The sequence below is a fragment of the Ambystoma mexicanum genome, chromosome 10 (genome assembly GCF_040938575.1).
Source record: "Ambystoma mexicanum isolate Mex_15411 chromosome 10, UKY_AmexF1_1, whole genome shotgun sequence".
NCBI lineage: Eukaryota > Metazoa > Chordata > Amphibia > Caudata > Ambystomatidae > Ambystoma > Ambystoma mexicanum.
Window position 1 is genome coordinate 1,656,944,107 of NC_090932.1, and position 72,089 is coordinate 1,657,016,195.

Here is a 72,089-nt window from a genome sequence, read left to right on the forward strand (position 1 = left end):
CCCGGCCGGCAAGCCGCTCCGCCACCGTGGCCCCCCTCACTCCTTTGTGGAGCGTTGTCGGCCGAGTCCGCTCGCCGGCACCTTCAGCCTCGGCGTGTCGCGTCGCCCACCAAAGCTCTGCAACCCGGCAAGAGGCGGGAGGCCGGGCTCTCCAACTGGGCTCCTCACGTCCGCAGGCCTCTCCTCGTCCCTGGGCGTTCCGACGAGTGTCTCCTCTCGGCCGTGGCTCCGTCGCGGCCCGAACTCCGGTCTGCCGGGGGCCAGGAGGTTTGCTCTTTCTTGTGGGAGAATCTCGGGGGGGTCGCCGGTGAATGGCTGCACAGCGATTACGCCTGGAGGGTCTAGGGGGGGCTCAATCCTCTAAAAAGGCCCAGTCCTGGCGGGAGCTTGGCACTAGGCAGCCATTTCCTATGCGCCCCCTGGTGGCCTTTCGAGTCCTACATTTTGATGATCTGTGAACCATGTCACTGCAATTTTCTCTTTCCTTGACAGAGTAAGTTTGTCGGTAACCTAGGATGCGCAGCAATTACTAAGAGACCGTTTCTGCACCCACCCGTTGATTCATTGTCACAAGACTGTTCAACCGGTCTCAAAACAGCTGTTTCACAAAATACTTTATTTTCGACCAAAATAACTGTTTTCTTAAATTCTTTATTTTCATTTGATTCTCTTTGGTGTACTAGAATTTACTAGATGGGTGTTTTCTGGTAAACTCTTGATTTCATGTTGGTCTTTGTGCAGGGTTGTGTTCTGGAACATTCATGCTGTTTCATGTATAAAATGCACATGTTCTCCCAAACTGTTCAGTTTAGACTGCTCAATGTAGAAGATGCTATGATTACTTACCAGTAACCTTCATTACTCTTAGTCGTACTCTTCCTCGTCACAGTACTTACCTCTGAGGCCCCGCCTCTGACCCCAGAGCGCTTGTTCACTTTCTTTTCTTCCATAATACCACCTCCTTACCCACAAGTCCCAGTTGAAATGTTTCTGTTCTCCTGCCAATGTGTTTTTGGTGAGGGGCATTGGAGGGCTACATTTGCTATTTGCTGGCCCCCTGCAAGATCCTTTTTGTGGGGCTTTGGGACCCCTCCTGTGGGGCGCACTCCTGGTTTCCCCTGCTGGGTTTGGAAGCCTGTTGAGCACAGAAGCTCTTCCCAGGCCCCTTGCGGGGCATTGGGGCTTACGGTGAGCGGAGCCACACGGCGGCCTTGATGGTCGCACTGGGCTATCGGGCCAGGGCGTGCTGGTGAATTCTCTGTGTTGCGGTGCTGCCAAGCTGTGCGTTGGTGTTGGGGCACAGCGTGGGGTGGTAGAAGCCTGCCTGCCATGGTAGTTAGAGTACTCCAGGCTTCTCCCATTCCCAGTGCCTGTTTTGGGAATTTGGCACCGTCAGTCGTGTACGGCGTATTTCTGTGCATGTGTGCATTTTCCTTGGCCCGTCTCTCGGGTGCGCCGAGGGATCCTTGTGGGTTGCCAGGGTGCTGGTGTGTGTCTCTCATGAGATGCCGATGTCCATTGGCCCGGTGGCTCCCGGTGGCCAAAAGAGGCCGTGGAAATAATTCTCAAAGTGGCCCAATATCAAACCTTTTCAAAACTCCCAACTCTCTTCTTATGAGAACATGTGGAAATACCACACAAAAACAGCCCGGGGTACAGAGGCCTACCGGGACATTTCCAGAGTTCCCCCCTATAGTCCAGTCCACCCCTGGTTGTGCCTTAGATGCTCAGCTGAGCTACCAACTGTTAGGGCATGTAGCCCCCTTGCCTTTCGTCTAACATATGGGAAGACAGCACTCGGCTTCTGAAACTGCGGCTGAAAACAAATGGTGCGCAAAGATGATTCCATAGAATTTTAGGAGGCCCCTGGTTTAGAAGCTTCACTGTGGAGAAGTTTCTTGCTTGGAACCTTGCAGTGAGAAGGCGTGCATTAGCAGGGTCGGAGAATTACATTCGAGTTAAAGGCCAGACGGTGCCTCTGGGACCTTGTGTGACCCTGGACGTCTTTGGTTGGGGAGTTCTATCGTGTGGGCCCTCAGGTGTTTCATTCCGGTCATCACCCACAGGTGCAGACAGGCCTGAAGATTAAAGGGACGCAGCAACGACCTTTCTTTTCCTGGGATCGACGCACAGGCGTGTGCTGTGTCTCAGTCGCTTCCTGCGGTCGGGGCTGGCGAGGAATCCTAAACGAGCTGCCGCCTCTTATCAGGTGGGCGCACCTTGAGCTGAGTGAAAACAATGCGGGCACGGCTCCGTGCCCACTCGCTTATCCAAGGGCTCTGCGGCTTTCTGGCGCCCGTCAAGCAAATCCACGCCTTTGCAGGCATCTTCGGTTTATCTCCCTTCCAAGGTGGGGGCTGACGCCATCCCATGCTGGGTGGGGGCTGGCGCCCTCCCGTGTTGGGTGGCAGCTGTCAGTCTTCTGCGGGATATTCTGACGGTGGGCCACCGCTTGATTCCTCTTCCTGTGTCTCGGGCAGGATTTAGGGCTTCAGGGGGCTCTATACAAGAAGCCCACTGACGTTCAAGCTCACGCAGGTCAACCGCCTTGAAGCGATTCGAGATAAACTCAGGTGGGCAACCTCCACCCCACTTCCTCTCTTCCACATCTCCCTCTCCGCTTCCTGTGCTTTCCTACTTTTGTCATACACAGGACCCAATGCCGCCAGAATGCGGTGACAGAGACCAACCACTGGACTGCACGCATTCAACTGATCTCTCAACACCACCGCACCTAAAGTTAGGATGCAGCTACCATCAGGCAATCGCATCAGCAGCACAAATATTGAGTGTGCTCTATGCTACCCTACTCTCCCGACTGACCTGGACTACAGCCCCCAAGGGCGTTCAACCAACAAGCACTTTGAGATCGTAGCAATGATATGTAGAGCGCTATATAAATGCTAAATAACAGAACATTCCATCTCTACACTTCCCGGGACCCACTGAGCCTTCTCCACTTCCGGTATCCAGCTCTTCGAACCACTTCTTCTCATCTCCCTCCTCACCGCAACTCCCTTTTCTTCACCTCTTCCTCTCTTCATTTCCTTTCTACTTCCTGGCCTCCACTTCCTCTCTTCAACGTACTCCATTCTGCTCCTCCGCCCGCCTTGTTCACTTCCGCATCCCCTCCCCCACTTCCTGTTTCCCCTTCTGCTCTCCAGCTACTCTCCATCCTCACCTTTGCTTCCTCACCTGGTCATTGCCTGCAGCATGTACACAATGCAACAGCTCGGCGGATTTTTGGTCTGAAGAAAAGAGACTACATCTCCCCTTATACAGATCGCTTCATTAGCTCCTGTGCACCACGCACTTACTTTTAGAACCCTGCGTTTGATGTTTAAATGACATTACATTCTAGCAGCTTCCCATCTGTTGGAGAACATGGAGGACCAGCGGCCAATTTTAAATCAAATCAAGAGGAGAACAATGAGTTGCTGTTCAAAGCCCAAGACTCTGGAATGGTCTCTTGTTTGATGTTGGCCAGGGCGAAGCGATCCAAACTCATCCTTTTATTGGAATCCTGTGATGCTTGTTTAGTGCAGCCGTTCCTTCATCATTCTGTACCTCCCTGGCATTTAGTTTGCAATGCACCAGTAATCAAATCAAATCAACCCAACCTCAAATTCCTCTCCTCCTCCAAATCGAATCTCCACCTTTTCTCCTACACTTTCATCTCTTCTCTCGTCTCTGCTTACCCCATTACTCCTAGGCCACAGGTATTCCCCTGCACCTTTCCTCCTCCACCTCTGACATCCACTTGCTCACTCCTCGTGCCCTCCTCTACCTCTTCACCTCAATCCCATCTCCTCCACCTGCTACATCCACTTCCTCGCTCCGCGTGCCCTCCTCTACTTCCTTGACTCCATCCAATCTCCTCCACCAGCTACATCCATTTCCTCACTCCTTCTGCCCTCCTCTACTTCCTCACCTCCATCCCATCTCCTCCACCTCCTACCTCCACTTCAATACTCATGCCCTCCTCTACTTCCTCACCTCCATCCCATCTCCTCCACCTCCTACAACCCCTTGCTCAATACTCACGCCGTCCTCTACTTCCTCACCTCCATCCCATCCCGTCCACTTCCTCACTCCCCCTGCCTCCTCTACTTCCTCACCTCCATCCCATCTCCTCCACCTCCTACATCCACTTCATCACTCCTCCTGCCCTCCACTACTTCCTCAACTCCATCCCATGTCCTCCACCTCCTATATCCACTTCCTAACTCCTTGTGCCCTCCTCTACTTCCTAACCTCCACCCCATCTCCTCCATCTGCTACATCCACTTCCCCACTCCTTGTGCCCTCCTCTTCTTCCTCACCTCCATCCCATCTCCTCCACCTCCTACATCCACTTTCCCACTCCTTGTGCCCTCCTCTTCTTCCTCACCCCCATCCCATCTCCTCCACCTCCTACATCCACTTCCCCACTCCTTGTGCCCTCCTCTTCTTCCTCCCCTCCATCCCAACCCCTCCACTGGCTACATCCACTTCCCCACTCCTTGTGCCCTCCTCTACTTCCTCACCTCCATCCCCTCTCCTCCACCTCCTACATCCGCTTGCTCAATACTCATGCCCTCCTCTATTTCCTCACCTCCATTCCATCTCCTCCACCTCCTACATCCGCGCGCTCAATACTAGTGCCCTCCACTACTTCCTCACCTCCATCCCATCTCCTCAACCTCCTACTTCCACTTGCTCAATACTCGCACCCTCCACTACTTCCTCACCTCCACCACATCTCCTCCACCTCCTACTTCCACTTTCTCAATACTAGTGCCCTCCACTACTTCCTCACCTCCACCACAATTCCTCACTTCCTCACTCCTTCTGCCCTCCTCTATTTCCTCACCTCCATCCCATCTCCTCCACCTCCTACATCCACTTGCTCAATACTCGTGCCCTCCTCTACTTTCTCACCTACATCCCATCCCCTCCACCACCTACATCCACTTCCTCACTCCTTGCGCCCTCCACTACTTTCTCACCTCCATTCCCATCTCCTCCACCTCCTACATCCACTTCATCACTCCTTGTGCCCTCCACTACTTCCTCACCTCCATCCTATCTCCTCCAACTCCTACTTCCACCTGCTCAATACTAGTGCCCTCCACTACTTCCTCACTTCCATCCTATCTCCTCCAACTCCTACTTCCACTTGCTCAATACTAGTGCCCTCCACTACTTCCTCACCTCCACCCCATCTCCTCCAACTCCTACATCCACTTCCCCACTCCTTGTGCCCTCCTCTTCTTCCTCACCTCCTACATCCACTTCCCCACTCCTTGTGCCCTCCTCTTCTTCCTCACCTCCATCCCATCTCCTCCACCTGCTACATCAGCTTCCTCGCTCTGCCTGCCCTCCTCTACTTCCTCACCTCCATCCCCTTCACCTCCTACATCCACTTCCTCACTCCTTGAGCCCTCCTCTACTTCCTCACCTCAATCTCATCTCCTCCTCCTACATCCACTTGCTCAATACTCGTGCTCTCCTCTACCTCCTCACCTCCATCCTTTTTCCTCAACCTGCTACATCCACTTCCCCACTCCTTATGCCCTCCACTACTTCCTCACCTCCATCCCATCTCCTCCACCTCCTACATCCACTTGCTCAATGCTCATGCCCTACTCTACTTCCTCACCTCCATCCCATCTCCTCCACCTCCTACTTCCACTTGCTCAATACTCGTGCCCTCCACTACTTCCTCACCTCCAACCCATCTACTCCACTTCCTCACTCCTCCTGCCCTCCTCTGCTACCTCAACTCCACCCCATCTCCTCCACCTCCTACATTCAATTGCTCAATTCTTGTGCCCTCCTCTACTTTCTCACCTCCATCCCATCCCCTCCACCACCTACATCCACTTCCTCACCTCCATCCCAGCCCTCCACCTCCCCTTCCCCATTTCCTTTCTTCCAACTTATCTTCCCTCCTCTGTTTAGGCTGCCTCAGTTACACTTGTATAATTGCTAGCCTCCTAACTGCGCACATTTTACTCCCCTTTTATTTTTCTTATCCTGCTGTTTCTCTCCACTGATTCCTCTCCACTGATTCCTCTCCACTGATTCCTCTTCTTCAGCTCTCCTCTCCTAGTTGCTTTGCTCTGGTTCCTCTTCCCTCTGGTTACCTCGACATCCCTGATTTCTCACCCCCATACCTCATATTCCTCAACGTTGCTTTCTTATCTGTGATTTCTCCCCTCTCGTTGCTCTCACCTGTTGCCTCTGGTCATGTACAGCCTTTTCTGACTCCTCACTCTTCTTATTCCTGCCCTTCATTTCTGCTCCTCTAACTTCTCTTCTGTATCCTAACCTTTGTATCCTGGCCTGCAACTCCTCCTGTCTGATTCCTCTCCACTGACTCCTCCTCTACCAGTCAGTGATGGTGATGCTGGGAATGAGTGAGAAGGTAGTGGTGATGGTAGGGTGAGCCAGTGGTGGCGGCAGTGAGGGGCGGGGGGTGATGGTAAAGGTATATGAGCAGGGAGCAGAGTGATAACAGAACCTTGAATGAGTGGGGGTGAGTACTTGGAATTGGACAGGAGAGTACATAAAACCTGTGGATTGCCAGAGGAGAAGCTCTGGAATGGGATTGTCAGAGAAGTCGAGGAATGGGATGGGCGCGACAATCCCGGTCATAGTCCAAGGCCTTCACGTGATGGACAGCAGCAAAACCAACCTCCTGGCCCCGCTTGATCTGTGCGCATCACAGCCTACTGAACATCCTGCTACCCAGCTGGGCCATTTCACTGGAGTACTTGAATGGTACTCATCAATCGCACCTCTCGAACATAAGTGTTCCTAAAGATGTGACGAGTTGAGTGGCACCATTGTCATTTCAAACTCCTAGAGCCATTATTTGCTCGCTCGTGCAGCAGCCATGTCCCAGATGCTCTCTGAGAAGAAATGCACTTTTAATTACAGTGAGACACATTATAACATTGTTTTGTTGATGCCGTTTTTTGCAGATTACAGTATATTCTTATTTCTAACTCATAAAAAGTTGTAGCAAGGTAAGTGGCAAATTAATTCATAATAGTTCAGCACAGAGAATCATTGATGAGGAAAGCAACACACAATGACACCTAAGAGTGCTCATGATTGCGCATGAGTAAGGCTACACAATGTGATGATCACACCACATCATTCTTTTGATGCAGGAAAATTGTCTGTGCTATCCTAGAATGGACCCTTCATTTTGGGGGGATTTCTTTGCTGTTGGAAAAACGGAGTGATTGCAGGAAGTTAATAATATGTGAAGGCCCGTTTTCCTCATCCATCTCTCATTCCTTTTGCCTTGATCCCCAGGGGGCCATGATATCACTGCAGTTTTTTATTTGTTATGGTAAACTACTTACCAATCTAATCTAATTATGCCTTTCTCAATCAATTTGCAGCTGAATGTGCCATTACTCAGCTGAATGCTGAGTAATGGCACATTGTCCCGGCGACCCCTCCAGCAGGTGACACCTTGGCAGATGTCACAATAGGCCACTTCTCACCCATTTACTATTTCAAAAAAAGCTCTCCAGAAAGAACATGGCATGATAACCTGTTCTGAGATGAGAGTTTGCAGCACACGCTTTTTGCTCACTGTACCGTTCACAGATGGGAAATATCCATTTGCATATCAGTCTTTGTCCCACCCACATGGGCAGTCCAGCACCGAATGCTATGGCAATTCCTCTCTGAACAAGAGTACCAACAGCAACAGCAAGTAAGAAATGGCTGATATATGAGCCTGTAATATATGATCCTGTAACCTAAGAAATGTAACGTATTCATGTACCTGTAACCCAAGATTTATTTTCTGCAAGCGCCCAGTTGCTTAACGGCCAGGCGCGCTCTATAAATAAATAAACAATACAAACAATACAACCCCATACACTGCTGTGGTGGGTCCGAAGAGTCGAAGAGTCCATTATCCCACCATGAACCTTTAATTGCATTGGTAAACCACTAGCTGCTCTAATCAAGTCGTTCACAAACAATTTTCAACATTAAACAGATGATTCACATATTTTCCCTGCTGTCTCCCCAACAGGCAACACCTCAGTAGAGATATCAATATGTCTCTTCTCCTCACCCAATTCGCAATTCTACTGTGGTGTCCCCCATGGGCTCATTAGCTCGCATTGGTTGTTTAATTGCTATATTAAAACCCTGAGTTGAGTTTTTCACAAACAATTTGCAGGTTTCTGCTGATGACCTGCAAAGAATCCTGGATCTGCCTGCAGCAGATAGGAACTTAGTAGACATGATAATACGCAAATTCTCCGCATCCATTATCCAGCCCTTCTGTGGTGTCCCCCAGGGGTTGATTCTCCTATACTGACTAATCTAATGGAGTCTTTCGGAAAACAATGTCTGCTTCCACAGGTGACTTGAAAGTTCTCCTGGATGTCCTTCCAGCAGGTAACACCTTAGTAGAAATGAAAAAGGGCCTGCAACCAGTCTAGGAACGGACTGTAGACAACCAACTCTGAATGAATGCTGATAATGTGGAAATCATGGGGTCCCTTCGCAAATAGCTTCTATTGTCCTCGCCACAGGGAAAGTGGTCACTCCCCATTACAGGAAGAAGGCGAGACATGTAGGCATGTTACTAGGTGCCCAAATGTCCCTCAAGCCAATTATTCTTATCCAAAACACTTGCTCCCTTTTCTGCGTGTCCAGTAGAAACACGCTGTACCTGCTCAAACAATAGAACCCTCGGAATGGCCCTATTGGACTATTTCAGCACCGTACAGATGGGCCTAAACAAAAGCCACACTCCTTGACCTCAGACGGTAAAACAAAGCATTTCTGCTGATTTTTCCCCAAAGGCAAAGGATTCTATTATCTGTCTCCGTAAAGCACTGAACTAGCTCCCAAGCAAACAAGGCGTCATCTTCAAGACCATGTGTTTCCTTCACAAGAACTTGCCCGGCAGTGGACCTGCAACCCAACCACCAGCATCAACAAAGACAACCCCACGAAGAACCTTGATTTTATGCCACATAAACTGCTCATGTTCCCAGGGCTCAAAATGAACCGTCTTGTAGAAAATACCTTGGAGGCTTTTGGGGCAAGGGACTTGAAATCTCTTGTGGGGGAAACCATACAATAATCTTTTGGGAGTGGGGGAAAAGGGGCAAGATGTGGGGTCTACAGGAGTGTCCCCACACAAGAAGAGGGTCGGGGAGGCGAGTGGGAGAATGGGACGTAATACTCTCCAGCGCCCAAACCAGACCCAGGGATTGGGGTCTCGGAAAAAGTGACCTGCAGGGAAGTTTCATGGAATCATCTGAGCTAACCGTATTGCAGGGGTTTGTGCATATTCTTATTATTAGATGACATTATTTATAATGAGGAATTTACACTTACGATTTGTGATTGTTAACCCGTTACCCGGTAATTAGGTGTACTACTGACTTACATCTTTTTCTTTATTGTAATCACATTTTATGGCTCTTTTTGTCTGTCCTGTAAAGCCTGTTGAAGCATTCTTCTGCAATCCGGGAAAAAACCTCAAAATAAGTAAAAATAAAATAAGCCGAAACTGTTGTCGGCCTCTGCTCAAAACTCTTGCTAGAATAGTAAGGCTATCAGCAGAAGCGGCATCTGTTCCGCTGAGCAAGCCGCCTCACACCACAGCATTCTTCTATTCAGTGACTTTTATGTGTGGTTTGTGGCGGTGTCATTATTGGTCACCTCTCTTCTGACAGATAACCTTGATACCGGGGTTTCCAGTGATCTGTCACCTTTGCCACACATGTTAAGGGCCGCGCACTAGATGTCTTGTTTTTCGTCAGAGTCCAGGACCATTCGATAGATATTCTTCTTCCTTCCACAATCCTATCTGCTACACCTGCAGGTTTCCCGCCTTTTACGCTAGGGGATTTAACTGGAACAGGAATCCAGGCAGATCCCAGATTCCTATGCCTATTTACTGCCCATGTGGATACCCGACTGGGACTCCACCCGGTGTCCATGCCGCACAGCAGAGATCTGTAATGGCAGCCACCATGAATAGAAGCATTTGCAATGCAAACATTTCGGACTTTTGTATAGTCATGTGAAACACACTTTCTAGGCTCTGCCGTAGGGGTATTAACTGGCCATTGATGGTAGCAGGTGCAAAATGGTGCGTGTACCAGGGCATCTAATAGCAGTGCCTGGCAAATGGCTAATACTTAGACACAAGCCAAATCTGTTGGCTTTGCCAATGCTTATTTTTAACAGGATATCAGCGAAAGACATGCATAGTGCTTATAAATCGAATGGCTGAAAGCAGAATTGGTTAAGACATTGCTATTACACCAGAGGTGAGTATACAGCTCCAATTGAGTCATTAACTCTCAGAAGACTGCTTTGAAAAAATCATTGCCAGGCACTTTGGGCCTCATCAGGGGTTGGGCGGTGCAGTAGAAATGAAGAGGACACACGACTACCCCTGCATTACCGCAGGAAACTCAGAGGATTCACCTCCAGCTTTCAGCTGGAGGTGAATACGACAACTTTCCACCCATTTCTGGTGCCCCAAATGCCCCATTGAGTCCTATGGACTCAAGAAAATGGGGACTTACACCGCCACTGCAGCTTGGGATATGGCGCGTATACCGCTGGACCAAGTTGTGGTAACGGTAATTGCGTTGGCTGGTATTCCGGTGGTTTTACTGCCAGGATAACGAGTAGCTTCTGATAGTGCCCTTTGAGTGCAAAGTTTGAGGGTAAGGCTTGCTTACAGCAAGCTCAAAGAGTTGCCATGAGGCCGAAACATGTGTGGAGATGCTTGTGGTCTCGCGCGGAAGGGATGTGACCACGCGGTTTGGCCTGGACTGCCCCTTTTGGGCTGTAACCAAATGTAATTTGCATATGGTCTTTCCCCTTTTGTAATGACTCAGCAGGTGAAGAAAGAGGGTCTGGAGGGTCGCCCAGAGCAATGCCAGAGGTTAAGATTCATTCTAAACCTTCCAACCATCACCTCTTTTGTTTTTCTGTTGGGCCGGAATGGCCATAGGGAGTAGCATGGCCGTAGGCAGTCAATGGGTGGGAAAATAACCAAACAATCCCTAAAAGCTATGTGTCCTTCCTTACATGGCATTTCTCACTATCTGTACTCTGATGCAATAGTTTTGGCTTATAGGTGGCGCCGGCCAAACTAAAAAATGGCGGCTGCTAATTCAATGAATTGACTAAAAAGCAGGTAGGGTCCGTGCAGATTTCTGCCTCTCTCCACCTGCATCAAGCCAGTGGAGACACTTGCAAGTTCCCTGCACGCCGCATAACATGCGTGGAGCCTACTATCTGCCAGGGTTCCTGTTTTGTGCGCATAATCTGTACCGAAAGGGTGCAGATGTGGCGCAATGTGGTACAGATGTGTGAAAATCCACAGTAAACATGTTTCCATGGGTTCAAGGTTTCTGCACTGTTTAAAACTCTTGTGAAAAGGAGCGTGCTGGGGGGTGTTTTTCTGGCACCCATCACAGCAGGAGGGCAGTGAAATAACCAGCTTCGAAGGGAGGATCGACACAGCTGCAAGAAGAGATATGGTTTTAACTACAAGAGGAAATATGCTGTCAAGTTGTCAAGTGTAACAGGAATATTTAACAGAACAAATCATTGATGACAGTTTCTGTTCAGTTTGCTCTGTGTATTAATGGCTTACAAAGCACTGCTTTCCCCAGACATATTTATACTAATAATGAGAACATTTTCAAAATGGAGGCGCGAGTGCTCTGACCCATGACGCTTCCATGAAAGGGCTCCCATCCCACTGGGCCCCTTTTCGCCCGTACTGACCTCACCCTGCATTTTATTTCTATGTTTTTATTTTTTTATATTTCTTTGTGGTGTTCCCCTTTTTGTTTGGTTCTTCTCTACTCATTGTTTAAAATGTTCGGTAAATATCGAATTAATTAATCTTTTATAACACCCTCGTGCTTCCTGACTGCTGTGTCATTAGCTTTCTATTGTATTTAGATGTCTCCATGGTCTTGCTCCTCCTAGTCTTCTCTTTTTTCTTTCAGTTCCCCCGGTCGAGCTCTTCGCCCCCAATCCGCTTATCGTGTGCTTGTCCCCAAACTTCCCCGTGCACCATCTCGTTTTCGTTCCTTTTCCCTTCTGGCTCCACTCCACTGGAATTCTCTGTCTCTTTCAAATCGTTCCTCCTCTACCTCTTCGCGCCTTGAAACACGTGTGTATAGGCGCGTTATAAATGTCATATCGCGTATCATATCATACCTACTGTCTGTTTCGTACCTAAGTCCTATCTTCTATCCGTCTTCTCTGCCTCACGATTTGTCTCCGAGGTCTTCATTGTACGAATGCACCTTTTTAGTTCTTTTAAATTGTAATGGCGCTTTGGCGAGAGCGCAGTATGAACACAAATACAAGACAAACGCATTGCCAATGAGCTTTCATCCCAGCCATACAGAAGCAAACACTCACAATTGAAAAAGTGTCGAATGCACCAATGTATGACATGAAAAGCGGCTATAAAATTAAATATGGCATCTGACTTCCCAGCTGTCTCTTACAGGGGATTTAGAGCTCTTGTTTTCTTTCTTTATTCACTTTTAAGTGCTGTTATTGTATTTTGTTCCTCTTGTGGGGAATGGTTGCCAGGTAACAGGATAGACTCCATGAACAATAACGTAGCTCTCTCCTCTCTTGCATCACAAAGGCCAGTATGTGTGTTCTATATGTGACGCAGAATCATCACTATAAGGCCTGCGCCTAGTCCTTATTCCACAGATGGCAACTCTTTAATCGGGAGGATAGCTCAGGGCACGCGCTCGCTTTGGAAGCAAGATGATGCGGCGCAAGACGCGGTGCAAGACGCGGCGCAACTTGCGCCACGGCGCAAGAGAGGTTTGATCCCAGGGTCCGCGCTTAGAAACCTCTGGGTATTAAACGCCTTATAAAAAAACAACTATAATTACTTGTGACTAGGGATGGGCGGAAGGAAGTCCTGCCGGCAGAATGAAATTGGGGAAATTTACCTCCAATCTCACTTCACCAGAGCAGATCATTTCTCAATTCGCTACAAAAAGGAAAATATAGATTTTTTTCCTCGATAGAATTTATTTGCACGACTTTTTGTCTCGAAATGTCATGCAAAAACAAATTTACCGAAAAAAGAAAATCATATAGAAAAGTGAAATTGGTCAAAAAGTTAAATTCGCTTAAAAATGGAGAATCGCTTAATAATCTGCTTTTCTGGGGAAAAAGAAAAAATTAGGTTGGGAAAACATTTGAAATTGCCAATTTCGTTTGGTGGTCAAATCAGCGAATCACTGTAACTCTGGCCGGAATTCGTCAATATCGCAGTGGATTGCATTTGGGCGGCTTCTCCCGCCCCTACTCGCGACTTCACTTATTCCCTCTAAGACACAGCTACTGCTATTTCTGGGTGCAAGCATTTGATTGAAAAATCCGCCACTGCACTCAGTGAAAGAAATTAAGGTTTTGCGATCAGTTGCAGTGATATCATCTGTGATGTCATCAGTGTGGTCATGAGCCGCACAAGCGGGGCGAAGGGAGCAGGGTATGGGGGTGTTGGTGCTGGGGGGCGGGAGAGATCAGGTTCCATCCCTTTCCTTTTACCCTGAATTTCCAGAGTTTGGTTGCATTTAACTAAATGCAGAGTCCGTATGCATATCCCGGCTTCGGATTCTAAATGCACCACCAATATTCTGAAACATCCACCATGCCTACACTCTGCAACCCACCCCTGCTACACATACATAACCATGCCCGCACACATACACATACTCACAGAACCCAGCATTGGGATTCATACCCGGGCCATGCCCATATCCCATTTGGATCTTAGTCGTGCATTTTATAGATTCGCTTCAGTTTCAGTTCTTCTTTCATGTAACTCAATGTGTGCATTTGAGTTGAGTTGAGAAGGCCTTGCACTGAAATGCTTTTTCACTGAATTGCTTTCTCGAAGCAGGTGCTTGCATTTACAAGTGGATAAAATTATATTCCCAAAATTTGTACGCAAAACAGGGGGTTCTGGGAGTCTCTCTATCGGCCTCAGTCGCAGGGAGTCTCAACCAGATTTTTTAACTTACTATCCCTTTCACAGAAGAGAAATATCCACAACATGTCAGTCTTTGTCCTGCCCAACGGCAGTCCAGCCCCGAAATGCTAGGCAATTCTCTGCTGAAAAAGAGTACCAACAGCCACCAAAGACGCGTGTTTCGGCCTGGCTGGGCCTCATCAGTGAGGTGGAGCTGTGCTTCTCTAAGAACAGAGAGCAAGGGGCCCACGTCTGGATTACCCTAGTAACTTAGGGTGAGACCCAATGTTACTTTAATATGCAAAACAGGGGTTTCTGGGAGTCTCTCTACCGGCCTCAGTCACGGGGGAGTCTCAACCGAATTTTTTAGCTTACTATCCCTTTCACAGAAGAAAAATATCCACAACATGTCAGTCTTTGTCCTGCCAAAGTGCAGTCCAGCACTGAAATGCTAGACATTTCTCTTCTGAACAAGAGTACCAACACCTTCTTTTTAATTTTTGTTATTAGGTACCTATGTAGCCAAATCTATTGACGTAGGACTACATGTGGGAGGGCAAAGGTTTGGCTTTTTACCCACCCATTTATCACCCATTGCCATGCTAATCCTTTTTTCTATTCCCACTCACTAACCACCAGCCCCCCCACCCTCAAAAGCACACCACCCTGGAATCTATTTGAGCTAGCTCTATTGCACAGTCAGTACAATCAAACTGTGGGGTTTTATGGGGATGCCATTGTTATTTCTATGCAGTCTTCTGAAAGGTTATGGTGTAACTGCAGCTGTAAATTTACTTCTGGCCAAGCATGCCTGCAGCGACTTGATTTTTAAGCAATGTCTCGTTCTCGCTTCTGTTTCTTGCATTGAATACCTGTTAAAAACAATCATTGGCAAAGCCAACTGCTTGGGCTCTTCATGAGGCATTTTATAGGCATTTTCCAGGCACTACCATCATCTGCCAAGGTACTCACACCATTAGCCAGAAGTGCCCATAATCTGGCCTGATAGAACCACTATGTCAGTGCTTGGCAAATGCCCAGTCCATCTATCTATATATATATAAAATTCAAAATGTGTTTGTTTGGGGTGGGGTTTGCGGCAGAGCATTGTTCCTTATAGAATTGCACACAGTTTCACCAATCTGCACCATATACTTGCCTGTAAGAACCCTCCAGACATTTCTGGCTACATTACATTTGGACAGCCCTCTTCTTTCCCCGGTTTTAAGAAAAAGTAAAAATGTGTTTGTGGTTTTGTGGCAAAGCCTTGTTCCTTATACAATTTCACACCGTTTCACCAATCTTCACCAAATGTTGTATAGTTACCCGTTAGGACCTACATGACATTTGGACACCCTACCTGGTTCCCTAGATTTCAGTACAAGTCAAAATGTGTTTGTGGGTTTGTGGCTTGGCGAAGCGTTGTTCCTTATACAATTCCACACAGTTTCACCAATCTGCACCAACTTTTGCATAGTTACCTGTTAGGACCCCCTGGACTTAACTAGCTTCATGACATTTGGACACCCGACCTCTTTCCCTGGATTTCAGCACCTTCAGACATGAGACGGTCGCCTGAAATCGGCAAGACATCATTGTGGTGGTAGCAGGACCAATCCCGACACGAGGAACAAAACTCGAGGTCGAGGCCTTAGGATGCACGGTTTCCAAGATATATGCACTGCAATGAACTGCACCATGCCAGGGTGATTCGACAGGTGGGGAGAGAGCACAGAAGGTCCCAGTATGCAGCAGCACACCAACTCTCGCTTCCCCCCAATGTCTGCTCTGGGTACGGAAGCCAGCCAACGCACCCATTCCCAGTGCAGTTCACTTCAGTGGGAAAGCACATCAAGTGATAAGCAAATCAGAACAGCGAACAACAGACTCAGTGCTATCATTTCTGTCTACAGAACCCTTTCGGAGAACCGGTACTTCTGCTAGTGCCTATATAAAAGTCGAAACCATTGCCTTCACCAAGGCTTATTTATTTTTCTGTCACCTATAATCATCAAACTGCATGCAGCACAGCTGAGTTTGCTCTGCTTTAATATGTATATTTAGTGGATTTATAAGAATTAAAGAGCTTGCCACGGTTGTTAGTTATTAGAACCAACTGCTGTTGCGTGCAGGTCAGAAGCAAGAAGACAGCGTATAGAAACACAGACTCTGGCATGTTTGCTGATCAAATCCATTGTTTATGCAACATGTTCAGAGAGCAAACGCATCAGATAATCCCTGAGTGCAGGGCTGCCTCCTGGGTACCATATGGGGAAATGTTAAAGCAAATATCAGGCGTACGTGTGCCAGCAGTCGCTAATGCGCTCTCTTTCCTGACTGTGAGGGACATGGCAGTGTGGCGGCATCGCTCTGCTGCGGCAGGCTTCTGCAGGAGCTTTTGCCAGGAGAGTCACATGGTGTTATCTGTGTATTGCTGTCTCGCGGGTCAATGGCGGGCATCGAATCAGGTGCTGGCATTTGGAATGTTGTGTTATGTTGTGTTATGCTATGTTATCAGGCACGTATACTGCACCCATCGCCATCATAGTGGTTATACAGTGCCTGACCTCGTCCGATACCTTGATCTGTGGATAAGGGAAGGTGTGGTTGTATGGTTGGGAGAGCTGGTGATGGGAAAGGATGGGATGGGAGGTGATGGTGAGGAGGGAGACTACAACAAAACAAATTCTGAGGTCAGGGACAATAGAAGTGTGGAGGATAGGATGTGGTTGTGAATGATGGGATATGGTTGTGGTTGTCAGCATCTGGATGATAGGATATGGTTGTGGTTGTGAGGATGTGAATGATAGGATATGGTTGTGGCTGTGAGGATGTGAATGATAGGATATGGTTGTGGTTGTCAGCATCTGGATGATAGGATATGGTTGTGGTTGTGAGGATGTGAATGATAGGATATGGTTGTGGTTGTGAGGATGTGGATGATGGGATATGGTTGTGGTTTTCAGGATCTGGATGATAGGATATGGTTGAGGTTGTGAGAATGTGAATGATGTAATGTGGTTGTGGTTGTGAGAATGTGAATGATAGGATATGGTTGTGGCTGTGAGCATGTGAATGATGGGATATGGTTGTGGTTGTCAGGATCTGGATGATAGGATATGGTTGAGGTTGTGAGAATGTGAATGATGGGATATGGTTGTGGTTGTGAGGATGTGAATGATGGGATGTGGTTGTGGCTGTGAGGATGTGATTGATGGGATATGGTTGTGGTTGTGAGGATGTGAATGATGGGATATGGTTGTGGTTGTCAGGATCTGGATGATGGGATATGGTTGTGGTTGTGAGGATGTGAATGATGGGATATGGTTGTGGTTTTGAGGATGTGAATGATGGAATATGGTTGTGGTTGTGAGAATGTGAATGATTGGATATGGTTGTGAGGATGTGAATGATGGGATGTGGTTGTGGTTGTGAGGATGTGACTGATGGGATATGGTTGTGGTTGTCAGGATCTGGATGATGGGATATGGTTGTGTTTGTGAGGATGTGAATGATGGGTTGTGGTTGTAGGGATGTGGAGAAAACACAGGCACGGGTGAGATCTTTGCGGAGTGCGCTACTGGGTTCCTAAGAATTGGATCTGAAAACATGCTTCATACTTCTTTTCCAAGGCCCACCCGTAAGGACCTGATAAATTATGAATGCTAAGGTTAAACTGGGTAAGAAGTAAATGCGCACAGCCTTATAATAAATTTAAGAAGATTATTAAAGATATTAAATATCAAGATAATAATAAATCAATCATTGTCGGAAAACATTAATTATCGTGTTTCTTTATTAGACCCGTGATACGGTGGTCAGCTGACATGTGTTTCAACCCTTGGGTCCTCATCAAGGCTGACATATCAGTCAAAGTTACATGAATTCAAAAATCATCACAGGAATATTTCGCAAAGTATAATGAACATGAGTTAGATTCATAATTGATCAACGCCATTGTGCATTTTCATAAAACAATGCAAGGGTGAGATGAATCACCAAACATAAGCTATAAAAGAAATCAAAACCAATCAAGAATAATTGTTAACGTTGAAGAGGAATAATTTCATTACACAATTACGTACCCATAATGAGTTAATCCAGAAAGGGATGTGGATCATGGGATATGTTTGTGGTTGTAGGCATGTGGATGATGGGATATGGTTGTGGTTGTGAGGATGTGAATAATGGGATATGGTTGTGATTGTAGGGATGTGGATGATGGGATATGATTGTGGTTGTAAGGATCTGGATGATGGGATATGATTGTGGTTGTAGGGATGTGAATGATGGGATATGGTTGTGAGGATGTGAATGATGGGATATGGTTGTGAGGATGTGAATGATGGGATATGGTTGTGAGGATGTGAATGATGGGATATGATTGTGGTTGTAGGGAAGTGGATGATGGGATATGGTTGTGGTTGTGAGGATGTGAATGATGGGATATGGTTGTGAGGATGTGAATGATGGGATATGATTGTGGTTGTAGGGATGTGGATGATGGGATATGGTTGTGAGGATGTGAATGATGGGATATGGTTGTGAGGATGTGAATGATGGGATATGATTGTGGTTGTAGGGAAGTGGATGATGGGATATGGTTGTGGTTGTGAGGATGTGAATGATGGGATATGGTTGTGAATATAGGCAGGTGGATGATAGTGTATGGTTGTGGTTGTAAGGATGTGGATGATGGGATATGATTGTGATTGCAGGGACATGGATGATGGGATGTGGTTGTCAGCATGTGGAAGATAGAATGTGGTTGTAGGGATGAGGAGGATGGGATGCGGTTGTGGTTGTAGGGATGTGGATGATGGGATATGATTGTGGTTGTAAGGATCTGGATGATGGGATATGGTTGTGGTTGTGAGGATGTGAATAATGGGATATGGTTGTGATTGTAGGGATGTGGATGATGGGATATGATTGTGGTTGTAAGGATCTGGATGATGGGATATGATTGTGGTTGTAGGGATGTGGATGATGGGATATGGTTGTGATTGTAGGGATGTGGATGATGGGATATGGTTGTGGTTGTGAGGATGTGGATGATGGGATATGGTTGTGAGGATGTGAATGATGGGATATGGTTGTGAGGATGTGAATGATGGGATATGATTGTGGTTGTAGGGAAGTGGATGATGGGATATGGTTGTGGTTGTGAGGATGTGAATGATGGGATATGGTTGTGATTGTAGGGATGTGGATGATGGGATATGATTGTGGTTGTAGGGATGTGGATGATGGGATATGATTGTGGTTGTAGGGATGTGGATGATGGGATATGGTTGTGGTTGTGAGGATGTGAATGATGGGATATGGTTGTGGTTGTGAGGATGTGAATGATGGGATATGGTTGTGGTTGTAAGGATGTGGATGATGGGATATGATTGTGATTGCAGGGACATGGATGATGGGATGTGGTTGTCAGCATGTGGAAGATAGAATGTGGTTGTAGGGATGAGGAGGATGGGATGCGGTTGTGGTTGTAGGGATGTGGATGATGGGATATGATTGTGGTTGTAAGGATCTGGATGATGGGATATGATTGTGGTTGTAGGGATGTGGATGATGGGATATGGTTGTGGTTGTGAGGATGTGAATGATGGGATATGGTTGTGATTGTAGGGATGTGGATGATGGGATATGATTGTGGTTGTAGGGATGTGGATGATGGGATATGGTTGTGGTTGTGAGGATGTGAATGATGGGATATGGTTGTAATTATAGGGATGTGGATGATGGGCTATGGTTGTGGTTGTGAGGATGTGAATGATGGGAAATGGTTGTGGTTGTGAGGATGTGAATGATGGGATATGGTTGTGAATATAGGCAGGTGGATGATAGTGTATGGTTGTGGTTGTAAGGATGTGGATGATGGGATATGATTGTGATTGCAGGGACATGGATGATGGGATGTGGTTGTCAGCATGTGGAAGATAGAATGTGGTTGTAGGGATGAGGAGGGTGGGATGCGGTTGTGGTTGTAGGGATGTGGTTGATTGGATATGCATGTGATTGTAGCTATGTGGTTGATAGGATATGGTTGTAGGGTTGTGGATGATAAGATATGGTTGTGGTTGTAAGGATGTGGATGATGTGCTACGATTGTTATTGTAGGGACGTGGATGATGGGATGCGGTTGTGGTTGTCTGTATGTGGAAGGTAGGGGGTGGGAGTAGAAATGAGGATGATGGGATATGGTTGTGATTGTAAGGCTATGGAGATGGGATATGGATTTGGTTGTAGGCATGTGGATGGTGGGATATGGTTGTAGGGATGTGGGGATGGGATATGGTTATATATCTGTGGATGATAGGAAATGGTTGTAGTTGTAAGGATATTGATGATGGGATATGGTTGTGGTGTAGGGATGTGGATGATGGCATATGGTTGTGGTTGTAAGGATATGGATGATGGGATACAATTGTGATTGTAGGGAAGTGGATGATTGGGTGTGGTTGTGGTTGTCAGCATGTGGAAGATAGGATGTGGTTGTAGGAATGAGGATGATGGGATATAGTTGTTGTAGGGATGTAGTTGATGGGATATGGGTGTGGTTGTAGGGAAGAGGATGATGTCATATTGTGATTGTAGGGATGAGGATAATAGGATATGGTTGTAGGGGTGTAGATGATGGGATATGGAAGGGTTGTAGGGAAGAGGATGATGGGATCTGGGTGCGGCTGTAGGGATGAGGATGACGGAATATTATTTTTTAACACATTTTTAATTGATTACTTTTCTTTAAATACAAACACACTGTGTAATTCCATCCCTTCTCTCAGTCTCTTGGTCCCTCCTCGGATAACAATCTTTCTCCCCAACACTCAAAGGTTCCTGAAAGAACGGAAATGTAGAAGGTCTGATCCAACTTCAAATTTTGTCTATGGTTTGTCACTCTGATGTGGCAGAACCCTGTGTACAAATGAGGCTGCTGCTATCACCCAGGATGTTTTCTCTCTGCTCATCAACTTTGCCCACCAATCTTCTTCATCGTATGTCCGAGATTTTGCTACCAATGTTTTTTCGTTCCTTGTTCAATTCCAGACAATAGATTAGTAGGTGCTCTAGTGATTCAGTGAATTACAGAATCGACATTTGTTTTGCTCTGATTGTCCCTGTATTGCATTGTTCTCATTAGTGGTAGTCAAATTGAGTCGCATTCTTAGAAAGCTAGCTCGATTTACTCTACAGGTGAATTTTTTATAGGTAGCCAGGTGGTTTAGCTTTTTAATACACATTGGTAGACTTGTTGTCAGTCACTCTGGTTGGGTTAGACCTCAGTTCAAGTTCGGTGCATCCCAGTTCTTCCACCTTCGATCGTGCATTAGTCGATCAGCGAGTTAACAGTTTACTTGCCCCATTCAGCAGTTCTTGGTTTATGATCCTAAAGATCTCTGGACTTGTTGGGTCACAAATTTTACAGAGTAGAGCCAGACTGTTCCATTCTACTGTGGCATGCAGTGATGGAAGACTTAATTCTCTACGTATCATCGATGAAGGAATATTGTGGTTGTAGGGAAGTGGATGATTGGATATGCTTGTGGTAGCACACTCAGTTCTGTTTTGCTAACTGATGATAGTTACTGGTATTCGAGACATCTATGGACCATTGTGTTTTTATGAAGGCAGAATCTTGGCCCGCCAAGGCAAGGTGCTAGATGATGCTGGTGATTGGTTGCATGATGGATCTGAGATGTGCTCAAGCTTGGAGACTGGAGACTGGAGACTGTCGCCAGGTTGGTTTGTTAGCTCCCTCTTCGCCCTCCCCTCAATCCCCCGTTTCTGGGGAGAGAACTGGGCTTCCAATGCAGCTAACAGAAGTGTCAGTACCACATGGATTGGATGTGTACATGGGGGAAACATGAAATATTTTTTATTTTTTACATTTTTAAAGCACTCATCGAGGCGCTCTTGTTTTCTTAGTTGTGTAATTGTTTTTTTTTGTCTTAGTTGCGTATTTATAACGCGCTTAAACACCCAGAGGTTTCTAAGCGCGGACCCGGGATTGAACCTGTGTTGCTTCGTGATATGATATGCTAGGTTATTTATAACGTGCTTAATACCCAGAGGTTTCTAAGCGCGGACCCAGGGATCGAACCTGTGTTGCTTCGTGTCATAAGTCGAGCACGCTGCCACTGAGCTATCCTCCTGGGACACTTCGTGTCGTCTTGCTTCCAAGACGCACACGTTGCCGCTGAGCTATCCTCCGGGACATGGATAGGAGCAGGAGAGGGGAGTAGAAGGGGGACATGATGTTCTTCAGTCAGTGCTATTGGGTTATCTTGACTCTGCAGAGGGAATGAACTAATGTGGGGTTAAAGGTATATTAGACTAAATAGATGGCGCAGCATCAAATAGAAATAGTAACATTTAAAAACACCTTCGCCGAAATTCCAGACAAATTATGTGTCTGCTGTGGACAATACTTTTTTTACAAAGAAAGTAAGTGAACAGAAGATATATGTCCGAAAATAGAGGATATTGAGCAAGCTGAACGGTTTATTTTTTTATTTAGACATTTGTATAGTGCGCCTAACCCGTAGGCATCTAGGCGCTTTTTGCTTAAGAAGGATGGTTTTATTCGCTGCTTGCATAGGTATTAGGTTACAGACAGGTTACCAAAGTTACTTCCATAGGGTACAGACATTAGTTACATTATTTGGCCCTGTACATCACAGCAGATGATAAAGATGATGGCACTCGTCCATTAGTATCTTGCGCACTTTGCAGTAATCATAACAATGACAAGCAGATGTGTTCCTCTCGAGCCATCAATGACAATTTAGAAGCGCGTCCACTTCCAAAAGCCCTCCAATACATACACGTATGGGACAGCATTTTAGTGAAACAATACACACCTTATTTAACCCATCATACACTTAGAACCCAACACTGCCAAATGACCTCCATCTGAGCTACTTGGAGGCGTCCATGGCAGGCTAAAACGACAAAGCACTAATCATTTACTGGAAGTCACTAAACCAACAGAACACAGATTAAACCATAAGAAGGAAAACTAAACAGTAATACTTGCCCAGCGCTCCTCCTATATATTAGTGGTGAAGCTGGTTCTGGCAAAACATTCCTAATTGACATAATCCACACATTATTACAGGAAAATAACAAATAACAGTCACCTGAGTCTTGATGCGGGGCCCACAGGTCTAGCTGCATGCAACAGAGGAGGCTTCATGTTATATGGGCCTCAGCTCCTCCCAGTGGAACATCAACACACATCAGACTCTTGCACATTTCTTAAGGAGGGTGGATTTAAAGATGTAAGAATCCCACGTGAAATGAAAGTTCTCCCATCACATGTACTAAACATGGTTTCTAACCCAATGCTAGCCTCCGTGCACCTCAGAAAGCAGGAACGCCATAGCACTGGCTATGAAGAGCTGTTTGGAAGAAAATCTGCTGTACTTGGTCATTTCCTAAAGTTAACAGCAGCCAAAGGACAACCTGTTTTCAAAACATTAGGTCAAAATAAATCTCGTGCCACACTTGGCAGCAAAGGGAATGTGAACCTCTGGCGTCCCGTTCAATGCAGGGAGCTTGTGCAAAATACGCTTTATGCACCAGACACTACCTATGCACAAATACTAAAGAATTACCAACAAACCTACAAAATGCATACTTAATATTTCCTAGACCAAAACTAACCAATTAAATTTGATCTTGCAGTGTTGATTCTTTTCAACCAAGCATGTGTATACACCAAAGGGTTTCAAAGTACTTAGCAATATTAACACTACAAGGTTTATTAAAGACCATGGGCCTCATTACGAGTCAGGTGCTGACGGAATGAAGGGGGCCGGTACGGGACCGGCCCCCTTCATTCCGTCAGGGCTGATTACGAGCTTCCCATCGTGGGACCCGGATCGGACGCCTGGTAAAACCAGGTGTCCTTTCCGGGTCCCGCGAAGGGAAGAGGGAGGTAACAACAGGACACTTATAATGTGCGTGTTGTTACCTCCATCCCCATTCCCATTGAGCCCTAGAGGGGCTCAAATGGGAATGGGAAATGGTTCCTGCAAGGAGGACTTACCGAGTCCTCCTATGTGAGAATGACCCGGTAAGTCCCCATTGCAGGAACCCGGTAAAGGAGCCCGGTTTGGAGGCAGCCATGGAGCTATTAGCTCCATGGCTGCCTCCAAACTCGAAATGAGGTCCCATGTTTTATCTTTAAGACAATATTATTAAAAATAATTAGTACCCGGCGAGGGACAATGAGATTGTAACATGCAATCTCATTGGCCCTCACCGTGGGCCTGTAACTATCGGCCCCAAGGCATTACCTGATGTGGTAATGCCCCCCTCCCCCCTGTGAGGGGACAATTGCTTCAGTATTTATGTTTGCTGTAACCTAATACTTGCACAGTTGATAAATTAAACATCACACAGTGTACATTGTCTTAAATGCCGATGGCCACCAAGGGAAGGGAGAAGGGGCTACCTGTTAGTCGTTTCTCCCTACATCCATGGTGGCCATTTTGTTTTGTAGTTTTGTTTAAGTGGAGAAACGGCAAATGTGCAATTTTCTTCACTTAAAAATAAAAAATAAAAACTTTAGCACCCTGGAAAGCATGCCGTGGGGCTAATAGGCTAATAGGAATATACCCCTCCATGGGATGGCATTGCGTGCCATTTAATGGCCCGGGGCCAGAGTTCCAGGCCTGCGAGAGAGCCCTCCAAAATCGGGATATATTGCTTAAATATTGATACTGATTATTAAAGTGTTAAGAAGCTGGAGTTATACAGCATGAAGTGCTATCTAAATCACCCAATTATAATTATAATTAGGTCTAGACGCCTCCCAGCCAATCAGGAAGCTCAGAAGGTGAGTTGTACCTCATGGTATTGCCTTAATTCCGAGCCTCCTCACATTTTCCACCTCCGCCACCCACTCCCCACCCCACCTCAGCCCCACTTACCAGCATCTGTCCTGTCCCTTGCCAGACCCAGAACACACACTGTTCCAAGCCTTCCTTTCCATGACAATGGTATCCAAGGAAAGGGAGAAGGAACTACATGTAGTTCCCTTCTCTTATGTCCATGGCGGCTATTTTGGTGTTTGTAGTTTTTTTTTAATTGAGAAGTTGCAATATCACGGTTTCTCAACTTAAAAAAACAGCATTAGCTCCCCGCAAAGCATGTCGGGGTGCTTAAAGCTATAAACTCCTCAATTGGGGCCATTACCGGATGGGTAATAGTGCTGGAACCCACATTAAGGCCCTTGCTTCTCTTGGGCCTGTGATCCAGGCCCTGGCACATTACCTGACCAGCAAGCCCCCCACACGCCGAGATGTATTGCTTAGTTATTGCCAGTACCCGTCATGGAGACTGAAAGGCAGGAGTTTTCAGGAAGATGACATCAGAGTTTGCATTACCTGCTGATCCCAATACATATTGGGCCTCATTACAAACCCTGGCGGTACGGGGTTAACGGCGCCGTAAAAGGTGCCGGTGCCGTTAATCCCATAACGGCTCATTACGAGGTCACCTTGCGGGACCTGGTAAGTAACGCCTGGTCAAACCAGGCGTGCTTACGGGGTCCCGCAAGGGGAAGAGGGAGCAAGGGGAAGAGGGAGCAAACAACGGGCCAACTCGTAATGGCCCGTTGTTTGCTTCCTCTCCCATTCCCATTCAGCCCTATGGGGGCTGAAATGGGAATGGGGAAGGACTGGGTCCGAACTCGGAATGGCCCGGTAATTCCTCATTCCGTGGACCCGGATGCGATTTCGGCGGCAGCCATGCCACCAATAGCGGCATGGCTATTGCCGAGGTCGTAATGAGGGCCGGCCTCTCTGTCTCTCTCTCTCTCTCTCTCTCTCTCTCTCTCTCTCTCTCTCTCTCTTTCTCTCTCTCTCTCTCTCTCTCTCTCTCTCTCTCTCTCTCTCTCTCCTGGCATCTAGTGCAAGGCCTGCTTTCTGGGTGTGTTTGGATTATACACAGAGTGGGAATTAGACTGATCCAAAGGATCATGGGAGGTAGGTGTGAGGTATGCTGAAGAGGAAGTGAAAGCGGAGGGGGGAGTAGTTAGTGGCTTTTCTTCCATCACCATTGGTATCGCTGGCGGTGTTCATTTTGTGCTGGTCACTGTGAGTTGAATAGTCATGTTTTCAGTAGTTTGTTTCAAAGTGAGGCGGTCTTCTGTACTTTTAATTAATTTGGTATTGTATTCCATAGATTAGCAATTACACATAAGGATGCGTTTCCTTCTAAATAAATAATTATTGTATTGTTTAGTTTCGCTTTGGAGCGTTGTTGCTTGATGTTAGGTCTCTTCCTGGTTGGTAGCGGTTGATCTTGGCCTGGAAGAATTCAACTCATTGTCCGTGTTCAAGTTGTGGGCAATGCAGAGGGCTTTTAAGTTGATGCATTTTTTTGCTGGGAGCCAGAGCTTCTCAGTGCTGGTGTGATGTTGTCTATTCTGTTTAGTCTCAGGGGTATCATTTCTGCAGTGTTTTGGATGCGTTGACGTTTTTTAGTGAGTTGTTCTGGCACTCCAAGATAGAGGCTGTTTGCATAGTTTATTCTTGATAGTTCTAGGGATATGATTGCAAGGGTTCTATGTGGGAATGAGAGGTAGGGGAGCATCCCCCTAAGTTGTCTTAGGAAGTAGAAGCATTTCTTTGTAATAGCGTTGACTTGTGGTTCCAGTGACAGTCAATTGTCCATGAGTATTCCCAGGTTTTTCACAATGGTCAATGCATTTGGATGGGTTCACACGACAGGTGGCCAGTCCAGTTGTGAGCCAGTTGCGTTGTCCTCTGGGGGGAGATCATATTTTATGTTTTGGACGGGTTTAATTTGAGGTTGTTGGTTGTCGCTGTCATGACCCTTGCCCCTGGCCCTCACTGGCAAGTCAGCCTTCCAGTTAGGACCAGGTCAAAGGCCTTAAAACCTCATCCAAGACTCTCTTGGAGTCAGTCCTGGCGCCTTTGGTGCCAGGCTCATAACCATCATGAAGACCAACATTAGAATGGGACTATTTACTTGGGACTATTTAACTTGGGGGTCTCAGCCAGCATGGAGGCACACACATAGCTCAGTTACAAGGAACTGAGCTATGCGGTCTAGTCTTTTGGGTGTGGCAGTCCTGGGACTACTTTACCTGGACTACTTTGGGTGTCTCAGGCCTGGGACCATTTTACCTGGACTACTTTACCTGAGATGATTTAAACCACACCGAAACAGCAGAACATGCTTTGCGTTATTCTGATGTGGGCAGCGTAACGCTCACCGTGTCCAGTTCTTTGATGCCAGTTTACCTGAAACCAAGGACCTGCAGATAGAGAAAGAACACTATGAAATTTACCTGGAACAGTATCCTGTCTTCAATCCATCGCCGACTTCAGTGCCACTCACCTGAAGGTACAAACTCCATCACCCGGCACTGCATGCATCCTGGAATACCATAACCTGCAAAGAGGAGAAAGAAAGACAGCATTAGTAAGCGTTTACTCACGTTTCCTCCCGAATGAAGAAAGCCACACAATTCTTACTTGGATAGTCATCTCCTGGTCAGTATCATTGCTGGAACATTACTGCGCTCGGCGAGGAACATCGCAACCTGCAAGGAGAGAAAAGATACAGGTTAGCAATATAAAAGGCAAAACAGCACCGCGAATCGCGCATTACTCACCGGACAGCATCGCTCACACCGTGCTTTCGCTTACCGGCCCATGCTCATCTTCAAACTGCATGTCACACTGCTGAGACCGTGGAAGTTATGGGCAAGATGGAGGCGCTATTAGGTCCCAACAGTCTGTCTGTGAGCGGTCCAGTCTTTTTGTTGCTGCTGCATTTAAGGAAGCCACGCCCCCTGCGAGTCGCGTTGCAACTCGCTATGCTGACTTTCGATTTTGTGCCTACTACCGTTCCTGACATACCGAGCTCCTCTTTTGTTTTCTCGGTTAATCTCCGCGGCCCTTCGCCTTCTCGTTAGGCGACGGCCGTTCTCTCTTGCCTTTCCTTTCCTTTCCCCTTATCTGGTCCTCGGTTCCAGCCTAGCTTCGCCCCCCGTAGTACCCTCTACCTCGCTCGGCTGGTACCTGTCTTCCCCGTCGGCGAGGTTCCGGTTTTCCGGTTCCCTGTTGCTCGGGGTCTTTTCCGGCTTCCCTCGGTCTTGCCATCCCTCTCTTTCACCCCCTCTTTCTTTCACGCACTCTTACATTCACTCGCTCTCTCATTCATACTCTCTTGCATTCACTCTCTCTATCATTCGCGCACTCCAGCATTCACTCGCTCTCTCATTCATACTCTCTCGCATTCACTCTCTCTTACTCTCACGGACTCACTACTGCTCTCTATTGCTCACGAGTTTTCTCTCTCTCTCTCTCCCCATACCTTTACCTGTCTACCGAAACAACTTACCTCCGTTGCAGTCTTCTGTGCCTATGTTTGATCCTTCGGAAGCATAGAAGTTCTCCTTTGTGGCTCCACACTCCATCGCCTCTCCCAGGGCTCCTTCATCCATGCCAAGGAATCACAGTCCGGTAGCTGTCATCCATTGGAGTATCAACTGGACATTGGCCTCAAGACTTTTAAAGCCTCTGGATCCGCAATTCCTCCAATCTATCCTCGCCTGCAGCCTCACAGGGTTTTTTCTGCCTTACTGGCTTTTTCCCTGTTTTGGGAGGGGCGGACTCCCCAGGGTTCACCTGACGGTTTATTCCAATAACGGTCAAGGTGGCCTCCGGAGGAGACCGTCCCTATCTCTTCGAACGCAAGAAGGGGAAAGGACTCCTTAAGAAGGATACTGAAGAGGAGAGAACCCCGAAAGACCGGAGGAGAAGACAGAAAGTCGCCAGTCACAGTGAAGACCAAGGTGAGGAGACTCCTGGGGAAGGAACTGTGGGAAGTGGCTCTGACAGTTTGCAACGCCTAACGAGTACGATGGCCTCCTTGGAACAATACCAGGAGATGGTAACAGCGATTCAGGTCTCCAGGCGGAGGTTCAGAGCCTTCGAACAGAGAACATCAACTTACGTCAACAGGTGGCGGCTCGAGAGGATTTCCGAGGTGACCTGCCTCCCCTGACGTTCTCCTTCGGGAAGTATGATGGCAGTCCGCAAATCCTGAAAGAATTTTTGGATGCCTGTATGATTTACTTTACCTTTCGACCTAAGGCCTATGAACTCGATAGGGCCAAGGTTGGGTTTTTGGTCTCCAACCTTGTGGGCAATGCTTTGGCCTGGGCTACTCCACTGATAGCGCAAGCAAATCCTGCGGTTAATGACTACGCACAGTTCACTCAATTGTTGCGGGACAGATTTGAATGACCAGAGGTCCAATATTCTTCTTATGAAGCCCTCCTGGATCTCCGTCAGGGAAATCAAGGTGTACAGACATACGCCTCCGCATTTATGAAGTTGGCTACGGAGGCGGGGTGGCCAGATTCAGCCCAACAGACCCTCTTCCGACGAGGATTACATGATGAACTCAAGGACGAACTAGCCCGGATGGCACGTCCTGCTTCCTTTCCAGAGTTGGTCACGATGTCTCTGCAGTTGGAGTTTAGATTGCAGGAGCGAAGATTAGAAAGGAGGAGGTTCAGACCACATCAGACTATCGGAATACCCGCCTCAAATCCTCCTACTCGATCGCAGACAGAGGAACCTATGCAAATAGGATCAACTAGGGGCCCGTTGACTCCCGAGGAACGAAAAAGACGCAGAGAACAGGGTCTTTGCATGTACTGCGGATCCTCTAACATCTGCTTAGGAGTTGCTCCGAGGTACCCCCGAGACGGTTGGGAAACGCATCTCCCCGGTCTTGAGCAGGGAAAGGAACCGGGCGGAATTGATTAATCCCTGCAATTTCAGGCAGCAGGATAAGCCGAAAGAGGACCATAGACTCATGGTATTTACAGTTCATCTGACCTTCGGATCTCTTGCTTCACTAGAAACCTTGGCTATGCTGGATTGCGGTGCTGCTGGAAACTTTATTGATATTCAGTGGGTTCAAGAACAAGCTATTCCCCTACTTCAGAAAGACTGTCCTTTACCGGTAGAGGGTGTAGACGGAGCTCCTCTCTCTTCTGGACCTATCATTCAAGAGACTTGTCCAGCCACTATGTCTTTGTTTCAACACCAGGAACAAATTACCTTTGATGTCATCAGAGCTGCCCATTTTCCCGTCATCCTGGGCATACCCTGGTTGCGCAAGCATAATCCCAGGATAGACTGGGCTACTAATACTGTAAGTTTTCTGTCTTCATATTGTTCCACTTCGTGTCTTCCCCAGACATCTCCTTTCAGGGGGAAGGGGGTTGCTGTTCCAACCTCCTCGGCAGTGGTTCAAACGATCCCTCCTTATTACCAGCAGTATGCCGAGATCTTTGAGGATATACTACCCCGTACTTTACCCCCACATCGAGCAGAGGATTGTGCCATCAATTTGAAACCTGAAGCATCGGTCCCGTTTGGACGCATGTATCCGATGTCCCTACCAGAAAGAAGGGCATTGAAGGAGTATCTAGATGCTAATCTACAGAATGGCTTGATCCAGGAATCTCACTCCCCAGCAGGGGCTTCAATGTTCTTCATCCCAAAGAAGGGCTCTGCTGAACTCAGGCCGTGTATAGATTACCGAGGATTGAACAGCTTGACTATTCGAGACAGATATCCTATGCCTCTAATAAAGGAGGTACTTGAAGCAGTAGAAGGAGCCTCTATATTCACCAAATTAGACCTTCGGGGAGCCTACCATCTGCTGAGAATAAAGAAAGGGGATGAGTGGAAGACGGCCTTTCGAACTCCTCTGGGACATTTCGAATATAGAGTCATGCCCTTTGGCCTGGTGAACGCCCCGGCAGTCTTCCAGCGCTTTGTTGATAAGATTTTTTCCGACTTGCTGTATGCCTCAGTGGTGGTCTATTTAGACGATATTTTGGTCTTTTCCTCCTCTCTCTCGGAACACCGAAGGCATGTCTCCCTGGTCCTCCAAAGGTTAAGGGAAAATCAGCTCCTGGTCAAACCAGAGAAGTGCATTTTCGAGGCTGCCTCAGTGTCATACTTAGGTTTTATCGTCTCAAAGGAGGGGGTACAGATGGATCCTGAGAAGGTAAGGGCAGTCCTTAGATGGCCTGTTCCGAAGAGTCCCAAGGACATACAGAGGTTTTTGGGTCTTTCCAACTTTTACAGACGATTCATCCCTAACTTCTCTGACATAGTCTTGCCCATCACTCGTCTTCTAAAAAAGGGCCAGAAGTTTGAATGGGATAAGGATGCCGACCAAGCCTTCCTGGTACTCAAGAAAGCCTTTACTACTGCTCTCATTCTGGTGCAACCTAACCAATCTCTCCCCTTTGTGGTTGAAACGGATGCCTCTGGAGGGGCCATTGGAGCTGCCCTCCTACAAGTCGGCAAAGATGGAGCGGAACATCCGGTGGCTTATTATTCTAGAACACTTACACCTAGTGAAAGGAATTACTCGGTGTTGGAACGAGAGCTACTGGCTATCCGACAGGCCTGTATTGAATGGAGACATTTGTTACAGGGAGCTGCCCATCCCTTTCTGGTTCGTACTGACCACCGGAATCTGAAGATATTGCAGCAAATGGAGTGTCGCAATTCCAGACACGCTCGATGGGCCTATTTCTTTTCCCAATATGACTTTGAAATCTCATATCTTCCCGGAAAGGAGAACGCTCTAGCGGACGCTCTCTCTCGGAGCCTGGAGTACCAAGAGGAAGAGAAACAGGGCCAGGATGGGATACTTGCTGGCAAGAGAATCCTGGGAATGGTCAGCTCTTTCCTACAAGAAGTAGAGCTTGCCACTAATCATATCGATGTGTCTTCAGAGTATCAACCACTCCTGGTGAAGAGGGGTGGGTTGTACTTTCATCAAGGCGCCCTATTTCTACCGTCTAAGGAGTTCCAAACGCAAGCCCTATATTGGTGTCACAACCTTCCGTCTGCGGGTCACAAGGGACAGAGGGCAACCCTACGCCTGGCTTCTAGATATTTCTGGTGGCCGACAATGGTAAAGGACACTAAGGCATACGTGATGAGTTGTCCAGTATGTGCGGCCAACAAGAATACCACTCACAGACCATTGGGCCTGCTCCAACAAGAGCCTCTACCATCTCAGCCTTGGTTACATGTATCTACCGATTTTATTGTAGATCTTCCCCCCTCGGGGGGATACACAGCAATTATGGTGACTATTGACTCCCTGAGCAAGATGGCACATTTCTCTCCCTTACAAGGCTTACCTTCCGCCCCCATGACGGCCGAAGTATTCCTGAGAGACGTAGCGAGATTACATGGCTTGCCTCGGACCATAGTGTCGGATAGGGGAACCCAATTTACCTCCCGTTTTTGGTCAGCGTTATGCAGCTCTCTGGGGATTCAGAAAGCATTGTCTTCTGGTTACCATCCCCAGAGTAACGGCCAGACCGAACGCTTAAATGCAACCATCGAACAATATCTACGTTGTTTCTGCAATCAGGAGCAGGATAAGTGGCAGTCCTATCTAGCACTGGCAGAGTTTACCTACAACAATACCCAACATTCTGCTATAGGCATCAGTCCCTTCTTTTTTACCTACGGGTATCATCCGAGACATATTCCTCTTTTTGGGATTCCTCCTACTACTGTGCCCTCGGTGGATCAACATCTTCATGATCTCCGTACCATCCAAAAGGAAGCTGTACAGAAGTTGGAGGCAAGCCGGATACGTTACAAGAAGTATGCGGATAAGAAGCGATCCCCTAACCCTAACTGGGCTGTAGGAACCAAGGTGTGGTTATCTACCAAATATCTCCCGCGTTGGGTTCACCCAGTAAAATTCTCGGCCCGCTTCATAGGTCCTTTCCCTATTTTGTCCCAGGTAAATCCTGTGGCCTTTCGGTTACAATTACCACCCAGGATGAAGAGGATTCACCCTGTTTTCCATACGTCTCTCCTAAAGGCTTATTTTCCCGATCCTACGAGTCATCGTAGACCCTCTTCTTTAAGGATCGAGGACCCGGACCCTGACGAGTATGAAGTGGAGAGGCTGGTGGATTCCCGTTACAGACATGGCACTATACAATACCTGGTCCATTGGAAAGGGTACTCAGCAGCAGAACGATCTTGGGAGCCCAGACGTAACATCCATGCCCCACGCCTTCTCAGATTGTTCCATCGCCTTCACCCAGGGAAGCCCGGGGGAGAAGGGATAAGGAGAGGGCATACTGTCACACTGCTGAGACCGTGGAAGTTATGGGCAAGATGGAGGCGCTATTAGGTCCCAACAGTCTGTCTGTGAGCGGTCCAGTCTTTTTGTTGCTGCTGCATTTAAGGAAGCCACGCCCCCTGCGAGTCGCGTTGCAACTCGCTATGCTGACTTTCGATTTTGTGCCTACTACCGTTCCTGACATACCGAGCTCCTCTTTTGTTTTCTCGGTTAATCTCCGCGGCCCTTCGCCTTCTCGTTAGGTGACGGCCGTTCTCTCTTGCCTTTTCTTTCCTTTCCCCTTATCTGGTCCTCGGTTCCAGCCTAGCTTCGCCCCCCGTAGTACCCTCTTCCTCGCTCGGCTGGTACCTGTCTTCCCCGTCGGCGAGGTTCCGGTTTTCCGGTTCCCTGTTGCTCGGGGTCTTTTCCGGCTTCCCTCGGTCTTGCCATCTCTCTCTTTCACCCCCTCTTTCTTTCGCGCACTCTTACATTCACTCGCTCTCTCATTCATACTCTCTTGCATTCACTCTCTCTCTCATTCGCGCACTCCAGCATTCACTCGCTCTCTCATTCATACTCTCTCGCATTCACTCTCTCTTACTCTCACGGACTCACTACTGCTCTCTATTGCTCACGAGTTTTCTCTCTCTCTCTCTCCCCATACCTTTACCTGTCTACCGAAACAACTTACCTCCGTTGCAGTCTTCTGTGCCTATGTTTGATCCTTCGGAAGCATAGAAGTTCTCCTTTGTGGCTCCACACTCCATCGCCTCTCCCAGGGCTCCTTCATCCATGCCAAGGAATCACAGTCCGGTAGCTGTCATCCATTGGAGTATCAACTGGACATTGGCCTCAAGACTTTTAAAGCCTCTGGATCCGCAATTCCTCCAATCTATCCTCGCCTGCAGCCTCACAGGGTTTTTTCTGCCTTACTGGCTTTTTCCCTGTTTTGGGAGGGGCGGACTCCCCAGGGTTCACCTGGCGGTTTATTCCAATAACGGTCAAGGTGGCCTCCGGAGGAGACCGTCCCTATCTCTTCGAACGCAAGAAGGGGAAAGGACTCCTTAAGAAGGATACTGAAGAGGAGAGAACCCCGAAAGACCGGAGGAGAAGACAGAAAGTCGCCAGTCACAGTGAAGACCAAGGTGAGGAGACTCCTGGGGAAGGAACTGTGGGAAGTGGCTCTGACACTGCATGACAACACCAAAATACCTTTCCATACCTAAAAGAGAAGAAGCAAGACATTATTATTCGAACTAAGAGGAACATAAGAACTGCATATAAAGACTGTAAAGCAGAAAACCTATGGAGTCGCAGCAGGCCTGGATTCCCACAGGAGGGGGGCTTGCACCAGTGAAGTAACTTGGTCGCTGCTTGCCCCCCACATCTACGCGCCCCTGCCACAAGGAGCAGGACGGAGAATCCACCTTTTATAATATTAAGGTGAGGAGAGGGCCCAAGGGGGAGGAAGGAGTTGAGGCCAAGGGAGTTGGGAAAACATAAAGACAATCTGGTATTGAATCCAGCTCTCCTATATTGCAGACCCATCTTTAACCAGAGGCCTTACCAAGGGAGCGGGAGAGGGTTCGAGAGTGCAAATCATCCAACCAGGGCTGGGTGGAGGCGTCCCCGTGGATACAAGGTGAGCGTAACAGTCGCCCAGCTGTATTTATCAGTGAGCCAATTGTTAAGCGTGTTGCTTGGGTCTTGGGTCGTGGCTATTTTGACGATGAGTTGTGTGGCATCTCAATAGTTGTAGGTGGTCAGTCCGTGGTTTCGAACAATTTTCTTCAAGGTGGACATGTAGATGTTGATAAGGAGAGGGGAGAGGCTAAAGCCCTGTGGCACTCCACAGGAGATGCTTTTGGTTTTTGAGGTAAAAGGCGGTGGGTAAACCTTTTGTTTTAATTTGTGAGAAAGGATTTTAACCATCCTAAGTTAGAGTCTTTTACACCGCATTCCACCCCCCTTTTGATTAGTGTTGAGTGTCTGATTGTGTCGAACATCACTGATATGTCCAGTAGTATGAGGGCAGATTGAGTGCTGTTGTCTGCATTCATTTTTACATCGTCCCATATGGATGGGAGTGCTGATTCTATTCTTCTCATGGGTCTGAAGCCAACTTGTGAGTGGTCGAGTATTCCGTTTGTTTCATATAGTTAAGTAGTATATTTTATACATGGTTCTCCAGTATTTGCACCGGGTAGAGTAGGTTAGATGTAGGTCTGTAATTACAGGGGTCTTCCGCGCTTTCCGTTTCATTTTTTGTGAGTGGCTTGATGTAAGCGATTTCAATGATTTCGGTACTATTCCCGTGTTTAGTGATACGTTCATCAGAAGCTCGAGGTATGCGGCTGGGGTGCTGTGGTTGAGGATTTCTTTGTAGATGCCAAGTGAGAAAGGTTCGCTTGGAGATGCGGCGAGGTTGGTGTGCTTTATAAGTGTGGATAAAACATCTTTGTCTATTGGTTTAAATCGGACGAGTCTTGCTGTGGTTGGTGGATCGCCAGTTGTCAGTGGTTCAATGGTCTTGTTTATAGTTGTGCGGCTTGCTTCAATGGTCTGTTGGACAGTTTTTTCGATTTTTATCCTGAGGTAGTTTTTGATGTTGCCTGTAGGGTATTTTGTGGAGATTTGGGGCCTGACGGTATTTTATTACCGCCGAAAAATAACTTAGCAATAATCACTCTTTGTATTCAGATTTGGCCATGTGCAACAATAATACAATGGACATGCATTATTTCAGCACCCAGACCTGCATATTTGGTATACGTGGTTGGTGGTATTTTGGTGAGCATAATTCCCTTGTTTTATTTGTGGCCCCAATGTCCAGAATCCCTTATCTTCGCTTAGATTTTTCGTGTGATCACTAGAGAGACCTCAGACCTGCATTCTAGAGATACCACAATTTCCAGTGATAGTGTTGGTGCGCCACCATGGGCAAACTCACTGACTTATTTACGACAGAGAGCTATATGTGGTAGTCTTGTGGTAATTTCCACTACCTTATATACGGTAGGGAGCTATGTTCAGAGAGTCTCTCTTCCCGTTGGCTCATGTACCTCCAACAAGTTATACTACAGTCACTCACAATTATTCATACTGATTCTGACATACACACATCTGTCTTAAAATGACCATTGCACTGTTTAAAAATCTCCCCACATCATTGGCATTGTAATGGTAAATAGAAAATAAACCACCCGTCTGTTTTCAAATATTTTCTGTATTATAAAAGTTGCATTTAGACATGATCTCATTCTTTACAGCAATAAAATGGAACAATCAAAGCATTTTCTATGACACACTGCAATTATAGTGGCGGAGAACAGAACTTAAATTGCAACATTATCACTTGATTAAGACACGCACGGGACTTTCATTTTTCTACACTGACTGCATGCTTTCGTGCACACACACAGCTCCCCCAGTTAGGTAATTACCTTATCTGTTCAGAGGCTTCTCTCTGTGAATGTGGCTCTCTTGGCTTTACTCCAGCAAAAATGAACGCTTGCCTTCTCAAGCCGGGGTCATTGCCTGGAATTCTCAGCTTTTTCAGATAGGACTGCCTCTGCCAGTGGAAAGGTAATTCTTTCAGCTTTCCCCAGTCTCGACTGCAGCAGGACACCCCCACAGCCAGGTCTTCTCCCCAGTAGTGCAGAAAGATGTCTGCCTGTCTTTTTCCCTGCTACTGCCCACTAAAACTTTCCTCTCAGCCCTCTTTATGACGTGTTCCAATGAAATCCATCATCTCTGATCCTCCTACTCTTCAACAATAGCTTCGCTTATACATTTGCAATTGTTGCAAATCTGACTTCCTTCCTCCTGCAGTTACTGTGCACAACAACACGGATAATCAGGCAGAGAAGAGAGGAAAAAAAATCTGCACACTCATTTAACTGGTTTTCAAAGTATGCCTAATTCTGCAGTAGAGAACACATTTTATTAGTGAGTTATATTAAAATAAGGTTTTATTAGTCAGGTTAATGGTTAATATGTTAGCTGTTAATTTTCAAATGTGTCTCTAGCAATATAGGCATTTCAGGTGAAAAATAGTGTGCATTTTTAAATGAACACGTGTGCTTTTAACTGTAAAAATAGATTTGCATCTTATATGTTAAAATCGTTTTTGACTGAATAGTCTGTCTTTCCTTGTTAATCTGCTAACCCATATAGCAATGCACCGCACCCTTGTGGTGGTGCTGCAAAAAAAAATGCTACTTGTGCAGTAGTGCTGTACTCTGTGCTGTAACATGCCAAATATCCTTACATATACCCTCCTTTTGTTTTTAGAACTTGGCTATAATCCAAGCCAATCTCTAAAAACAACTTGTTCTTTTTTTTTTATACAATATATCAATCCAACAAAATGAATATTCATGTGCATCAATGAAAATTTGCAATCAATATTTCATCTGAGTCCATAAGTTCATAAAATGTTCCACATTTGCCTTCTCAGTGGAAGTGGCATTACTTTAAGTTTAAATTTTCCAAGTCAATTAAAAACAATGAAATAAAACAACTAACTAAAACAAATAAGTAATATAACAAGTTAAAATAAATAATTAAAATAATAAATACGTGGAACTTCATATGCCGGAACTTTTGCTTTGTCTCTTTTGGTATGTCCCGACCAGCGATGTTATTCGGTTCATTCGAGTACTCTTTCATCTTGGCAATCTTGAATCCACAGTAGTCATCTCTTTTGGCATTCCGGTTATTTTGTCTTCACCTCCACCTGGAGGCAGGCATCTTTTGGTCTTCATCCAGGGGACTCCAGGACTCCATCGTCTCCCGTGGCCTCTGATCCCGGAACCTCCGACCAAATAATGTTAATTGTCTAAATCAAGATAGAAAATAAACAGATTAAGTACATAGCACAATACTCATTTCCACCTTTTGCCAAAAATAAAACATGCTTGGTAAAAATACTTCGTTTTTTTTTCTTTTTTCTGAAATTAAACACAAGTTAAAAGAAAACAAACACATATAAAACAGCATTCAATATTTAATACACTTTCTCTCTGCACACCAACCACGAGCTTCCGTTATATGTGCATTTATTTATTTATTTATTTATTTATTTATATTATATATTTTCACATATATTACAGTGTTTATGTGCCATCATAACAATCAACTTTTTTTTTTTTAACTTCTTTGTCACTGCCTCCTGATCACACCCATTTATTTTCTCAAGGGACTCTATCCGTTTCCACATGCTCAAGCTGCCTGATCTCATGTCTGGGATGGCATGGTTTGATTTGATTTACATGGACAAACTGCTCTATTGCTGTTTCACCTTCATTTTTCAAAATTTTATACACTACAGGAGAGACTTTATCTATAATTCGAAATGGCCCCTGCCAGGCTGCCAGAAATTTAGAATTTTTCTGTTTACTTTTTCCAAAATGAAACTTGTACACCTGATCCCCTACATTGTATTCCTTTACTGATGTCTTTTTGTCATAATATGACTTAGCACTGTCAGCAGCTCTTTCCAGATTTCTCTGCACAAAAGCAAATGCATGTTGCAAATGCCTCCTCAGTTCATCAATATATTCATGAACTGTGGATGCACTCACTAGAGTTTGCTCATGTGTTCTGTATAGTAGGTGTTGTGGTAACACCATTTTCCTACCTGTTAAGACCTCATGGGGGCTAACACCTGTTGCTTTGGCAGGAGTCGACCTGATTGCCATCAAAACCAATGGTAAACGCAAATCCCAGCTGGAACCTGCTTCTGCCACAAATTTCTTTAAAATGTCCACAACAGACCTATTGCTTCTTTCAACTGTACCTGAAGACGCCGCCCGATATGCGATATGTAGTTTCCTTTTCACACCTAGTATTTGCCATACCTTACTCATTAGAGTACTTGTGAAATGACTTCCTCTGTCTGACTCAATTCTTTGTGGCAACCCAAACCTTGAGAACACATGGTTCACCAGCAATGTGGCTGCTGTTTGCGCACTACAATCTGGTGCGGGAATGCACTCAATCCACTTTGACATCAAACATACCACACTCAAAATATAGCGGTGTCCCCTGCTCGACCTTTTTAAAGGACCTACATAGTCTATTTGCAAATCTGACCATGGGAGAGTTAGGCCTCTTTTCATCAATGGTGCTCTATGCATTGGTGAAGCAGGTTTAAATTGGACGCATACTAGACATCCTCTAGTATATAATTCCACATCTTGGGACATATGTGGCCAGTAAGCATAATCTTTTAGTATTTCTAATGTCTTTTGTGAACCTCTATGGCCTGCAGTTATGGCATCGTGTGCATGGTGTAGCATTAGTCCTCTGAATGAAAGGGGTACTACCCACTGTATTTGCCCTGTTATGGACTCTCTAATCATGAGTCCATCCTGTAATCTAATTCGTGTTTTGTTCTTTAATAACACCCTCAACTCTTCTTTTCCCATACAATCATTTTCTGTTAAAGGATTTTGTTCAGGATCTATCAAATGATTATAATAGATTCCTAAAATTTGATCATTCTTTTGTGCCTCAATCAAATCTTGGTCTGGCGTGTCATGACTCCACTGCACCACCGGTTGATCTACCTCCTTTGGTGCTTTAGAACGTGTGACTGCATCAATTTGTATTTCACCCATTAAATAATCAATAGGTAGCAATTCTCCCATCACAGCCCCAATCTTAGCCAGATGGTCTGCCTTATCATTTCCCTCCTTATCCTCTCCTGGTGTTTTTAAATGCCCACGAATTTTTCTCCAGTATATTGTTAAATTATTTTCTGACACCAATTTGTCTATGGCTTGTATCATTTTTCCATGTTTAAGTGGCTTTTTGTTGTATGTAACCATGCCTCTTGCTTTCCAACCAGGCAAATACTCCACAAAGCTATTCCGTGCATAGTCAGAATCAGTCACCAGGACAATTTCACTGAACTTTTTATCAACTGCAGTAGCAATTGCTTTATAGATGGCTGCCAATTCCGCCACCTGACTGCTCCTATCTCCAATCCTCATCCCTATACTAGGAACGCCTTCACATTTCAACCAGACATTTCCTATTCCTGCCACTAATTGTTTATTACTGTCATTTTCAATGTGAAAAGCACAACCATCCACATATACAGTTGGCAGATCCTTGCATGTTTTTTCATCAAAAGCTTTGTGTGGTGATTGTTCAAATTCCTGTAAACTAGCTTCCACATCCATTTCATTTGTTATTTGTCCAGCTGCACAGTCATGTAAGTCAGCTAACCCTTGAGCAATTGGGCTCTTTTTATTTTGTCCATATCTTACTTCTACGGGAAAACCTTGTAATGCCAGCGTCCATGAAGTGATTCTGGATTGCGCTAGATTGCCTGATCTAATTCTTTTACTCTCTAAAAATTGCAAAGGTTGATGATTTGTTTCAATAATCACCTTTTCTCCCTGAACAATGGGGCGGAAATGTTGTAGCGCCCACACAGTGGTTAATAGGGCCTTTTCGCATTCATTAAATTTCATTTCAACTTGGGAAAATGCCTTACTTGCATATGCAATGGTTTTGTGATTCAAATCGTGTTTTTGTGATAACACTGCTGACATACAATGTTCAGAAAAGCCTATTTCTATAAAGAAATCCCTGTCCTTTATGGGGTATGCTAAACATGGTGCCTTTACAAGACATTCCTTCAATCTAGCCACTGCATCAGACTGCTCTCTTTCCCATCTCCAGGGAGTATTTAGTTTAAGCAGTTTAGTCAATGGTTGAGTGATTTCTGCATAATTCTCAATGAACTTTCTGTTATAGCCTGTCATCCCTAATAAACTTTTTACTCCTTTCACATTTTTAGGATCTTTTAATCTTTGTATGGCCTCTATTTTCTTCCTTTGTGGATTTAGCCCATGTTCAGTCACTTCATGCCCTAGAAAGTTCACTTTTTTCTTGCACCATTGTGCTTTTTGCAAAGATACTTTGGCGCCTGCTTTCTGCAATTGGCCAAGCACATGTCTTATTTCATCAAAATGGCTTTTAAGGTTTTCATTTTTTATCAAGACATCATCCACATAAACTATTGTCCCTCTTTCCGCTGCATCCGGCATGGCCTTTCTCAAAAATATGCCAAATTCACTCCCACTATTGATGTACCCGAACGGAGCTCTAAGCCAGGCATATTGAGTCCTGTCAAATGTAAAGGAAAATAGGTGTTGTATCTCCTCTGCCAATGGCACACACCAATATCCAGATGTGAGATCTAACGTGGTAAATACATTTGAACCATGTATCTGAGCTAGGCCCTGATCAATGAATGGTAGTGGCCATCTAGATACTGGTACTCTTTTATTTAACTCTCTTAAGTCTGCACACAGCCGCCATTGACCATTTGGCTTTAACACACCTAAAATAGGCGTATTGGATGTGCTATGAATGGGCCTAATTATTCCCCGTGATTCCAAATTTTTTATAATCTCTGCCAATGATTCTAAACATGCCAGCGGTAGTCTATACTGGCGTACAAACACTGGATTTCTGCTACAACCTTCTGGTAGTGTGGCCACATGTAAATCAGTTAAACCACAATCATAAGCATCTTTTGCAAATACATCCTTAAACTCCATAAATATTTCCCTCAGATTGCGTCGATCCTCATCGCTGTTACATGCATCCGCTAAGGAGATCTGCTCTTCTACCATTCTGGAAAATTCTGGAAACTCTTCTGGTAAAGGAATCTCAGCGCTTTCCTCTAACTGTGTGGCTGTGTCTTTTTGTAGAGCTGCCACTTTCAAATATTTTGGCAGATCAGCTTCCACTTCAATGGGCTGATTTCCTGTTTCATTTTCATTTAAATTAAATATTATGCAATCCTCTTGATGGCAGCACACTGTCTCATTTGAATCATAAGGATACACAGAATGAATTTTAAATATTCCTTTGGGCTGAGAGTCCAGGTGTTCTGGCAACTCGCCCTTGGCATCTACATATTTTTCAGGAATATTCCCAATCACCATGTTATTTAAATCTGCCGTATAATGTGATTTTTGTATGGCCATTCCTAATGGGGAGTTTTCCTCTAAATGAACGTCCTGACAACCTTTATTATTTACCATGATTTTTACAGATCCCTCACCAATGTCTACCAATGGAATGTATTCATAATCCAGGCCTTGCTGTTTTATGGATTCATTCAGGCATACAAATGCATCAGAGCCTTTCATCTGCTGTCCATTTTTGCATTGCAGTGTTATTGCAAACTGTTTTGTAAATGCAGGAACAATAGTATTTTTCCTCATTTGTAATTCGACTGCATAAGGAACTAGTTGTGCACAATGATAAGCCCTTCTTTTGTCTTCAAATTCAGGCGCCGGCCCACCTAGGCGTGACCATATTTTTTGATTAAGGAAATCTAACACCATACACATTCTGTGCATGATGTCATTGCCCATGTAAAATTCATTTTGTGCTCCACTCACTATCCATACATTATGGTAAATTGTTTTCTGCCCAATGCTAATTTTAAGCATGCACCTGCCTGTAATTCGGTTTTCAAAGTCTGGACTGTCCAACCCAGAAACATATTGGTTTTTAATCCTAAATTTCGGGATTTCTTCCCTCTCCATAATTTTTTGCAACAATTTCTCATTAATGAAACTCCTTTCATGTTCAAGCGCTAGAGTGGCTTTTATTGTTTTAAGATAATCATTTATACCAACGTGAACCCATGGTTGCTCATCTTCCATGTGTATCTCTGCCAGAGTGGTAATGTGTTTTTCTGAATCTGTTTTAGGAACAATATTCTGTTTGCATGTATTCTCTTTTAAGTAAAAACGTAATGTGTGTTCATCTATAGCAGTCTGCCAATCTTTCCTTGGGTCCAAGTATATTTGTACAGGTAGTTTTTCATTGTCGCTTTGATCTTTGTCTTGACACATTAATATAACAGTGACACTAGGTATGCAGCTATTCTGGAGATATACCTCCACAGCATCATTTGTTTTGGCAACGGTGTGACATTCTTTTATATTGCTGTTTTGTGATTTTAGTTTCTTAGGCCTCAATGGTTTTTTGGTTAAGGACCACAGCACTCCATTCACCCCATCTATGAGAGGAGACAATCTTTTCAGGCAATCTGTCCCCATCAGAAATGGAATTTCACAAATAGATGTGATCAATACCTCTTGTTTCATTCTGTGCTTTCCTATTTTTATGTCAACCTCAGTTACACCTATGATGGGCACCTCCTCCCCATTAAAGTTATGCACTGGGCCTTGATTTGCCTTCACTGTGATCTGACTCTGTGGAGGCCTCCCTTCATTGATACTCTTTACCAGCTCCTTGGACATAATTGTGGCCTGTGCGCCAGTGTCAATCATAGCAAAGGTGTGGCATTTTTCTTCTACAGTGATGGGTGCATAATATCTGTCCTCAACTTCCTCTAATACACATAAGAAATGTGAATTCTTACTGATTTCAGGGCTCACCTTTCTCAGGTCTTTTTCACTTTTGGCTAAGCACATTGGTAAATGAAAAGACATTTTTCCCTCCTTTTTACCCATTTCTGTGCGAGGTATTTTATTCATTTCTCCATGTTCAGAGGTTTTTTGGAGTGTGGCCACCGTTCGCCCATCCATCTGGGTAACATCAGAGACCACATTACAACCTTCCAACTGAACATGTGTCACAACATCATTCAGCAATTTGTCATTTTTTAATTCTGTGCATTTGTGATCATTTAGTGTAATACCAGCCCTTTCAGCCTCTTCAAAAATATGTGGCTCAAAGAATTTTTCAGGTGATTGACTTGTACCCTCCTTGTGAGTATTTCCTTTTTCTGTCTGTGTTTGGTCATTGTTTTGCTTGCCCAGGGAAGGAGCTATGGCATCCCCACTTACTCCCTGTTCACTGGTATTCCCCATGCATGAGTCATTTTTCTTAAATCTGTCCCTTTGTTCTTTTGGAATTCCTAATGTTTCTTTTTCATTTGTGCAAATCTTTACTGTTTTATTTAGCTCTAAGTTAAACCGTACCTCTTTTTTAGAAGTATTTACACTTTCCATCACAATTTCATTTACTGGTACTTTCATTTTTAATCCATTAGTCATCTCAGAGTCGTTATGCAAAGTTATATCAGAGCAATCTGTCATTTTGGCACTGCAGTTATCATGAGTACTTAGTCACTTTTCGGAAGCCCCCCGGTCATTGCTATGGCCATCAGCCCCCTCTTTGGAAGGTTGTTTTTGCGCTGTATAGAGCTTTCCTATTTGCTCAGCTAACATTTTCACTTGGGCCTCAAGGCATTGGAACCTTTCCACCTCTCTAGGATCCTCTTTCTGTGGCCTAGGTCGATATTGGTTGTTTTCCCCCTGATTGGATCTATTCTGATACCTCTCAGGTGATTGATACCGGTTGGGATGGTTTCTGAACTCTTGATTCATTTGTGGAGGGGAGCGGGTTGCACCCATCCTTTGATTATAGTCCCCTGGTGGGGAATCATTGTACTGGCGTGGACTGTAGTTCACGTTTTGCTTCATGTCCTGTCTCTCAGATTGTGGGTACTGGCCCCTATTTTGATTTCCATTATCAGTAAATCGATCCACATATCGGGGCCTATCCTGATTACCATATATCATGGTGCTGGGATCAAATCTGCTCTGTGTCCCCAATGACTGGTAGGGACCATCATTTCTTTGATCTTGATTTTGTCTCTGGTTATTGTTCATACCTGCCATATCAGACCGGTACCTTACCCGGGGTCTATCTCCTAAATATCTAGGGCTGATGTAGCTCTCTCTATTACTAGGATCATGTGATTGGAACATTGGTACAGGAAATGGCGATCTTTGTTGATTACCCCTTTGTTCAGGTGTCACATTATTTTTACCTTGGCTTTGAGCAGACTCAAGGGACATTTTGGCTGACCTGATTTCCATTACTGTGGCTGAGGGTTCTTTAGATTTAGGCCTAGTATCTTTCATTTTATCACTTTCTCTACCCTGACAATAGAGTACCTCATATAGCTTGGTGCTTTGATGTACAATCCATTCAAGGGACTTGTCACGGTCAAATTCACGGACCAATTGGGATATGATGTCTTTCTGTAGCCCATAGAAGTATGCGGTTTTAAACTCATTGGAATTTGAGTCAAAAGATACATCAAAGCGAGAGAATGCTCTTTTTAAGTCTTGTAAAAATTGGCGAGGTGATGTATTAGGTCCAGCAGTAATAGTGTACGCGACTTTCTTTGCCTCTTGCAATGACTGAAAAGGAGAAAAATGACGCCTAATTTCTTTTTCAAACTCCAGCCATGTCATATTCTGCTGTTCATTTAATCCCCTTATGATGCTGGCCGTCGGGGCATCTAAAGTTAAATGAAAATATTGTCTGTACTGTTCCTTAGGTATCTGGAGTGCTTTAAAAATGTCATGCACCGCTTCTAAGTGATCCTCAATGCAGCATTCACCTCCCTTTTTAAACGGTTTGATCAGGGCTTTAATGGATTTCATTATTTTTATGGGGCTACTTGTTGAAATGCATGGAATTGCACTATTTTGTGATTCAATCCTGTTTTCAGGTGTATGAGATTGGTGGCTGCCCCCAATGGGAGTATCAAATCCCCCAAGGGCGCTGCAACCAAGTTCAGTCACCGGCCCAGTCACTGGGGCACTAGCTCTTTGGGCAGAGCTAGAATTCACCTCCACTCCATTGAATGTGGTACCCTGCCGCCTCTCCTGGGACCTGGGAATGCACATTTGCTGTTCTAAGTCCTTACACTTTTTAAGGAGTCTGTTGGCTTCATCATGCAAATAATTATTTTCATCACTCATTTTATTAATTGCCTCCTGCATATCGCACATTTGCATTTGGCATTCATTGAACTCTTTACTTCTCTTGTCTCTTTCTTGGATCATTTTAATCATTTCTTGTTCTACACTCTGGAGATCACCTTCTTTTTCGCAATGTTCTTTTTGTAAAATCTGCATTTCTGAAACAACCTCATCTTTATCCTGCCTAATGTGATCCACTAAGGCTTTTAAGTGTGTCAATTCTTGCTCACTATCTTCAAATTGTTTCTTGCTTTTGGATAACTGAGTATCAAAGTCTCTGCATTTTAATTGCATGTCTTTTTGGCATACATCCAATTCTGCTCTCAACATTTCCTGATTTTTACTTGCCCCATCTAATTCAGTCTTTAACCTGTTAATTAGCTGAGTATCATTCTCTTGCATTCGCAGTGACTTGTTTAAAATAAACCATATTTTGCCGCATAGCCGTATTAAACAGTCTTTCTCTGCACTTTTATCGGCTGCATTCAATAATCTTGTAAGGCAGACCTGAATTATGCTGCCTTCTGCAAAAATATTGTCTAGTTTTTCTTTCTGCACCTCACCTTGAATGCGGTTACTCCATTCTAACGTGGTATTCGAAGACCAATTCCCATGTGCAAATAACTTTGCCTCTAAATATTGCACTAGATCTGAGAATGTGGTTTCCCTTTGTGACATTCTGAAATTCGTTTTTAGTGGCACACTGCTATTATAAAATGGGTTCCCTTTAATGTGCAAATGGCAGTGTGAGACACGCTTGCCACGCCCAGTAGGTACTCTATGATCACTTTCCCGGCCTGCAACGCACCATAAATATGTAGTGTATTTTGTGGAGATTTGGGGCCTGACGGTATTTTATTACCGCCGAAAAATAACTTAGCAATAATCACTCTTTGTATTCAGATTTGGCCATGTGCAACAATAATACAATGGACATGCATTATTTCAGCACCCAGACCTGCATATTTGGTATACGTGGTTGGTGGTATTTTGGTGAGCATAATTCCCTTGTTTTATTTGTGGCCCCAATGTCCAGAATCCCTTATCTTCGCTTAGATTTTTCGTGTGATCACTAGAGAGACCTCAGACCTGCATTCTAGAGATACCACAATTTCCAGTGATAGTGTTGGTGCGCCACCATGGGCAAACTCACTGACTTATTTACGACAGAGAGCTATATGTGGTAGTCTTGTGGTAATTTCCACTACCTTATATACGGTAGGGAGCTATGTTCAGAGAGTCTCTCTTCCCGTTGGCTCATGTACCTCCAACAAGTTATACTACAGTCACTCACAATTATTCATACTGATTCTGACATACACACATCTGTCTTAAAATGACCATTGCACTGTTTAAAAATCTCCCCACATCATTGGCATTGTAATGGTAAATAGAAAATAAACCACCCGTCTGTTTTCAAATATTTTCTGTATTATAAAAGTTGCATTTAGACATGATCTCATTCTTTACAGCAATAAAATGGAACAATCAAAGCATTTTCTATGACACACTGCAATTATAGTGGCGGAGAACAGAACTTAAATTGCAACATTATCACTTGATTAAGACACGCACGGGACTTTCATTTTTCTACACTGACTGCATGCTTTCGTGCACACACACAGCTCCCCCAGTTAGGTAATTACATTATCTGTTCAGAGGCTTCTCTCTGTGAATGTGGCTCTCTTGGCTTTACTCCAGCAAAAATGAACGCTTGCCTTCTCAAGCCGGGGTCATTGCCTGGAATTCTCAGCTTTTTCAGATAGGACTGCCTCTGCCAGTGGAAAGGTAATTCTTTCAGCTTTCCCCAGTCTCGACTGCAGCAGGACACCCCCACAGCCAGGTCTTCTCCCCAGTAGTGCAGAAAGATGTCTGCCTGTCTTTTTCCCTGCTACTGCCCACTAAAACTTTCCTCTCAGCCCTCTTTATGACGTGTTCCAATGAAATCCATCATCTCTGATCCTCCTACTCTTCAACAATAGCTTCGCTTATACATTTGCAATTGTTGCAAATCTGACTTCCTTCCTCCTGCAGTTACTGTGCACAACAACACGGATAATCAGGCAGAGAAGAGAGGAAAAAAAATCTGCACACTCATTTAACTGGTTTTCAAAGTATGCCTAATTCTGCAGTAGAGAACACATTTTATTAGTGAGTTATATTAAAATAAGGTTTTATTAGTCAGGTTAATGGTTAATATGTTAGCTGTTAATTTTCAAATGTGTCTCTAGCAATATAGGCATTTCAGGTGAAAAATAGTGTGCATTTTTAAATGAACACGTGTGCTTTTAACTGTAAAAATAGATTTGCATCTTATATGTTAAAATCGTTTTTGACTGAATAGTCTGTCTTTCCTTGTTAATCTGCTAACCCATATAGCAATGCACCGCACCCTTGTGGTGGTGCTGCAAAAAAAAATGCTACTTGTGCAGTAGTGCTGTACTCTGTGCTGTAACATGCCAAATATCCTTACATGCCACATAGTGCTTGTGATGGGATGGTGCCTTTGTTACAGGATGTAGGGTTTTTGATCTCTTTGATTTTTCTGAAGGGCTCTTCCTGAGGATTTGTTGCTGAGTGGATTCTCGTGGCATAGTCTGTTTCTTTTGCTTTAAGGACTGCCGATTTATATTTTCTGAGTTGTCTTTTGTATTTTATTTTCTCCGGTTGATTGTAATGGTTTCTCAATATTTTTTCCAGTTTGCATTTAGTTCTCTCGGCTCCTTTTTGCTGTGACTTTGAAAGGTTTTACTTTTGCTAATTGGTCTAGGGCCTCTGTGATCCATGTGTTGAGTATCTTTTCCGTTGAGTCTGGGGTCATTCTGTTCAGCTCGGCAAGGTTTGGTTGAGTCGCTTCCAGCAGATCTGTTAAGGTTTCCAAGTCACGACTCTTCCAGTTTCTTTTCCTTGTGGTGTGTAATATTGTGTTTCCGGGCAGTATGCAGGTTAGAAGTTTGACGGAGAAAGGTATCAGGTGGTGATCACCCCATACCATTGTTATCCTGAGATGGAGGTACAGATTCCTTCTCTGCAGAAGATTATGTCCAGGGTGTGTCCAGCATTGTGGATGGATCCATTTACTATTTGATTGAAGTGCAGTGTTTCCAGGAGGGTGCAGAGTGAGTTCACTGTAGTTTCATTCTCACTTTCAAACCAGATGTTGAAGTCTCCCAGGACAAGTAGGTTATCATGGTACGTGTACAGTTTGGCGATGTTGTCAGAGAGTTTCAATGCATCGTTTGGGTTGTAGAATGGCAGTCCGTAGAGCAGAAGGAACTCTATATTGACTCTGTCATTGAGTTTGATTTTGACGAGGAGAGATTCCGAGTCTTCTTTGTCATTTGAGGGAAGTAGTGTGGCGCAGATGTGCTCTTTGTGTGCCATTATGATTCTGCCTCCTCTTCGATTTTCTCTATTGGCATGCATTCATTTGAAGTTGTCCAGTATGGCTTCCTGCAAAATAGTTTTGTAGTTGTCTGATAGCCATGTTTCTGTGAGGAAAAGTGCATCTGTTTCTCCCTTGCTTAGGGGGTCATGTTTGTTTGTTTGTTTGTTTATTGATTTGTATGGCACACTAAACCCAAAGGTAACTGGGCGCAACAGAGAACAGAATACATGGATACTTCAAGCTTAGTTACAGAGTAAGGTACAGTGGTACATGAAAAACGTTTTAAATAAGTGATTGACATTCTAGTGAGAGAATATACATATATACAAATGGAGTAGGTTAGAGTCAGGCCGAGATTCAGAGACTAGCTTGTTCGCAGTTGGTCCTGGGGGTCGTTGGAGTGTAGCCATTTGAGGATATTACGTCTGAAACTGTAGTAAGATTGATCTATTCTAATGTCAAGTTTTTTGCCTGAATTTAGGTATCTGTAGGCAGTAGGAGTTGGCAGCTCTGGTGGGGCGGATCAATGTTCTTCTTAATATTCTCTCCGCAAGGTAGGGAGGAGTTGCGTTATTAAGGCACTTGAAGGTTATTGAGGATGTTTTAAGTGAAATCCTGTTGCTAATTTTTATCCATTGTTGTTCTCTTCTTTTGTTTGAAATATGTTCTCTGGTGGGTAGGTTAAGGGCAGTTCTAAGGGCATTATTTTGCAATATTTGAATTTTGACAATTATGTATTTGCTAGCTCCCAAATACAAGGCATTGCAGTAGTCAAGTTTGGAGAGTATTAGGGCGCTGGCAAGGATAATGCGGCTAGCTTGTTTTAGGAAAGCTCGGCATGCCCTGATGATCTTGCAAGTGTAGGCGGTGGAAGATGCTAGGGAGTTTACTTGTTTCTTCAACATCAAGGTGGAGTCAAGGTAAAAACCTAGTGTTTTCACTACTTTGGCTACTGTAATTATTTTGCCATCGATGTTAAATGCAGAGTAGTTGGGGCTAAGTTTTTTTAAATTGGCAGCAGAGCCGAGGAGCTGGATTTTGGTTTTGTCATCATTCAGGCAGAGGCCATGAGTAGCCATCCATGCCTGAATGATGAGGTATATTTCATTTACCAAGGCCGTATTTTTTGCCGTATTCATATATGTCTGTTTTGTGCTTACCCGTAGATTTTACATGGAGTAAGCTGCAGTGCAGTGTGTCTATTTTCCCTTGTGGGTTGTTGTCTATGCTTCGTTAGTCCCAGTCAGTTTGGTGTCTGTTGGGTTTCCATTTCTTGGGATCCTCTCTTGGTTGGAACTGTTTATTGAGATTGTTCTAGGGTGTTCTGTCTCCTCGTTGAGGAGTTTGATTAAGTTGATAACAGGGTTGCTTAGTTCTGGCTTGTGATGGTTAGTTGGCTGTTTGCAAATGGAGGTTTAATTCCAGTTTTTGTTAATATAGGGGGTGTTAATAGTTATGGACTTGAGACTGCTCCTGATTCTTATTGGGGTTTTGTTGAAGGTGTTTTTCAAGTTGTTGTGTGTTTCGTTTTGGTGTATTTGTTTTGGCATCCTGGTGTGATCCTAGCTTGTTTGGGTACTTGCTTGTGGGTTATTTGCCAGTTGTCTGTTGTCCATTGAGTTGGGGTCATACGTGGAGAGGTAGCGTGCAATGTATTCCATGTTTGCTCTTTTCTTGATCTGTATCCTTAGTTTGTTTAGTGTTGTCCCCACAGGGGTCCCGGTTGTTGTGAATTCTGGTGGGTAGGTTGCATTATGTTTGGTTGTGGAGTCCCTATTGTTTCAGTTTTCCTTTCTTGTATTTTTCTTGGATTGTGGCATGTCGGGGGTATGTTTTTACAGTTTAGCGTTGAGTTGGTGATGTAGAATTTCCAGGGGTGGGTGCCCAGTTGGGTCGGCTCCTGGTCCACAATTATAGTTCCACACTTTCATGGTTTCCTTTTAAGTTTGTGTTGTATCTTTGCTGTTTTCCAGGAGTATGTGTCCTCTTGAGGAGGTTATTTCCTGGTCTCCAGTTATATGTATATGCTTTCCTGGTTTCCTTATAAGTTGGAGTGGTCCAAACGTGCATTTCTGTGTAGAACTCTGCTTCACCGTGGCACTGGCCTCTCTATATTTGTTGTGTTTTGTGCTTGAGTCAGGGTCACAGTGGGGCCTGCCTCCTTGTAGTGTCCCAGTATTTTCTTCATAGTGGTGAAGGCCTCTCCGTGATAGTTGGTTTATACGGTGGTGTCGGGTTCTCAGAGGTGGAGGCCTCACTGTGGCCGCCGCGTACAGTTTCATGTGGTGGGGCCTTTCTGTGGTGGTTGGATTTAGTGCCTGTGTCAGGTTTGCTGTGGCAGGATCATCCCTGTGGTCACCCTGTATTAGTTCACAGTAACGATGGGTTACTGTGAAGGTTGGCTTTGTGGTTGGATGTATTGGGTTTGGAGAGGTGGAAGCCTCCTTGTGGTCACCCTGTGCTCCCCTGTGGTGGTGAAGGTCTCTCTAAGGTGGTTGAGTTTTGCACTAGTGTTGAGTGCACTCAGTTGAAGACTTCTCTATGGTGATCCAGTACTAGGTTGTGAGTTGTGGGGTGTAGGCAGACTTCTGTCAGGTCTGCCCTGTGGGGAGCCATACTCTGCGGTTTAATTGGGCATAGTAAAGACCAGTAGGGTTCGCGCCCAAAGTCATAGTGGGAATTGACCTGTGGGGAAATGCAGTACTATCAGGATTGTTCAAGCCTTGTTATCAAGACTCTGAGTGTAACCTTACCTTACTGGCAGGGGGGCCTTACACAAGTGTCACGGCAGGCCGTTACTTCTGTGTTCAGCAGGATGGGGAGTGGGAGAAACAAGACTCAGAGCACAGCTTCTGAGTGTGGCTAAATTAAAACAATGAGAGCACCTTGAAACTTTGAACGCAGCAGAATCCAAAGCTGTCACAGAGTGTAGCTTCTGAGAGTGGCAGGCTTCAGACAACCAATGGAATCAATGGCACTTTAGACCTTAGAGCACAGCATAAACTAAACCAGATACAGTGTGTAGTGTTGGGTTTAGCAAGATTCAAGCAATGGCTGGAAACATTGCTTAAGGCTCTGAGCGCAGTATAAATTAGATAGTCTTATTGTGTGCTTCCGGGTGATAAAGCTTCAAACATGTCTGGAGTCAACAGTACCTTAAAATCCCTGAGCACAGTAATAATTAGGTAGTCGCAGTGTGCACTTCCAGGAGGTGCAAGGTGGTTTCTGAATGTGGCAAGGTTCAGACAATGGGAGTAATTCACAGCACCTTCAACCCTAGGGGGAAGCAAGATTTAAAACTGTCAGTGTGTAGCTTCTGAGTGTAGCAAGCTTCAAAGCAGTGGCTGAAATCAAACGTACCTTAAACATCTCTGCACAATAAGAATTAGGTTAGTCGCAGAGTGTACTTCTGAAAGTAGCTAAATTTAAACAGTGGCTGGAGTCTACAGCAACGTATCTCTTTGCGTGTTGCAGATTTTAAAGCATTTGCAGTGTGTAGCTTCTGGGTGTGGCAGGATTCAAACAACATTGGGGGTCAACAGCACTTTAACCTTTGAGCACTGTGGGGTTTAAAGCCGTCACTGTGTGTGGCTTTGATTCAAACAATGGCTGGGAATGTTGAGAGGCAGAGAATAAACCATCTGTAGTGCATGCCCTTCCTTCAACCCAATACCGCACTGGTGAAGAACGTTACTCGCTGAGGCACCCATACCCCCGCTATTCCAGGCAGGTACAGCAGGACATTGAGACAATTTAGGCTGAACATGGTAAAAGCAGCCAAACTAACATTGTAACAATACATGTGCATGCATTAGACACAAAGCAAATGTGCACTAAACATGAAGAAACGCAGACACTGGGTAAAATATACATTTATACATGAAGAATATTAACAGAGCATCCATAAAACAAGAAGAATACTAAAATGCCTAATGTATAAGGTGAATGCAACATAAATGACACAGGAATATAGCTCACAAACATAGTAACAAGAGTGCAATTGGGCAGCAATCTTCTTTAAAATGGAAGCCGCAGCATGCTTTTAATTAAACAAAGGCCTCAAGACTTCGAGAGGACTCAAAACGCTGAATACACAAACATACATATCTGTGCAGAGCTCAGACAGTAGCTAGCAACTCAAACCAAGGTTACCATGCATAAGGGAAGATAGGAACGGCAGAGCTAAGGCACGAGATAACAATTCCAAGATGCAAGTAATACATTCCCAGATCAATTAAGAGCACAACCAGTCTACGTTAGCCAGGTGCAAGGACAAAGTAAACAGTGGTTTGAAAGATCACTTCAGCAAAAATGATCATACTCTGTGCACACTTTTAGGCATAAACATGCAAAACACATTATCTTAGTGCAATTTTTGCTTTCACATTTTATTCTTAACCAAAAACAATGACCCTTGAAGGTCTGGGTAGTATCTCTATTCAGTTTTGTTAGTGATTCAAAAAATACCCATTTTACAACAAAATGTTACATGCAGTCTCGTGTTTAAAACAATTTTCAATAAACCAAACAATATATCCGTGTATTCACAGCTTTTTCAATCCGAAAGTGTTTCTAATGTCTCTTTAAAACTCTTTCTCTTGTTGATCTTTACAGTTTAAAGTCCATAGTTCTCAAATGAAATCAAGGGACTATTGATCAAATAGTCTCTTATCTTTTCGTTGATGCACAACGCGTTTCGGGCTCTCTTAGCCCTTCATCAGGTGCGACCAAATTCTATACTTCAATCTGATGTATCTGAAAGTTAAATATATATTTCTATTTAGACCCTCAGTTCATGTTCCATATAGCTTCACAATTTCTTTTGACTAAATAGACCAATGTACCTGTAATACTGTGGATCTCTCCCATCTGTCAGTCTCTAATACTTGTAACTTTCATTCCAGTATCGTTTATTAATCCACTTTTGTTTTTGTCTTGAATATTACGCCTGATCTGTAAAGAATGAATATGACGTGGTTTTTCTACATGAATTTTGAATGTTTATGAGCGGGTTTGGTGCTGGGAACAGTCGCTACATCATAGCGCTGTGCCCCAGTCACCCAACCCTAATTCATCGTTTTTCATGCTTTACTTTCATATCGTGTCCCCGTTGTCTCACCTGACTATGCGGACCGCTGTCGGCTACTTTCTTTGGCTTGTCGTACGTGCGAGCTCGTTGTCGTCCGCTCAGCACTGCCGCAAGCCGCTCGCGTTGCTGTCTCGTGCCGTTCACGATTTTAATTTTCTCCTTCCCTTGGTCCGCGCTCTCCTGTTCCATTCACAGCATGTGTGTCTCCTTGAGGTAGCTCCACGGTTGCCTTGATTGTGTTTCTTTGAACTCCCTAGATGAAGTCCCTTCTTGCTTTCTACCAAGCTGTCAACTGGCTAGTTTTCCGTGATTGCATGGCCACCATCTTGGAATAGTTTCAATAACTGTGGTTTAAATTCCTGTGGTGTGGTGGTTGCTTCTAGATCGTCGCTACAGAAGTCTAGGGATGTTGCTAAACATGATGTTTGTTATTTTAAGTGTTGCATGGCTCATTAGAGAGTATTCAAAAATGTTTTTTATTTTTTATTTATTTCATATGCATTTGTTTTGTACCAGCCCGATTTTTTACAGATACAATTCTGTACGCGGGGAGCTATTTAGATTCTTGCTGTCCGGTTGGTATTTCTGTGCTCTTTTATAGAAAGCAACTTAAATCCCAATCTGTGTTCATACCATTGGGTTGCATTGAGTTCAATTTGTCGATCCAGTATGTTTCTCTTTGCAGAAGAATTTTGTTTAGATTTCCGCCCCTTCTTGATATTTTTATCTGTTCCAGAATGATGAATCTTATTTGAGAGATATTGTGTCTTTCTTTTTTGAAATGTTGAGAAACTGGTGATTTTATTGCTCCTGTCCTGTTTGACTTGTGTTCGGACCACCTTATTTTCGCCTTCCTCATTGTCATGCCTACGTGATAAATTCCACATGGACATTTTATACCATAGATTACATTTTTTGAATCACAGGTCGAAGAATGATACAAATTAATTTTGTAACCTTTGTGGGGGTGAAGGATGGTGTTGCCCGTTATTAAGTTATTGCAGTTGTTGCAATTGTGACATGGGGTTGTACCTTTGTAGGTTTCCTGGGTTCATTTTGCTGCTGACAAATCTGCTTTTATGAGATGTTGCCTCATTGATTTACTTGCTTGTGAAGCTATATGGAACATGAACTGAGGGTCTAAATAGAAATATATATTTAACTTTCAGATACATCAGATTGAAGTATAGAATTTGGTCGCACCTGATGAAGGGCTAAGAGAGCCTGAAACGCGTTGTGCATCAACGAAAAGATAAGATACTATTTGATCAATAGTCCCTTGATTTCATTTGAGAACTATGGACTTTAAACTGTAAAGATCAACAAGAGAAAGAGTTTTAAAGAGACATTAGAAACACTTTCGGATTGAAAAAGCTGTGAAAACACGGATATATTGTTTGGTTTATTGAAAATTGTTTTAAACACGAGACTGCATGTAACATTTTGTTGTAAAATGGGTATTTTTTGAATCACTAACAAAACTGAATAGAGATACTACCCAGACCTTCAAGGGTCATTGTTTTTGGTTAAGAATAAAATGTGAAAGCAAAAATTGCACTAAGATAATGTGTTTTGCATGTTTATGCCTAAAAGTGTGCACAGAGTATGATCATTTTTGCTGAAGTGATCTTTCAAACCACTGTTTATTCCGATTCTGTAGCCCAGAATCAAACTCTGTTTAGCACCTAAGTTTGTATTTAGTTCTAACAAGTAAGCATTTGAGTTTACATTAAGGTTCATAGAATGAAGGAGTGCTCCTCTACACCCAAATTGATCATTGTGATTTACACTAGAGGCTACTCCAAATCTAGGGGAGCACCCAGCATCAAGTGGACAAATAAAGAGATGTCATTTTCAAAAATTGAATCTTTAACTACAAACAGAGCAGAAACATTAGGCTTCTCTGTAGAAGAAGCCACAAAGATTTTGGGACTGATTAAAGACATCAATATTGACCTAAGTACCTCGGATAATCCTGAAGAACTAATACACCAACTAGAACGCCTAATACAGAGAGAAATAAGTCAAAAGCTACACGCTACAACACTAGCCCAATACTACAAAGCACAAAGAATACCACGGGGGCTGAGAATTGACCTAGAGCCAACACTCTGCAAGGAAAATCCTGAATTTGTGAAAAGGTGGAGATTCATATTAAATAAATGTTCATTGGACTTAATCTTATTGACGATTGAAGAACTATCCAAATCACTTATCACTGTAGAAGCGGACCTTGAAAAATTAAAAACTTCATTAGTCAAAATAATCTCTAAAGAAGAACTAGTAACTATATTGGAAGAAACCAACAAAAAACTAGATTCATACAAAAAGGAAATCGAAGCTAAAAAAATAAGAAAATTCCGGAGGGACACCTTAGACTACAAGTTAGACATAGTGTATTCGTGGAAAGAATATTACCAGCAAAAAGACAACGCAAAAAATGGAAGAACACCTTATAACAAGAGAACTCCAACAACAGGAAGTGCATCGTCCGAGGCATCAAGTGGCGAATCAGAACCACAAGAGCAAGAACAACAACTAGAAAGGAACGAACAAACACCATCGACATCTAAAACGACGAAGTCACCGTCAGAAAACATTGCGTCTTTTTTAGACAGGGCAAAACAAGAAGAAGCAAGAAGAAAAAACCCATCTCGGAAAGTGAACTTTCTGCAAAAGAGAAGTTAGTAATCAACATTTCAGACTACCGACTGAGCAAATTTGAGGAAAAAACTCTACAAAAAGGTATTTCGTTTGTCCCGTACTACAGCAGTTCACTGTTGAAAGAAAAAATTGACTTTTTCAAATTGACTCGCAAGATGAAATTGAAATTATTCTTTGACACATGTGAATGGGGAACAAGTAAGCAGGAATGTAAATATCTGCAAATGAAACCTAAGAGCACATTCATGCCACCAATCCAGAATCCACTAATAGATGTGTTTCAGAAGCAAGTATTAAAAGATTTGGAAAAATTGAAATATAAGCGCAGATCGAAAACAAATTTTTCAAAAAGAGAACAACAAGTCCTTGACAAACTATGGCAAAATCCGAATTTAATACTAAAACCTGCTGACAAGGGAGGAGCTTTGGTATTGATGAATGTAGAACAGTATAAAATGGAAATAGAAAGACAATTGGCAGATGTCAATACCTATCTTGAAATCTTTGAAAACCCAACGGAGAAAGTACAGAAATTAATCAAGGAAACATTAGATGAAGCAGAAAATGATGAACTAATAAGTCACCGTACCAAGAACTTTCTAATGAATCTTCATCCATTGATGCCTATAATATATATTTTGCCGAAAGTCCACAAAAATCTGACTCATCCACCAGGGAGACCTATTATTGCTGCGAACAACAGTTTACTTGAACCATTGGCACAATATGTAGATAGGGCAATCCAACCTTCAGTGCATAAATTCAAAACATACATAAAAGACACAAATGATTTTTTGAACAAATTAAATCAAGTTGAAATAGATGACGATCAAGATATCCTCTTCACAATGGACGTGGTAAGCCTTTACACCAACATCACTCATGAGGGAGGTCTGGAAGCCATGGAGTGGCTACTACTGAAAGCAGACACGGTTTGTGAAGCTGATAAACTGTTCACTTTAAAACTACTCAAAATAGTGTTACAAAATAACTTCTTTATGTTCGAGGACAAATACTATATACAAATATCTGGAACTTCCATGGGGGCCGCAATGGCCCCAAGTTATGCGAATACATACATGGCTTACTTGGAGGAAACCAATATCTTTAATGAAGAAAGATGGACAAACAAATTGAAATGCATGTTCTGCTTTATAGATGATATATTTGGGATTTGGAATGGTTCAAATGATGAATTGTTGGCATTCTTTCAGCATCTCAACAACATGAAACCAAGGATTGAATTAAAATCTAAAACGAGCAAAGAATCCATTGAATTCCTTGATGTGCAAATATACAAGAAAGGAGGCAAATTGGAAACAACAATATTTACGAAACTAACAGACAGGAACAGCATACTGCATGCAAACAGTTTCCACCAGCGGAGGACAATAGAAAGCATACCTTTCAGTCAATTTTTAAGATACAGACGCATCATCTCAGAAGAAGTGGAATACACCAGAAGAACAGCAGAATTAAAAGAAAAATTTGAGAAAAGAGTAAAAGCCAACAGCATCAATAGAGAAGGAGCGTTACAACCAAAAGAAAAGGAGGAACAGGAGAAACTTGTATATGTTACCACTTTCTCCCAACAGAGCCCGAAAATTCAAAAAATTATCAAAAAGAATTGGTCAATTTTGACCTTAGACACAATGATGAAAAGACTCTTTCCAGAACCTCCACTCTTTGCCTATTCCAAGAGTAAATCAATGAGGGAACATCTTATAAAAGCAGATTTGTCAGCAGCAAAACGAACCCAGGAAACCTACAAAGGTACAACCCCATGTCACAATTGCAACAACTGCAATAACTTAATAACGGGCAACACCATCCTTCACCCCCATAAAGGTTACAAAATTAATTTGTATCATTCTTCGACCTGTGATTCAAAAAATGTAATCTATGGTATAAAATGTCCATGTGGAATTTATTACGTAGGCATGACAATGAGGAAGGCGAAAATAAGGTGGTCCGAACACAAGTCAAACATCAGGACAGGAGCAATAAAATCACCAGTTACTCAACATTTCAAAAAAGAAAGACACAATATCTCTCAAAAAAGATTCATCATTCTGGAACAGATAAAAATATCAAGAAGGGGCGGAAATCTAAACAAAATTCTTCTGCAAAGAGAAACATACTGGATCGACAAATTGAACTCAATGCAACCCAATGGTATGAACGCAGATTGGGATTTAAGTTGCTTTCTATAAAAGAGCACAGAAATACCAACCAGACAGCAAGAATCTAAATAGCTCCCCGCATACAGAATTGTATCTGTAAAAAATCGGGCTGGTACAAAACAAATGCATATGAAATAAATAAAAAATAAAAAACATTTTTGAGTACTCTCTAATGAGCCATGCAACACTTAAAATAACAAACATCATGTTTAGCAACATCCCTAGACTTCTGTAGCGACGATCTAGAAGCAACCACCACACCACAGGAATTTAAACCACAGTTATTGAAACTATTCCAAGATGGTGGCCATGCAATCACAGAAAACTAGCCAGTTGACAGCTTGGTAGAAAGCAAGAAGGGACTACATCTAGGGAGTTCAAAGAAACACAATCAAGGCAACCGTGGAGCTACCTCAAGGAGACACACATGCTGTGAATGGAACAGGAGAGCGCGGACCAAGGGAAGGAGACAATTAAAATCGTGAACGGCACGAGACAGCAACGCGAACGGCTTGCGGCAGTGCTGAGCGGACGACAACGAGCTCGCACGTACGGCAAGCCAAAGAAAGTAGCCGACAGCGGTCCGCATAGTCAGGTGAGACAACGGGGACACGATATGAAAGTAAAGCATGAAAAACGCTGAATTAGGGTTGGGTGACTGGGGCACAGCGCTATGATGTAGCGACTGTTCCCAGCACCAAACCCGCTCATAAACATTCAAAATTCATGTAGAAAAACCACGTCATATTCATTCTTTACAGATCAGGCGTAATATTCAAGACAAAAACAAAAGTGGATTAATAAACGATACTGGAATGAAAGTTACAAGTATTAGAGACTGACAGATGGGAGAGATCCACAGTATTACAGGTACATTGGTCTATTTAGTCAAAAGAAATTGTGAAGCTATATGGAACATGAACTGAGGGTCTAAATAGAAATATATATTTAACTTTCAGATACATCAGATTGAAGTATAGAGTTTGGTCGCACCTGATGAAGGGCTAAGAGAGCCCGAAACGCGTTGTGCATCAACGAAAAGATAAGAGACTATTTGATCAATAGTCCCTTGATTTCATTTGAGAACTATGGACTTTAAACTGTAAAGATCAACAAGAGAAAGAGTTTTAAAGAGACATTAGAAACACTTTCGGATTGAAAAAGCTGTGAAAACACGGATATATTGTTTGGTTTATTGAAAATTGTTTTAAACACGAGACTGCATGTAACATTTTGTTGTAAAATGGGTATTTTTTGAATCACTAACAAAACTGAATAGAGATACTACCCAGACCTTCAAGGGTCATTGTTTTTGGTTAAGAATAAAATGTGAAAGCAAAAATTGCACTAAGATAATGTGTTTTGCATGTTTATGCCTAAATGTGTGCACAGAGTATGATCATTTTTGCTGAAGTGATCTTTCAAACCACTGTTTATTCCGATTCTGTAGCCCAGAATCAAACTCTGTTTAGCACCTAAGTTTGTATTTAGTTCTAACAAGTAAGCATTTGAGTTTACATTAAGGTTCATAGAATGAAGGAGTGCTCCTCTACACCCAAATTGATTGCAAGGACAAAGTAAGCCAAAAAGCACCATGTATGATAACTCAAGAGTGTCCCCGATGGCAACAAAAAACACATCACACAAATGATGAATTGCTTAAATCACAATAAATAGGAGTTAATTCTATTTGATACATGGTCTCTGAGCACGTGACCAATAATTGAAGAATACTGGGCCTCATTATGACCCTGCTGGTCTGGAAACAAGGGTGCCAGTAAGCTTACCGGCACCGTTGTTTCCAGACTAGCAAATTACAGGTCTGCCTGCCGCAGCCTCTGTGCCTGACAGGTCTGACCCTGCCGGGCACAGCGGGCATAGTAGGCAGTCCTGTCACGGAAGCACCGGCACCGTTAGCAACAGCTCTATGTTAATGGGGACTTACATTTTACCAGCGCCTGACTTTCCGGGCTGCCAGGGTTGTAATCTCCCCGTGGCAGCGGGAAGTCAGGTGGCGGTAAATATTTATGGGTCTGGCGGCAACCCACCAGTAGCACCAGCAGGGTTACCGCCAGACCCGTAATGAGGCCAACTGTCTATTCATAAGAAACAAACACAGATAGGACACCTGCCATACTCTCTACATGTACACACGGAGACCAGGTACCACACAAGGTCAAATACAAAGTGATTGCCTGGTCTCATGGTGTAGGAATGAGAGATGATAACTTCTTTAATGAACAGTGAAGATTCCACAGGCCTCTCTGGCCCCACTATCTGTCTGGCTCATGTCTTGGTGACCTGTCAATTGCCCAAGGTTGGTTAGCAAGAAGCCAACCAATTAGAAAACCTAGTGTTATACCACCCATGAAGTAAGGCGCCAACCAATTACTCATTATAAAGATGATTTATTTTTACCTTTATCAATTTAAAGGTGGTCCCAGGTGGAGCCATCAGTTTGTTGTAACCAAATGAAATGTTCTACACTTATAGAGTCTATATGTAGTCACCACCATTAAGATATCCCCATTCCTTGTAGGGTTTTTAATTCAGATTATGTTATGACTTCAGTTATGATGGATTTAGAGCATGTAAGCCATTGTTTTTTTTAATGAAAGGATTGAGAGCCTCTAGAGTTAAATGCTTGTAAGCTATCCCTGCTTCATTTAGAGGATAACACTGCTAGCATTTGCCTTGCACCTTGTCTAGTTCATTTGTGAGTCCAGTTTGGATTGATTGAAAGTCCTCTGGGCAAGTTGGGACTTTCCTGGGCCATCTTAACAGTATCGTTAGATAGTCCAAGGGGTCCTCGCCGGGTCCCCAGAAGGCTGCAGAGGCGACCTGTAGAGAACAGTATTACAAACAACAGAGAACTGCCATCACATGCGCCTTTGGTATGACATAGACATGGCAAAAGTGGGAAAATGGATTGTTATATATGGTGAACTTATGAAGAAATAAGAGTTAAAAGGAGACAGCTTCCGACAAGGGTTCTGAAAGGTCATATGATAAGCTTCTATATGTGACAGTAATAAAATAAGAGACAGGTTACCTCACCAGAACTTGAGAAGACAGCTGTATTGTATTTTGTTGAATAGTATGTGCTGGCACCAGGCTCATGTTGTAAGATAGTTTAGGCCTTGTAAAGGTGGAATTTTGTGGATTTGTGGTGGAAGGGAAGTGGTGGTGTGGACCGAAGAGTGGGTTCGGGTCTGGGAGTAGCGAGGTGGGGCTGTCACCACATTAACTGGCGGTTGTGGTGCGACTTAGAAGGATTAAGAGGAGCAGCGAGGTGGGGTGGCTCGGAGCATGAGTGAAGTTTGTGTGCTGCTCTGAAGAATTGGGTGACGCAAGAGTCGTGGTCTCGGAGAGAGATGCAGAAGTATTCATTTTGAAAAGGTTTTTTTGGAAAGAGGTGACAAAAAGAGACAGGGGTACACGAGAAGTGAAACAAAATGCCATTGTCATTGCGCCGATATAAGGACAAAATTACTAAATAGCACACACAGTGGGTTCCACTCACTGAGAGCAAGAGGTTTATGCCCTGGCCACAAGAAGGCATTCATTTGAAGACGGTACTGCAACACATGTGCATCTACTTACATGCTGCATATAAGGGGAAACAACTCCAGAACAGTCTCGGTATATTGGAACTATGGTAAGTGTACCGAGAAGACATTGTGGAGCCAAAAATGAAAGAATGGATGCTTAATCAGAATGACGAAGTGTGTATGACAACCACAGTTCTTCCTCCTCTGTTCCAGAGCACAGAGCAGTACTCGACTGCACAGGAATTGTACACATTACATCTATTAAAAGAAGCGGACGGATATACTAATCCCACATTTGCACCTCCTGCATACAGTAATGAGGACATTATCAGTGGAGAGAAAACAAACAACCAAGGAGCAGTGCCCACACATGAAGAATATGACAAGCACCGTGAATTGCAAGTTAGCCTAACAGAAGTGGAGGAAGAGGTCCAGAGAGAGAGGGACAGGCCAGACAATTGGAGGGAGAAAACAATAGAACCAAATGAATGGGTGGGTGGACAGATCATGCTCAAATTGGATGGAAAGGGTATCGCTGAGTATAAAAAAAAGGCAAAGCAAGTTAGAGAAAAGCAGGAGAAAGAAAAGGAGAAAAAAATGGAGGAGGGGAGAGAAAGTGAGATAAAAAGACAACAGAGAGAGAGAAAGGGTTGAAGACGAGATGCTATGCAGAAAGAGAAAGAGAGAAAAGGTGAAAAGAAGAAAGGAAAAATGATAAACAAAGAAGGGAAGAGAGGGAAAGAGAAAGGAAAAAAGAGGGAGAAAGGGAGCAACGACAAGATGTGGATAAAAGTAGGTAAATGTGACAAAAAGAAGTTGATTATATTATTAGGGGGCATACGCTCCCATGCAGAGAAAGAGACAGGAAACAGGAACAGAAAGAAAGGGCGAGAAGCTTAAGGAGACACTGCAAGGAAGTTGATGACATTATGAGCAGACATGCATTGTCAGATAATGACGACGAAGGGGTTATGAGAAGAAGAAGTTACAGCCTAGATAGTAAGAGAAAGTGGAACATTGGAGCAGTAGGATGTTGCAGAAAAGGCAAGCCAGGGGAAGGCAGAAATATAATGGAAGAAGTGATGAGTGGGACATATAGGAAACGTCCCCTGTGATGACGGGATTTTCAGGATTAGAGAGAATGAAGAGGATGAGGACAGCGATGATACAATGTTTGAAAATGAAGAAGCCAGAGCAAGAGATGAGGAGGCAGCACAGGTTTCCTCCACCTGTACACCAATAGGTAGAGAGATAGCGTGCACAGCGATAGAGGAACTGGCGATAAAGCCAGAACTCATTCAACAATCAAGACGCCCAAAAATGCACTCAAACAGTTTAGAAGAGCAAATGACATATGTAAACAGGCTGAGGTATTTACCAGGGCAGAAGAGAGTTAGCATGACAGATGCAGTAACAAAGACAAAGGGTGCTGCCGCAATTGGATGGAACAGGGATAAAATAGTTCCCCTTATTGGAGAAAGGGGGACAACAAGAACAAACTATACTGGGGGCCGCAGACAAATAAAACCAACCTGATTTATAAATACCCATCACTTACAGCAGGGGTGAGTAAGTGGATTTATGAATTGGAAAGTATGACAAACGGGATGATGGTATCAGTAGGCAACATAAAGGCCTATTCGACACCATATTGGGCAAACAATCAGAAGACATTTGGAAGCAGGCAGGGTGTCCAGGGGTGACAGCCAAAACACTAGCCATGATGGGACACCTTTTAATAATTGCAGAGTAGATGTTTGGAGGGCACTCAGAATACAATACCTAGGCACCTATGGGTGCAACTATGATAAGGAAAATGGGGCCTGATGAAAACCCACCTGCTTATATACAAGACATTCAAGAAAAATTGAGGCTAGAGACTAGAGGACTATGGGATAAAACCAGCAGCATTTTCTTATCACATTTTGAATCAGGGACTTCCCCAAGAGGTACAAAGGCAATTAAAATGGTTGTGTGAATTGGACGAAAAGGCGCAGACACCATGAGAAAGACTCTCCATTTGATCGAGGCCTCCCAAACCATGTGCAATGATCCCGCTTTACTCTCCGTTGACGCTGAAAAAGCCTTCGACAGAATGGAATGGGGTTTCCTTGCCGCAGTCCTCCGTGCCATGGGAATAAGACCGAAATTTAGAAGGGGGGTAAAAGCAGTTTAGACCTCTCCAAAAGCCTCGGTGTCTGTTAACTGGGAGTATTCGAGATGGTTCAAGCTGAAACGCGGTACCCGGCAGGGATGCCCCCTATCGGCCATCATTGTCATGATCTCTGCTTCCAAAAGGTCAGGGTTTTCCCAACTCCCTTGGAAGCAGATCCATAACCCAGGTTCCGAGTGCCAACCAGTCCCAATTGGGACCTTTTGGACCCAGTCCTGGCGCCAGTGGCACCAGGCTCATAAATATGCCCCGTCCCAGCGCTGGAAGCGCCAGGCTCATAATGCTTGGGTGGACTTACCTTCAGCAGACCATGCTGCTTACTTGCCTGCCAGTTGAGCCTCTGATCCTCTTCTGTTTGGAACTACTTTTCCTGTTGGGTGGGGCTGGAGCCACTCCCTAGATTCAGAACACTGGAACTCTTCTGGAAGGCAGGAACTCTTTTCTTACCAGGAACTCTTTTCTTACTTAGGCGTGGCTGTGGAAGGAGACACCTAAGCACTACAGGAGGCTATTTAAACCACACCCGGTGGATGAACCTTGCTTTGCGTTATTCTGCAACCTCTGCAGCAGAACGCTCATCGTGTCTTCTGCATCCGGTCCTGGGCCTAAGGAAAAAGGCTTACCATCCTGAATCCAGACTTCAGCAACACCTATAAAGACAAGAAAGAACAGGTTAGCATTCCGGCATCTGAAAGGCAAAGGCTTACCATCCTGAATCCAGTCTTCAGCAACACCTATAAAGACAAGAAAGAACAGGTTAGCATTCCGGCATCTGAAAGGCAAAGGCTTACCTACTCTTCGTGCGCTCCGGAGGCCTTCGGCGCTGCATCCCGCATCTGAAAGACAAAACAAGGTGCGTTTAAAGACATTGGGGAACTTTAATACTCACGTGCCATTACTCCTTTCCACATCTAATCCAGTGGGTATTCCGGCACCGTGCAGCCGCTCCGAACTCGTACCTGCAAAATAAAAAGACAGTTAGAGCGCATAGTGAAGCAGGCAACAAGCGCTTACTTAAGTGCTTCCAGGCGCTTCTATTCATCACACGGGCTCCATCTTCAACTCACTTCAGCCCGTCATCCGCCATCGCCGGAACCCTGCAAAACAAGAGACATCATTACTAAAGACTTTAAAGACATTTGAATGACTCGAAACTTACCGTTCGTGCAGTAAACGACGGACAGCAGTCCTCTGAAGTCAAGAGGCCTGCGCTACCTATCCAGTGAAGAAAGTGGTTACAGCACCCTGCCCGAGGCAGATGGAGAGCTCGGCATTCACTTACCTAAGGTGAGAGCGTTAACCTTTGGGGGTCTACAGGAGAGGAGAAGAGGAAAGAGATAGGGACACCCCAATAACCCCAGTTCATTAACCCCATATTTTCTATCTGCAGACATCTTACTCTACACGTCAGGCATACAGTGCACAGAGGTCCAGCCCAAAGAGCCAACCGGGTGCTACACATCACCTTTGAAGATACGGTAGTCGCCCAGTCAAGACCGGCGCCTCTGCGAGAATCAGGTGAGCGTTACAGAACGCAAAGCCTACCGCAAAACTCTCGCCCAGGCGCTATGGAAACCTCGGATACTGACCCCCTAGCCCGGTTACTTGGGGAACTAAGGGCAGAAGTGCATGCAGCTCGTCAGGAAACGAATGCTCTAAGAAGGGAACTAATTATTTCCAAGGAGAGAACAGACAATCTTGCTAGACAAGTGCTACAGTCACAAGCCGGACAGACCCCGTTACCCGCATCAGGGGCAAATCTTCCTTCAACATCCTCTATGAATCCAGTGCAGATCAACCTACCTGGGAATGTACCTCTGGCTCCGCCCGAACGATTTTCTGGTGACCCAAAGAGGTTTGCAGTATTTATCAATCAGTGCCGGTTGCACTTCTTATGCCGGCCAGCAGCCTTTCCAACTGATCAAGCAAAAGTAGCTTTTGTACTTTCGTACCTTAGTGGCAATGCGGCAGACTGGTCGATCCCTCTAGTTAATCAAGATGATCCGGTTCTCCATGATTTTCAAGCCTTTCAGCTTAGTATGGAAAAACTGTTCGCAAGACATTCACAGGGGCAGGCCTTGGACAATGAGCTTCTTTCGTTGCGACAGGGTAATCAAGACCTTTTGGCTTATATTGCATCTTTCAATAGACTAATAGTGGAAACTCAATGGCCTGAGGACAAAAGGATTACGCTGTTTTATAGAGGTCTACGTGGAGAGCTCAAAGACGTTTTAGCCCAAGTAGTGAATCCCCCACAAGACTGTTCGGATTATATAGACTTGGTCGTTCAAATAGATCACAGGCTGCAGAACAGGAAGGCCGATCGTTCCAAGTTTGATGCTCGAGTATTTTCCAAACCGCCAACTCCTTCCAAAGGAGTAGACTCCGGGGAACCCATGCAAATAGGGGTCTGAAAGGTCCTCTAACACAAAGGGAGCGGGAAAGGAGGAAACAGTTGCAATTATGCCTATATTGCGGAAACTCAGGGCACTTTCTTCGAGACTGTCCGGTGAAACCTGCCAAGAAGGCAGTAGGAGCTGCAGTTACCAAAGTTACAAACTCTGAGCAGGGAAACGACCTCGCCCGACAAGAATAGAGGTCCTCTTGCCGAGCGTGAAAACCAGTTCCGTGACCTCGCATTTCGTGATACCTATGGTCCTCATTAGCCCTGATAATCCGGATCGATTACATGCAATTGAAGCTTACGTCGACAGCGGTGCCATAGGCAATTATGTGGATCATGAAATGGTTTTGAGGATGAATCTAACTCTTTGTCCCAAGGCTGTAAAGGACGTCATTACTACGGTGGATGGTACGGAGATAGCCTCCGGGCCAGTAACGCATACCACTCAAGAGGTGACGCTAGTAAGTCAAGATGGACACCATGAGAAGATCGTGTTCGATGTGATCAAGGCCCCTTAGTTTCAGATTATTCTAGGAATACCTTGGTTAGAGAAACACAATCCTCTGATCGATTGGCGAGCAAGAACGGTCCAGTTTCCAGAATGTGTCTCTACTTGTCACCCTCCACCTGGTGTTGCACTGGCCGCAATTTCTTCAGAGACTCCCCAGTTACCTCCCGAATACCTAGAATACCAAGATGTTTTCCGGAAGGATCAGGCTAACTCTCTACCTCCTCATAGGTCTTATGACTGCCAGATAGACCTGATACCTGGATCTACTCCTCCTTGTAGTAGAATTTATGCCCTCACCGAGCCTGAGAACCTTCACCTTCGACAATACCTGGATCAATACCTGGCAAATGGGTTTATTCGTCCTTCCAAGTCCCCTGCTTCTTCAGCTTTGTTCTTCGTTCCAAAAAAGGAAGGAGACCTTAGAACTTGTATCGATTATCGCTCCCTGAACCAGATCACCGTTAAGAATAGATATCCGTTACCTTTGATCCCTGAACTCCTGGACCAAGTCAGAAAAGCATGCATATATACAAAGCTGGATCTTAGAGGAGCTTACCACTTGGTACGAGTAAAAGAGGGCGATGAATGGAAGACGGCCTTCCGCACCAAGTATGGGCTATTTGAATATCAGGTCATGCCCTTCAGACTTTGCAATGCCCCGGCCGCCTTTCAATATTTTATGAACGATGTCCTCAGAGAGCTCATAGATGTATGTGTTGTTGTTTACATTGACGACATCCTCGTTTATTCTTCATCGGAATCTGAACATCGGAAACACGTGAAAATGGTCCTCGAAAGATTGCGTCAACACAAACTTTTCGCTAAATTGGAAAAATGTGTTTTCAACGTGACTGAAGTTGAATTCTTGGGATTCATATTATCACCTGGCGGAGTGCGTATGGATTCAAAGAAGGTCGATGCAGTTCTCAAATGGCCATCACCATCCTCCGTAAAAGGTGTGCAAAGCATGTTAGGCTTCGCTAACTTTTACCGCAGGTTTATCCCCGAATTCTCTCGAATAGTCCAGCCCATCACTGCCTTGTTAAAGAAAAACAAACGTTTTGAATGGTCTACCGAGGCGGAACAAGCTTTCCAGGATTTGAAGACTAAATTTATCTCTGCACCAATCTTAAAACACCCTCGCCCCGAACTCCCCTACATCGTGGAAACTGATGCTTCAAGCCTTGCCATGGGGGCAGTTCTATCACAAAAGGACCCGGTAACCAATCAGTTGCATCCCGTGGCATTTTGGTCCCGCAAATTCTCGCCTCCTGAAATCAATTACACGATTACTGACAAGGAACTTCTGGCTATCAAGTCTGCCTTTAAGGCTTGGCGGCATTATCTGCTGGGGGCCCGACACACCGTTACTGTGATTACGGATCACCGAAACCTGCAATATTTGAAGACCGCAAAAGCCCAATCCTCTAGACAACTCCGTTGGGCATTATTCTTTGCCGAGTTTGACTTCATAATTACCTATCGACCTGGTACAAAGAACGGTAAAGCCGATGCCCTTTCTCGGATGGGAGTGGAAGAACACTTGGTCAACCCTAAACCTGTACCAATCATTCCCGAACAAAGAATTCTGTGTGTAATCGCCACAGAATCCATAGAGGAAGTTAAGGATAAAGCCAGGCAACTTGTAACTCCAGCAGACATACAGAATTGGCATCTGCAGGGAAAGGACTTTGCAGTAAAGGACAACTTATTGTATTTCCAAGAACGATTATACCTACCCAGCACAGATTTACAGAAAAAAGTAATCTCTTGTTATCACGACTCTTTAATGGAAGGTCATCCCGGTATAGCCAAGACCTCAGAAAAGATCAAGCGCTACTTCTGGTGGCCGTCTTGGAAAAAAGATATCAGAGACTTTATAATGTCCTGTGGAGTATGCGCCCAAAACAAGAGTCAAAAGGAAAGACCAGCAGGCCTCTTACGCCCTATTGACATCCCACCTCGCCCTTGGCATACGCTTTCTATGGACTTCATCACCGATCTACCTCCATGCTCCGGATACAATACGATTCTAGTAATCGTGGACTTATTCTCCAAGATGGCGCATTTCATTCCGCTCAAAGGCTTGCCAACAGCAGCAACTCTGGCCCGAGAATTTCTCGAAAACATCGTCCGACTGCACGGTTTTCCTTCGGTTCTAATTTCGGATCGAGGTAGTCAATTTATTTCTCATTTTTGGCGAAGTTGCTGTCGGTCGGCTCAAATTGATGTGAGACTATCGACCAGTCACCACCCTCAGACCGACGGACAAACCGAGAGGACCAATCAAACTCTGGAACAGTATTTACGCTGCATGCTGCAACAAACTGAAAAAACTTGGAAAGATATCCTTTGGATAGCCGAGTATGCCTACAATAACTCTGTCCATTCAGGAACTGGGAAAACCCCGTTTTTTCTTTTGTACGGCAGTCACCCTCGAACCTCGGAGTTGGATCCCCTCCATGATCTTGAAACACCAGCAGTAGACTACCTGCATTCTACAATCACCCAAGCCTTTAAGGAAGCTGTTTCTCACCTTCAAAGGGCTAAAGAACAATACAAGAAAGGAGCAGATCAACATCGGAAGGAAGCCCCTCACTATCAAGTAGGGGATCAAGTCTGGTTATCCACCAAATATCTATCTCTAAAAGGGCCACGCACATTCAACCCAAGATACCTTGGTCCCTATTCCATCACTACCATAGTAAACCCAGTAGCGGTCAAGTTGGACTTGCCCCCGCACATGAAGATACATCCGGTCTTCCACGTCTCTCTATTAAAACCCGTGCAACCTCAAACCCGACTAACCAAATCTCCAAAACCTATCCTAGTGGATGGAGAACTCGAGTTTGAAGTCAAAAGCATTCTGGACTCCAAGATCTCCAAATCTAAACTATTCTACCTAATTGACTGGAAAGGCTACGGCCCCCAAGAGAGATCCTGGGAACCTGCTGAATATGTCCACGCTCCTCGCCTAATCAAAAGATTTCACCGAACATTTCCTGACAAGCCAAAACCCCCGGAGAAGCCCGGTTTGGGAGGGGCCTTGAGGGGGGGTACTGTCATGATCTCTGCTTCCAAAAGGTCAGGGTTTTCCCAACTCCCTTGGAAGCAGATCCATAACCCAGGTTCCGAGTGCCAACCAGTCCCAATTGGGACCTTTTGGACCCAGTCCTGGCGCCAGTGGCACCAGGCTCATAAATATGCCCAGTCCCAGCGCTGGAAGCGCCGGGCTCATAATGCTTGGGTGGACTTACCTTCAGCAGACCATGCTGCTTACTTGCCTGCCAGTTGAGCCTCTGATCCTCTTCTGTTTGGAACTACTTTTCCTGTTGGGTGGGGCTGGAGCCACTCCCTAGATTCAGAACACTGGAACTCTTCTGGAAGGCAGGAACTCTTTTCTTACCAGGAACTCTTTTCTTACTTAGGCGTGGCTGTGGAAGGAGTTACCTAAGCACTACAGGAGGCTATTTAAACCACACCCGGTGGATGAATCTTGCTTTGCGTTATTCTGCAACCTCTGCAGCAGAACGCTCATCGTGTCTTCTGCATCCGGTCCTGGGCCTAAGGAAAAAGGCTTACCATCCTGAATCCAGTCTTCAGCAACACCTATAAAGACAAGAAAGAACAGGTTAGCATTCCGGCATCTGAAAGGCAAAGGCTTACCATCCTGAATCCAGTCTTCAGCAACACCTATAAAGACAAGAAAGAACAGGTTAGCATTCCGGCATCTGAAAGGCAAAGGCTTACCTACTCTTCGTGCGCTCCGGAGGCCTTCGGCGCTGCATCCCGCATCTGAAAGACAAAACAAGGTGCGTTTAAAGACATTGGGGAACTTTAATACTCACGTGCCATTACTCCTTTCCACATCTAATCCAGTGGGTATTCCGGCACCCTGCAGCCGCTCCGAACTCGTACCTGCAAAATAAAAAGACAGTTAGAGCGCATAGTGAAGCAGGCAACAAGCGCTTACTTAAGTGCTTCCAGGCGCTTCTATTCATCACACGGGCTCCATCTTCAACTCACTTCAGCCCGTCATCCGCCATCGCCGGAACCCTGCAAAACAAGAGACATCATTACTAAAGACTTTAAAGACATTTGAATGACTCGAAACTTACCGTTCGTGCAGTAAACGACGGACAGCAGTCCTC